General features: G+C 45.9%; 2 protein-coding genes and 2 long non-coding RNA genes across 5 annotated transcripts; all 4 read left to right on the top strand.

The window, feature by feature from the left end:
* The first annotated feature begins 30,574 nt into the window (after positions 1-30,574).
* LOC127298232 (uncharacterized) lies at positions 30,575-32,530 on the top strand. Of its 2 annotated transcripts, none has more exons than XR_007849675.1 (5): positions 30,575-30,898; positions 31,150-31,229; positions 31,698-31,959; positions 32,075-32,116; positions 32,307-32,530. It is a non-coding gene; the product is annotated as an uncharacterized lncRNA (long non-coding RNA). The 2 variants fall into 2 exon arrangements; XR_007849676.1 differs by having other exon boundaries at positions 31,698-31,989.
* Positions 32,531-43,591: 11,061 nt separating this feature from the next.
* LOC139831365 (uncharacterized) lies at positions 43,592-44,138 on the top strand. Its single transcript, XR_011746078.1, has 3 exons — positions 43,592-43,687; positions 43,782-43,986; positions 44,078-44,138. It is a non-coding gene; the product is annotated as an uncharacterized lncRNA (long non-coding RNA).
* Positions 44,139-44,597: 459 nt separating this feature from the next.
* On the top strand, positions 44,598-45,800 carry LOC127298231 (uncharacterized). Its single transcript, XM_051328144.2, has 4 exons — positions 44,598-44,991; positions 45,079-45,177; positions 45,271-45,393; positions 45,468-45,800. The coding sequence occupies exons 1-4, from the start codon at positions 44,623-44,625 to the stop codon at positions 45,738-45,740; spliced, it is 864 nt and encodes a 287-aa protein (XP_051184104.2). The 5' UTR covers positions 44,598-44,622; the 3' UTR covers positions 45,741-45,800.
* A 16,326-nt stretch (positions 45,801-62,126) lies between these two features.
* On the top strand, positions 62,127-62,981 carry LOC127298230 (basic leucine zipper 43). The gene has a single exon (XM_051328143.2). The coding sequence runs from the start codon at positions 62,292-62,294 to the stop codon at positions 62,862-62,864; it is 573 nt and encodes a 190-aa protein (XP_051184103.1). The 5' UTR covers positions 62,127-62,291; the 3' UTR covers positions 62,865-62,981.
* The last annotated feature ends 9,108 nt before the right edge of the window (positions 62,982-72,089 follow it).

Raw genomic sequence — 72,089 nt, 5'->3', positions numbered from 1 at the left:
TTCGCAATGTATCGATCTCTTCGCCGCTCTTCTTACGTGGAGGTCCTCGGGGTTCATTTGTACCATCGAACAGATCTCCACGCTTTCTCCACGGGTCAGTTTTCTGTAGCCACCTTCGATGCCCCATGTAAACTGTTTTCAAAGAGCCGGGATCCTTACCAAGCTGTAAAAACATCGTCTCTTCCATGCACCTGACACATGCCTTGTGTCCATGGCACACCTGGCACGAAATGTAACCGTATCCGAGGTAGTCCTGCACCGTCGTGATCAACGCGGCTCTCAAAGGGAAATATTCTTCCGCGACGGCGTCCCTTGTATCTACCCCTTCCTCCGCCCACAACGTTTCAAGCTCCTCCTTTAATAGTTCGAGATACATGTTGATATCGTTTCCTGGCTGTGTCGGCCCTTGAATTAGCATACTCATCTGTATGTACTTCCTCTTCATGCACAGCCAGGGCGGTTGTAGATCCATACAAACACGGGCCATGTGCTATGTGTGCTGCTCTGGTTTCCGAACGGATTGAATCCGTCCGTGCTCGCACCCAACCTGATGTTTCTGGGATCTGCCCCAAAACTTCCGAATTCATTGTCTAATGCTTTCCACTGGCTTGCATCCGAAGGGTGCGTCAAGACCGGGTGCTCAATCCGCTCTTTATCATTCAACACCGCCTCCTTTCTTTCTCGTGCCGGCCGCATGAGCTTTGCTTCCTTGCGGTCCGCGTAGAACCGTTGAAGCCGGGGGGCGAGCGGGAAGTACCACACAACTTTCCGAGGAGCTTTCTTCTTCCCTTTCTTGTACCGTTCAGCTTCACACACAGGACATTTGGTCTTGTCCATGTGCTCCTTGCGATACATGATACAGTCGTTGATGCAGGCGTGATACTTTTCGTGGGGTAAGTCGAGAGGGCACGTGATTCTCTTGGCTTCGGCTAGACTACCAGGACACGTGTTCCCGGCAGGAAGGAGATCTTTCACGTATTCCAGGATGTCGTCGACGCTTGTGTCCGTCCATCCGTGTTTTGCCTTCATCTGCAGCACATCAAGAGCTACTCTCAAGCGAGACTCCCCCAACCCGCGACCTGAGTCGTACAACGGAGTATTCGAGTCTATCTCGAGTTGCTCAAGCTTTGATTTCCGCTTGGCGCCTTTCGTCTTTTCGAGAAGCAGATCTTGAAGATGAGGGTCCCGCACGACTGAAGCTAGCGGCACCTCTTCGTCGTCGTCAAGGTTATTGTCGTCGTCAAGGTTATCGTCCTGTGCGACAAACTCTTCATCGTCATCAATATCATGATGCCCTCCTTCTTGCCGGCCATTATTACCACCTGCCGTCGTCGCCCCATTGACCTCCGCCCCATCATCACTCATCCATTGAGTGTGTCCATGCATGAAACCATTAGTGAGCAGGTGCCCCTGCAATTTGCCTGAATACGGGTCAAACCATTTCCCTCGTTTGCATCTCCGGCACGGACACAATACCTCCATGCGGTTATTTTCATACATGTCGATGATCGCGTGTTTCAGATATCTCATCACGATGCTTTCACTCATCTCGATAACCATTATCGCCTGCATGGTAAGATTACATAATTGATTAGAACCATGCATCCGTCGGTAGTTTTCACGGAAAATTTCGGCATGACCTTCCTACACGGTAGGACATAGGAGCGCCAGAAATGTGCCGAAACGGAAACTTAAAGAATCAACATTTCGGCGCAACGTTGGCAACTCATTTTCAACGCCAACACACACAAGCACAAGCACAAACACAACATATATATATATATATATATATATATATATATATATCTATATATATATATATATATATATATATATATATATATGCCACACACGAGATCAGCTTTGCTTCAAATGTCCAACATACATCGATTTCATTCCTCAATTTGTTCATTAATCACCTATTTGTTTGATATAATTGTCGACGAGATCGAGACGACGCGCCGCGATAATGGCGTATGGAAGCCGACTTTCTAGATCTAGATCTAGATTGAGCGGTCAACGCGGGATAGTAGATCTAGATCTACATAGGGGGATGTGGGAGATGCATGTAGGAATGGAAGATTTGCTCAAAAAATATGATTTTGTTTGGTCAAATTAGCTAAATTGGGGATAGGAATAGGCAAAAATGAGCTGGGTTGGGAGAAGGCTCGGGTTGTGTGGAGAAGTGGAGTGTAGTGAGTGTGTGAGTGAGTGTGCTGGTTGGTGGCTGAAATAACTCCCAGGTTATTACCGGCGCACCTGGACCATGGTGCGCCGGCAACATATACCCCATCCGGCTATAGTTGCTCGGGCCGAGGCCAGGAAACACTTGCCGGCGCACCAGCCTAGGAGCGCGCCGGCAACAGCAAATTACCGCCGGCGCGCTCCTGGGCTGGTGCGCCGGCAGCGTTTCCTGGGCCTGGCCCGAATCGGCCGAGCCCATGCCAGGAATTTTCCCCGGCGCGTCTTCTCCGCAGGTGCGCCGGCAGTATGCCTGCATCGCCGGCGCGGCGACTTCTTGGTGCGCCGGCAACACTTTGCACCGGCGCACGTCCTAGGTGGTGCGCCGGCACGTTTTGCCTCCACCTATAAGCTTTTCCCTAGTAGTGGTGGGCGCCGCTTCCTTCTTCAAGGCGTCGTCGAAGCGGGTGTCTCCGGGGGAAACCCTAGATCCCTCACGGGATCGGGCGAGGGCAGCGCTCTTTTGTGTCGCTTTGCCTCTTGGGGCCTCGCTTTGGACGTCCGCTGGTCAGAGGGGTTTGTGGAGTGTTTTGGCGGTTTCGATGGAGGCGGGTTCGTCTTCGGCCAGGTGGGACGCGGCCTCGGGGTCGGTGTGGTAGTTGGAGCGGTGGCTCCGGTCTTTTCGCCTCCGCCTGTTGCGTTGAGGTGTGGTATCGACCTGGTTGGTCGTCGACCCGTGTGGAGCGCAGCCTCGGGGCTGGCGTGTGGTGTCGTGTTGTAACGGTTTTTCGGCCAGTCTTCCTCATAAACGGGCCACTCTTTTCTCCTATCTTCTATTATATAATTAAAACAACAAACAATCAATGGTTTAGATTAGTTTGGCATTAGCAAATCAAGAATAACGGCCACGATTATAACTTCTTAAAGCTTGGTAACGCGCTACCCCTTTCAATTTAGTTATGTATGTACGATCCAGAAGATTAATTCCATCTTCGCACGTCTACCCGGCGCGACGATGTCGATCTGCAGTTTAGATTTGTAAACGGTTTATATTCATTGTGGAATATATCCGTCGGTAAAAACAACTAATCTCATGTGTTCACCTATACGCACGAGCGATTCTCATAACATCTGCCGGCGGACGTACAACATGATCGTCGTCATGCGTCGTCCATGGCTCCATGCAACCGATGGGTTTCAATGATATCAACACGTACGATGGCGATCAGCTGCTGGCCAATGTACGACAGGACTGGTGAGATGTGTCTTCACTCTTCAATGGCTTCGTGCAACCGACTGTCGTCGACGATTGAACGATTTTACAATCTGTTCTATCGAACCCTCCCGGCCGGCACCGGCGCGGTCGCAGCAGCAATAACCGCCGGTTGATGGATGTCCGATCGGGACCTGAACAAGTTTCTAACTTTCCATATTGATTACATCTCTACCCGTGACAGCAGAAAGGTGGTCAGGAGCTTCCACGAGCAAGCCATCCACAAGACATGGGCAAAGGTAAACTATTGCTGCTTGATCGGATTAGCTTAATTAAAGCCTGCAGTGATTCTGTCAAAAAAAAAGCCTGCAGTGATCGATCGATGGTACATGCTCTTGGTCCTCATACTTCTTTGATGATTAACTGCAGATGGATGCGTTGCGCTAACACCGAGTAGATCGAAACAACCAGCCTCAAAGGATCCAGGTGTTGGATGCCAGGGTAGGCCAAGAAGCGTGGATGAGGTGGTCTTCCTCCTCCCGCGGTTCCGTGTTACGAGGAGAGTTTTGGTAATCACCCGGACTGCTTGACAAGAGCACGGTGGAGAGGCAGTCATCTCTAAGAGAAAGGGTTGAATCAGCGCTCGCCCTGAGGCCAAGGCGAAGAGTTGCAGCGACATGTTGTGATGTTGTGCTCGGCTTTTACATCTGACATATATAACTCCGCTCTGCTAGGAGTGTTGAAACAAAGTGATTATCCTATCATATATATAGTGGCTTTGTTACGATAATGTTGTGGACTAATTATCATGCCTGACGTTTTGCCAATATATTGGCACAACGGAGTGCGGCGATCTCCTTTCCAAGGGCCATGGCAGGCAATCCCTACCCTGCCAATCTGCCACGCTGAAGAGATGAAGCGTTCTACATGAATCGGACAAAGTGAAGCACTCGCCAGATTATAGCTGCATGAGCAGCCCACGACACATATGCTCTTGGGCTATATTCGCAGATGGTGGTGCTCCCTTTACAGCTTCAGATCCGTTCTTTGATTTAGTGATGCAATGAAACTTCACATATTTGTCTTTCACCTTCTAGATTCAGACGCTATTTTTCTCGATTTACGTTGTATGGGATTATTTTTTAGCAATTTATACACATATCAAATAATTATGAGTTGTCTTTCTATGGCAGTTAATGAGGCTCAGGTCGATGCTCCACACCGGTGGAGTAATCACGAGGTAAGATCTGGACCTTGAAGAAAAGGATATCATTAAGCTTTTGCTTTATTTTATCCTCATATTTTGCTTTGAATCTTCTATCTATTATATAATTATAAAGTAGAAGACAAAGGATGGCTCGGATTAATCAACAAACTAACAACATAAAAAATAACGACTCAGATTTATTCATGACGGTTCGTGGTACGTCCACATAGATATATGACCCGAACGCTATAAAAAGATGTCCTTAATTGGATGGATCACGTCTTCTTGCGGTTGTATATCTTCTTTTTACAGAGTTGTAGATGTTTTCTATGTTTGCAAACAAGCCACCTAGGGTTGAACCTCTTTGGGTTCTTTCGCCAACTGTACAACACCTAGAAGCCTTGCGCCACCCCACCACTCAGCCGGCTCTTGGCGGCATCAAGATGAATGATCAGAGGGATTACTCTAGATCAGGCGTCAATCGACAGTCACGGACTTGCGGACCATCAGGGGTGGCCGGAATCTTGGGAAGACAGCTTCAAATGGTTTCTATACTTTTCGATATGGCTGGTCGCTGGGGCAAGTAATCCGATCCAGCAGTCTTTTTCTATGGATGTGCCAACCTTGCTGGGAAGCTGCATCCTGAGAAGCCATCATGAGAAGCCTCGGATTGATTCGTGCAATACCGGTGGCTGATCAAATCTCAGGTAAGCAATACCCTCTGTATTTTCTAATCAAATACAAAGTTGCTCAATGTGTTGATTGTCTCGCGTCACCACATGGCTCCAGGCATCCACTGATGGTATAACCATAACCTTGGACGGTTCAGCTGCATGGATGGTAGGGGTCTAGCTACTTGATCTTCCAGTTATGGCTTTCGCACATAACGAAATAGAGAGATGAATCTTTGTACGTATGTGCTATAATTGATCCTGGTATTATTGGATAATAACTATGCTGCGTTTTTTGCTCTTGCCAACAAATTATATGCAGCAGCATTTTTACTAATGTTATCCCTTCTTCAGGTTGTCTGAAGGAGCCGAGGCAAAACGATTAGATTTTTAACTGCATGTCTGCTCTAATGCAGTTGTAAGCATCCCAAATTTTGCACGCATCTAAAAAAATTGCAGTTCCTCCTTACAGTTGGAATTATAAAAAAAAAACAATTCTAAGTGCTTAATACAATTTTGTTTTTTCAGATCTAACAACTTCCCTGCATTACATTCCATATAACATAGCTTTATTGGCATCTCTCCAAAAGAATTATGAGGAATTTCAAACAGGTCAAAGCTCTCTGATCTTTTCGCAGCCTATGTATAGGCTTATGGATTTTCTAAATTTCTATAAGCTAAAAATGCTATCTAATGGTGCTTTCGTCCACATGGTTTTGAAAGTTTCAGTAAGATTAATGGCAAATATGGTGCTAGATCTAATGGGTTTTTTCCTATTTATGCGGCTTGGTTTTGGAATACATATCAGATGTTGTTGCTTCTGTGCAATTTAGTTTTGTATATCATATGATTGACGTGTAAAATAGATATGTATTTTGAAACCTTGATAAATGTTAGTTCTGGAAGCGTTAGCTAATAAAATTTAACCTTCGCCAAACAAGGTGTGTGATAGTCATCTGATGAAAGGGCTGTCTTATAGATAACCTTTTGCAAGAAGAAATAAAGCTGTTATATTTAAAAAATCAGTGACTCTGAAGTCCGCTTGAAAATATTTTGGTAGCTGGGTTTTTCTGTAATCTCTACTTTGAGATTTTTTTTCGGAAAAATCTACGATTCAAATCCTGATATATATATCCAAATAATATGAACAATCAGGAGTTCCAACAATTTAAATTGTATCTGCCACAACAATCCTATTATCAGATAACCACTTGCTCATGGAAAGCCCTTTTCGTTCCGCTTAGCCCTATCGATATTTTAGGAACTAGAAGATCCTGTTTGGTTAAATACCCAAAAAAAAATTACGATTTTCCTTTCAGTAAGGTATGAAGGCTTCTTATTCCACAAGAGAGAGGCAATATAAATCCAACTTTTGAAATGAGGCATCTTTATTTCATTAGGGTTTGGAGATAGCGATGTCAGTGCTTCGCAATATCAGGCCCATTACCATTTCATTTTGGTACACACCACAGTAGTAGGTAGATAGCATAACTGTATGTAAAGAAGTTTTTTATAACAAATTTACCCTGCAAAAATTGACACTACAATATCTGTTCTTCACTACAATGCAATATGAGTATTCCTATAATGTATTTTTACTACAAACTCAATAACTTTTACATGTACTTTACGCAAAAACAATAAAATAAGTATGAATCTAGCCGCGCAAATGCGCGGGTAACCCGGCTAGTATCAATGAAAGGCAAAGCTTTTGCCTCGTTTCAAAAAAAAAAAGAATAATAGGGTCAATTCCACCTTCCTTTTCTTTTCTGAAGATTACGGCTATCCACCTGATGGATAGTGCTAATTTGCTTCTACTCTCTTTGTCTCATAAAGATTATCTAAGATTTTTTAAATTTTAGATTTATCTAGACGCATTTAGTATCTAGATATATCTAAATTTTGATAAATTTTGGATAATCTTCATAAGATGGAAGAAGTAGTATATATTATGTGATTCCGGCGCTAGACATTTTGCTATGAGGTTTTTGGGACAAATTAAGAGATACTTCAATGGTGGCACATTTCCATTGTTTGCCCAGGCAAGTGGCTAAGCTTAAGGGCATGTACAATGGTCTAGACAGGTGGTGTCTGTAATAGCACTCCAGATCATATATAGACAGTAGTATAGACAGTGTCTACAGTGGTCTGTCTGTAAGCTATCTATTTTTAGCCATAATCATGTGTGAGTATAAGTTATAGACACCATTCATACAACAACAAAAATACTGTCTGTAAGCCGTCTGTAAGAAGCCCACAGACTGTCTGTAACTTTACAGACAGCCTCCCTCTCTCTCCGCATTCTCTTTCATCCACATCACCAAAATTACCTATAACTACCCCTTACAGACAGCTGAGTCATCACCATTGTACATGCCCTAACTAAACCATCGCCTTTTGGTCCGATCACGCTTGTCCTCGTCGAGTTTGATTCACGGGTACTACCTTGTGTTCATCAGCTGTTGTCCTAGTGTTATGCACTTTGTTTACTTTCTTGTCACGCCGGCGTGTACGATCATGCCTAGAGTTCAGCTACGGACCGCGATCCCTATTCTCCGCTCAACATGGGAGCGAGCGGTTGCTCCGCTCAGAGCGGGATAGGGTTGGGCCGGCCCATTAGCGACGGAATTCGTTTTCCTTCATTTTTTTTCTTCACTTTTCTCATTTTCTACCCGTTTTTCAATTGGTTCTGATGGTTTTTTCCCTCCGGTTTTTTGATTTTGCCGATAGTTTTTTTTTTTGAAATTTCCAAAATTTGAAAATTTTCGTATTTGAACATTTTTAGATTTGAACATTTTTTAAGTTTAAACAATTTTTATTTTGAACATTTTAAGATATGAACTTTTATCGTGTGTCTGAACAATTTTCAGATTTTTTCTGTTCGGTTTTCTTCTCAGGTTTTTCCATCTTTCTTATTTTCTCTACTTTCTTTTTCGCAATATGAACAGTTTCAAAACTAAACAATTTTTAATCTAAAAAAAATTCAAGTTGAATATTTTTAAAATTTGAACTTTTTCGAAGCTGAACAATTTTCAAATTAGAATTTTTTTAATCTGAACATTTTCCTAGTTTGAACATATTTTGAATTTAAACATTTTTCAGATCTAAACAATTTTGTAGTTTAAACATTTTTGAATTTGAACTTTTCAAAATCTGAACAATTTTTTATTTGAACATTTATTTCAAATTAAAATATTTTTCAAAATAAACACACGAGGAAACCGACAAGGATTCGCATCCAGCGATCCGAGTGCTGAACGACCAGAGCTCATGCGCCGAGGGACGCAGATGGGCCGGCCCATCGTCGTTCGGGACAACAGATTCCATAAGCGAACGCGATCTAAACCTCCGCTTAAAGTGATCGATAGGAGCTCCGGCTACGGACACGGCGAATCCTATACACCGACCAGGTCGGTGCTTACCAAGCACCGCACACCCTGGTCGGGTATAGGGCCCGGCCCATTTGCGTTTTTTCATTTTATTTTCGTTTTCTGTTTATTCGCTTTCTTTCTTTTTTGTTTGTTTTTCTGTTTTCTTTTCATTTCTTTTCTGTTTCTTTTTCTTTTCTTTCTTTTTAAAAATTCCGAAAAAATAAATTAATTTTTTTTTAATTTTTTAGAAATGTTCAAATTTATAATTTGTTCAAATTTGAAAATTGTTCGAATTTAAAAATTGTTAAAAAATAAAAATTGTTCAGATTATAAAATTTGTTCAAACCTAAAATTGTTCAAACTTAAAATTTGTTCAAACCTAAAATTGTTCAAACTTAAAACTGTTCAAATTTGAAATTTGTTCAAATTTAAAAATTGTTCAAATTTAAAAAACGAAAAATTTAATAAAATTGTCAAATCAGAAATTCATGATTTTAAAATTTTCATTTTTTAAAATATTCAAATTATAAAAAATTAACAGAAAGAAAAGAAACGAAAAAAAGAAAACGTTTACCTGATGCTGTTGGGCCGGCCCAGCAAGCCACGTCGGACCACCGGAAATGATAACAGCCAGTCGGGATCGTGGGCCGGCCCAACAACGACCGGGGGGGGGGGGGGGGGGGGGTGTGCGGCTCCTCGCTTTGCCACCGACCAGGTCGGTGTAAAACAACACCCTACGGACACCTAACAAACAGATCAACTTCAGCATAAACAACCCGCTCTAGGCCCGTGTAGCCCACAAAGGTTAAGATGCAATATCAAATAAAATTCTCCACGCAAAACAAGAATTAATATGATAACCGGATGTCCGCGTCACACTCAGACTTGAGAAAAGTTACACGGCGAAAATAAGTGGCATCTCGGGAGCTCGAGACTCGCCGCCCTTGCGCCACACCTTAAAAGCAATGCGCACATCGATGCCGAGCTGCCTACATATGTCGGAGGCTCCGACACTAACCGGAATCACCACCTGGTGTACATCAGCTCGACAACGAGGGTGCACAAGCAAGAGGTCAGTCCTTACAGCTTGCACCGGTGGCAACTGGCAACGGCTATTCCAAACTGGCTCGTGTCGCCTCCGTATAGGCTTGGGCTGCCCAAGGTCCCACCTGCCAGTGAGGCCTATGTGTACGGTCGTTTCGCGATAGCAATATCGTTTTCTCGTCGCATGACCTGGGTCGAAACGAATGAGTTAGCCTGATGGAGATGGGTGGATTAGTCTTATTGGTAGTTGTTTACTTTCCCTCCTGATTAGTGCCCTAATGGCGTCCGTTATCCACAACGATCGAATGATGCTAGTGCCGTGACGAACTTAGTTTGGTTCATGGAGTAGATTAATCACAAAATTAGTACGTAGGCGGACTTTAGTGTACGTGTCAAAGTTGCTTTGCGTCACATGCTGGGTGACCAACTTGCACCCTTCACCTATTTTTCGGTTTTGCTATGTTTTCGCCAACTGATAATTTGTTATGCATCGCACTTTACTGTCAGAATAGTACAACTTAATGAGTTGCATTTTTCTTTAAACTGCAGTTACATTTTTCTCACCTAACTGAGACTTAAGAAGAAATAGATGTAAACAAACATTTTTTTGCCTGATTAACCTCTAGATATATACACATCAAAAGCTTTCTCACTTGGTGGTGTCCAATCTGTGGCAATCTGGAACTGTACACCTCCAAGTTAACCGTTGATCTAGCCAAACATTTTCGAAAACTCGCGGACTTCATTATTTTCCCGTCGTGTTGCTTATACAATATTTTAAATAGTGGGCTATAAACTACAACGGTGGTCTGCACAAAAGAAACTATAAGAGTCATATTGTGAATGGAATACAATTTTGCCACCACTAATATTATTTTTAAAACTGCATCCAACAGTATTTGTTCACGTGAGCTTCTCTAACCATGATTATGTATCCAACTATTAGAATAATTTTAATGATACGAATTAATGTGATAGCTATGTGGAATTGCATGCTCTAATCAGTTTAACCAAAAGACCACTCTAATGGGAGAGACTAGACAAGTATATTTAACATCTCCCCTCACATCTAAGCCGGTGAATCATTGTACTATTTTTAGGAAGGTCACAAATATTTATTTTAAATATTGCATTAGCTTGGATTTAAACCCAATACCTTGTGCTATGTGGAATTGCATGCTCTAGCCAGCTCAACCAAAAGACCAATCTAATGAGATTAGGCAATTATATTTAACAGGCTCTACTAGACATTTGTATATATATTGCTTTCGGTATTTAATAGATAGATATGGATAGATAATTTTCTCACTGGTCTTAAAGCAGTGAAGCCGCCGATCCATTCTCCTATGTAATCAACTGTTTTCTTATCTTTCCTCAAAAAAAAAAACTGTTTTCTTATCTCGCATACGTGCATGAAACAGCACTGTAAACCAGAACGCACTGCAGACAATGACACATGCACAGCATGTGGACCGAACACATGATTTAGCGGAAGGGGGACGAGCTGATTCTAGCCTCATTTAGTGAAACCAGTGCCGCCGCCAGTGCACTATGCTATTTCTTGTGCCTATGAGCAGCCAATAATATACACCCGGATCAGGGATCACTACGTAGCACGATTGTGAACATTATTTAGTAGCGGATGAGATATCGTCCGTGCTGCCGGATTCTCTTCGGGTGCCTCGATCGAAAACTTATACTGTATCAATTCTGATCCCTGCAAATGTTAAGAAGATTTTTTTTTTTTGCGAAACACAGTATATATGTAGACGCTCACATGTACACATATACACCCACCCCTATGAATATACGCGCACACACTCTACTTCTATGAACACCTTCGAGAGACTGTATCCAAAAAACTTCATCCGACGGGTCTTGAGATTGACGAAGTCACCCGTCTTTAACGAGACACCAACTTATCAAAACTAGGATTTAAATTCTGGTGGGCTGAAAATACCACTACCCTCCTAACCACCCAATCACAAATTAGTTCTCAGTGTTAAGAAGACCTATGAACTCTGGTCCACGTTTCAGACTTTATGTCGTCCAATGGACAGGAACATGCGATCAATTTCGTGAACAGAGAACTTTTTTTGAGCGATCAATTTTCTGAATAGGATTTTTTTGGAAACAAAAGCAGACTTTCTCTGGAGGGAGAATGAATGAAAGCACAAACATAAGAGACCGGCATTATGATGCACCATTTTCAACATAGCCAAAGTAGCTAAATGGAACCGTAAACGTGTCAACACGAGTGCATATTGCGACGCGATCGGAATCTCACCCTGCATATCATCTCAAGCTGATGGTGAGCTCTCTTTTCCTTCCGTTCACTCATGGTCTTTGCAACTTTGCCTTCAAGTATAGACGGTGTCGTGCCTCCTCCAAGCACGATGTGTATACTCAGCTGTTCACCGATTTGTTTTTCTTTGTGGATGCTACAATTGAATGTATATATGTTTTTAGTCCCGTCATGATACAGTCGTGTTGAGAAAAAAATACACCTTCTTTAAAAGCTAACTTCATAAAATGTTTCGTTATATTATTGAACTTAACAGCGAGAAAATATCGCTTTGGTCAACGTTTGTGTAAAGCTGGTAAATTTTGGTAAATACATGACGATTTTTTTTTTTTGTCAAAAAGGCCTATCAACTTCTATCTTGACTGATCTTAAAAAGTTCTGAAATTTCAATTACAAACTATGCCAATCCTCTCCCCTAAAATATGCCATATTGGTAGCCAAAATCTTCTTTCTAGCTGAGAACCAACCTGATGTTGGATGGTTAGGAGGGTGGTTGTACCTCCAGCTCACCAGAGTTTAAACCCCAGGTTTGACATCTGTGTGTCTCATAAATACGGAATATTCATTCAGTGGAAGGTCGTCGATAGCGAGTCGCCTGTGGTGACTTCGTCAATTTCAAGATCCAATCCGCCGGCTCAGTCTTTCTTCGGAGGTGCTCATAGAGGTAGGACGTGCGTGTGCGCGTTCATATGAGTGAGTGTATGCGCGTCTATATGAGCGTCTGTATTTGTACTGTGTTTCTAAAAAAAATAACCTTCTTTCTAGCTGCCAACACGATATCAAGGCTTCTTTCTTCCTCAAACCTGCTATGACGTTGGCGACCACGTCTTTAACCCACTGTCCATCACTCCACATATATAGCCAGCCCAGCACCCTCTCATCCACCCTTTATGCCGGGGTGGACTTAGAAACAAAATTGAGGAAGGGCAGAAGGTTTGAGTAGGGACACTTGTTTTGTATATTTAGAACAATTGAACTGTTAAAATATAAATTTATGAAGAAATTGTAACATGTGAGAGTCGGTTATCTGTACGTCAAGCAGAGATGAAACCTAGGGCGCGTTTTGTTGCCTGGGCGCCCCTTGGCTCGCATCGGTCTAGCAAATTTCGGGCCGTTTGATTCCCTGGGCGCACTCGCGTTCTTGGATAGCACGGGTTTTAAAGAACCCCTGGGATAGGCCCCGGAGGAACGCCGTTCGCTCGGGAGGTCCGCCTCGGCATGGCGGGAGAAGCCGAAAACCCAGCGGCGTAGCGCGTCAATGGTAGGGGTAACCTCCCTCTTCGGTTACCCTCTCTATTAGCCCCCTCCCAAATTTTCCCTTCCCCCAAATATCGCACTGACGGCGGCGGCGGCGACCCAGATCTGGCAACACGCATCTCCCTTCGGTCTCCGGCGCCGGAGCAGGGACCTCTTCTCCAGCCGCGGCAGAGCATGCGCACATCTGCGGCGGCTTTTGACCGTGTCAATCGTCCGCCATGACGGAGGTAAGGGGAAACTCCTCTGTTCTACTATAGTGTTCGATTCATGTTCGTAGAACTGGTTGGGTTCAATAAGACCGTTCGTAATGCATAGATCTTGTTTGAGTAGACCGACCAGCTCCAGCTTATGCATCACGCCGCAACACTCATCATTTGCGTACAAGCCTGGATCCTGATGGTGCACAAGAGAGTAGTTAGGCCTGCTGCTTATCCTCGTGTGACTTACAGACCTATATTACAACGAGATCAAGAGAGGATTGCCAACATAAACAACATCTACAACTGCAACGACGTAGAGGCCATCCCGATGCTACGGATGAGAAGAGCCCCTTTCTATGCACTTGTAAAAACGTTCAGGGAAAGAGGGCTGCTGACTGCTAGCATCCACACCTCTGTCGAAAAACAAGTCACAATGTTTCTTCATGTCATCGGTCATAACCAGAGGTTCAGAGTCATCCATAACACATTCAGGCGATCCACGGAGACTATCTATCGGTACTTCCAGCAGGTGTTGTAGCAATTGGGGAGCTCAGAGGTGAAATGATCAAGACAGCATCAATGAACACACCAACCAAGATCAAGAACAGCTACAGGTGGTTCCCCTATTTTAGGGTGAGTACAAAATCATGTTTCTTCTACCTATCAGATGTGTGCTACTGTCAGAAACATGATTGTGTGCTAATCTTTTTACAGGATTGCATTGGGGCTATTGATGATGCTCATGTCACTGTAAAGGTACCGAGATCAACGTCTGTAGCATTCTGCGGGAGGAGCACTACACCAGCCAGAACGTGCTAGCAGCTGTGGATTTCGATATGAGGTTCACCTACATGCTTGCTGGGTGGGAGGATTCAGCCCATGATGCGAGCATCCTGGCCGACAGCTTGTCAAGGCCTGATGGGTTGCAAATCCCAGACGGTAAGTTCTAGGAGATGCTGGATATGCATGTCGACCTGGAATTATACCTCCCTTCAGGAAAACAAGGTACCACCTCAACGAGATCTCTGCGAAGCACCGACCTCTGAATGCGAGAGAGTTGTTCAATCTCAGACACTCAAGCCTTAGAGTCGCCATTGAGAGGGCCTTTGCTGTATTGAAGAACATGTTCAAGGTCCTTGACTAGAAACCGTTCCACACGTTTGACACTCAGGTAAAGCTGGTCCTTGCTTGCTGCATTCTTCACAACTGTATCCTAGGTTGGGGCGAGGATGAGTTCTTAGAAGAGGTTGTCACTTTTGATGAAGTAGAGACCGGCCATGGCGTGGAAGCAAGCGACAATGATGCCTGGAAGGTGAAGAGGCAAGAGTGGGCAGACGCAGTGTGGGAAGCCAAAGGCAACACCACCATCTGAGAAGAAGTGAAGAAGTGAAGAAGAAGTGAAGAACCCCTATGATTCCCTGTTTCTCGAACCCTTTTCGATCCCCGTATGTTGAACGACCCCGTTATAATAAACTGCAATTCGTAGTAACTAGGGGGCATCGTGTTATGAACTACCATTCGTAATAGCTAGGGATGATTTCGTGAACTGATTGCAACTATCATGAACTATGATTTCTGTGTGATGGGAGATGATAGTATGGTAAGCCTACCCGTCGTAGAGAAGAGGTAACCGTAGACATACCTGGATGGTACCAAACAGACCTAATATTATGTTCATCGAGATTTGGGCTTGGCTGTAGGCAAACAAACCGAAAGTTCTTTTTAGCCCAGCCGATGCAGCCCGACCTACCAAACAACAGACCAATTTCGGCATGTGGCTCGTTCTGGACGCGCAAGTGTGCTTTGCACGGTTGCGACATTGAGCCACGAATCAGACCCAGGCAACCAAACGCACCCCTAGTTGATTCTTTTTGTTGGAGGGGTGTCTGGAGTTGAGAACAAAAATTCCAAACCCAAGAATGTGGCAACAACTAATGGATGTCCCACAAAAACTAATGGATGTCCCATAATCCGAAAGTGGTACATTATTGTACCTACCACATTCCCTTTCGCTGCTTCTCCAAGTGCAGACACAGTTTATCTGCATTTCGCGGTTCGTGTGTTTCAGCCCCGTCTCCAGGATTTGGAGGCCCCGGTGCGACTTACAAAATGGGGCTAATATTTTTTTTATTTAAACTCAATAACTAGTAAAATAAAATCATATGTTCACTTAACTATGTTCAGTATGTACTATTCCGTACAATGCTCAAGTATATATCAAGCTTTCATTCTAAGAATGAAATATAGCACTAAAGTAATAGACGAACCTCATGTTCTACCGAAAAGCATCATTCGTCTCATATTTCTTGAAATAAAATGTTCAATCATATCTTTATATTAATCTCATGATTTTTTTCTGTTTAAAAATAACAAAATAAGGGGGCATCATGAGTTCATGACTAGTTGTTGACAACATAGTATTAGCACACACTACTGTGTGTGGCTGCTCTACAAATTAATCAGGGGTTTATCAATTGAAACAACAAGTTTCATGAAATTTAGATTTGTTCAACAGTAATTGAATCTGTCCTAGTCCTTAAAGGAAATTCAGGCCATGGTAGATTGGTACAAAGGAAACTACTAACGGAAAGACCAAGTGACGAAGTGAAGCGGCAAGTTGCATACAGATTCTGGTACAGTACACTGATAGTCTAATACCTGATCGCTGATAGGATTGAGGAACTGAGAATCATGCTGGACAGTAGACAGGGAACGCCGGCCGCCGGCAAGGAGCCACTAGAAGGAACGATCGGATCAGCAGGAGGTGGGCACACGCGGCCACGCGGACGACCACGCCGGCGCGACGCGGAATAGGAGCTCTGCAAACCTCGTCGAAACGCTCTGTATCTCGATCGCGATCGGGAAGTCGAACTGATCGGTTCTGACAGGAATTCTTTGGGCAAAGAAAGGATCAATCCTGCCTTCCCGGGTCTGGGCTGCAGAAAATATGTATTGGGCTGAAGAAAATCGGGGGGGCCCTAAAATTTGGGGGCCTGGATCGATCGATCTCTTCGATCGTGGCCATCGACGGAGCTGGTGTGTTTCAGAGGTCCAATCGCATGACATGAGCTTTTATCCACCCCAAGCGTGGCATCCAATTCTCGGACTACGCAATTAGAATCCCGTTTCTGAATGGTCTTCCCAGATATGCTAGGCCACAGGCGACTCATATCTGGCAAACAAAAACATAACGACCCATGTCAGGCATTTTTGACTCACACTAACCCAGCATATATTATATCTTTTACCACGCAGCAAAAAGCAAAATTTCCAGCGATGTAGAGAAGCATTTGTGGCAACAAATGACCAAGTGGCGCTGGCGCCTCTGCTTTATTTTAGTTTGCTGAATACTTGCTACAGAAATGTTCAAAATGCTCTGAGTTATCTCCCTTTGCTACCGCGAATGCTCAAAAAACTTGGGTATCGTTGCATCGATCTGCTTAGCATTGATAGGAAAAATGCCTCAACTTATTTATTCAAAACGAACTCGCAGATAATTACTTCGTAATCCACCTTTTAAACTACATGATGGCTGTTAGTATTCATACCCTATCTCATTTTAAGGGTTTGATGCTCAGTTCTTTATACTAACCAGCACCACACACTACAGGAATAGAGGTAGACGCCGACGGCCACCACGTACGCCGACGGCTTTTTATCGGGGCCGTCGGCGTACGGCCTCGCCAGGGCACCTTCGGAGGACGACCGTCGGCGTACCGATGCCGTCGGCGTAGAGGCGGCTACGCCGACGGCCACTCTCGGCGTCTACCTGGCCCTCGGCGTAGGTACCAAAGATAGCCGCCGAGCGCGCGACGCGACGGCGCGGTCACGGCGTCAGGTAAGACGCCGAGGGCTACCCTCGGCATAGGGCATGGCCCCCCTATGCCGACGGCCACCCTCGGCATATAGATTTTTTTTATTTTTTTCTTTTTTCTCTCTCTCATATTACTTTCTATTATGTTTCTATTATTTATTTACTAGTATGCATTATGTAAAAAATGGTTCTATTTTTTAAGAATTCCCTAACCCTAACTTTAACCCTAACTCTAACTCTAACTCTAACCCTAACCCTAACTCTAACCCTAACCCTAACTCTAGCCCTAACCCTAACCCTAGGGTTTCCACATACATTGCTAACGCTAACTCTAACCCTAACCCTAGGGTTTCCACATACATTGCTAACCCTAACTATAACCCTAACCCTTACCCTAGGGGTAGATCTGCGGGGTCCCGCCCTAGGATTTCCCAAGAAACAGATCTAGGGTTTCATCGGAAATCGAGCATCGGATCTAGGGAATGGCCCCAAAACTTGTGTGTGTCCACATGGAATGCGCAAAAGTGATTTGAGATGGTTTTATATCCAAGGCTACCCCCCCCCCAGGTGTGTCCGGCTTCTCGGACAGGGGGTTCCTACACTTAGGCGGTCTCGCATCTATAGGGGAACTCCTCGGAGTTGAACCGGAGAGAAACTTGAGATCATATGGGATGATCCTTGTTTCCACATGTACCTATTCCCTATCCAAGCTCAATTGGCGGCCTATGCCCACCGGGGACCCCGATGGGATGCGATCAAAGGGGTAGACCTCGCGGTAAACAGAACTAGGGTTTCATCGGAAATCGAGCATCGGATCTAGGCAATGGCCCCAAAACTTGTGTGTGTCCACATGGAATGCGCAAAAGTGATTTGAGATGGTTTTTTATCCAAGGCTACCCCCCCAGGTGTGTCCGGCTTCTCGGACAGGGGGTTCCTACACTTAGGCAGATTCTGCATGTATAGGGGGGAACTCCCTCGGAGTTGAACCGGAGAGAAACTTGGGATCATATGGGATGATCCTTGTTTCCACATGTACCTATGACCTAACCAAGCTCAAATGGAGGCATATGCCCACCGGGGACCCCGATGGGATGCGATCAAAGGGGTAGACCGCGCGGTCAACGTAACTAGGGTTTCATCTAAATCGAGCATCGGATCTAGGGAATGGCCCCAAAACTTGTGTGTGTCCACATGGAATGCACAAAAGTGATTTGAGATGGTTTTATATCCAAGGCTACCCCCCCAGGTGTGTCCGGCTTCTCGGACAGGGGGTTCCTACAATTAGGCAGATTCTGCATCTATAGGGGGGAACTCCCTCGGAGTTGAACCGGAGAGAAACTTGAGATCATATGGGATGATCCTTGTTTCCACATGTACCTATGACCTAACCAAGCTCAAATGGAGGCATATGCCCACCGGGGGACCCCCGATGGGATGCAGTCAAAGGGGTAGACCGCGCGGTCAACAGAACTAGGGTTTCATCTAAATCAAGCATCTGGATCTAGGGAATGGCCCCAAAACTTGTGTGTGTCCACATGGAATGCGCAAAAGTGATTTGAGATGGTTTTATATCCAAGGCTACCCCCCTGTGTGTGTCCTGGCTTCTCGGACAGGGGGTTCCTACACTTAGGCAGATTCTCGCATGTATAGGGAACTCCCTGAGTTGAACCGGAGAGAAACTTGGGATCATATGGGATGATCCTTGTTTCCACATGTACCTATGACCTAACCAAGCTCAAATGGAGGCATATGCCCACCGGGGACCCCGATGGGATGCGATCAAAGGGGTAGACCGTGCGGTCAACGTAACTAGGGTTTCGTCAGAAATCGAGCATCGGATCTAGGGAATGGCCCCAAAACTTGTGTGTGTCCACATGGAATGCACAAAAGTGATTTGAGATGGTTTTATATCCAAGGCTACCCCCAGGTGTGTCCGGCTTCTCGGACAGGGGGTTACTACACTTAGGCAGATTATGCATGTATAGGGGGGAACTCCCTCGGAGTTGAACCGGAGAGAAACTTGAGATCATATGGGATGATCCTTGTTTCCACATGTACCTATGACCTAACCAATCTCAAATGGAGGCATATGCCCACCGGGGACCCCGATGGGATGCGATCAAAGGGTAGACCGCGCGCTCAACAGAAAGAGGGCGTCGTCGGAAATCGAGCATCGGAACTAGGGAATGGCCCCAAAACTTGTGTGTGTCCACATGGAATGCACAAAAGTGATTTGAGATGGTTTTATATCCAAGGCTACCCCCCAGGTGTGTCCGGCTTCTCGGACAGGGGGTTACTACACTTAGGCAGATTCTGCATGTATAGGGGGGAACTCCCTCGGAGTTGAACCGGAGAGAAACTTGAGATCATATGGGATGATCCTTGTTTCCACATGTACCTATGACCTAACCAAGCTCAAATGGAGGCATATGCCCACCGGGGACCCCGATGGGATGCGATCAAAGGGGTAGACCACGCGGTCAACGTAACTAGGGTTTCATCTAAATCGAGCATCGGATCTAGGGAATGGCCCCAAAACTTGTGTGTGTCCACATGGAATGCACAAAAGTGATTTGAGATGGTTTTATATCCAAGGCTACCCCCCAGGTGTGTCCGGCTTCTCGGACAGGGGGTTCCTACACTTAGGCAGATTCTGCATGTATAGGGGGGAACTCCCTCAGAGTTGAACCGGAGAGAAACTTGAGATCATATGGGATGATCCTTGTTTCCACATGTACCTATGACCTAACCAAGCTCAAATGGAGGCATATGCCCACCGGGGGACCCCCGATGGGATGCAGTCAAAGGGTAGACCGCGCGGTCAACGTAACTAGGGTTTCATCGAAATCGAGCATCGCATCTAGGGAATGGCCCCAAAACTTGTGTGTGTCCACATGGAATGCGCAAAAGTGATTTGAGATGGTTTTATATCCAAGGCTACTCCCCAGTGTGTCCGGCTTCTCGGACAGTGGGGTTCCTACACTTAGGCAAATTCTCGCATGTATAGGAACTCCCTGAGTTGAACCGGAGAGAAACTTGGGATCATATGGGATGATCCTTGTTTCCACATGTACCTATGACCTAACCAAGCTCAAATGGAGGCATATGCCCACCGGGGACCCCGATGGGATGCAATCAAAGAGGTAGACCGCGCGGTCAACAGAACTAGGGTTTCGTCGGAAATCGAGCATCGGATCTAGGGAATGGCCCCAAAACTTGTGTGTGTCCACATGGAATGCACAAAAGTGATTTGAGTTGGTTTTATATCCAAGGCAACCCCCCCAGGTGTGTCCGGCTTCTCGGACAGGGGGTTCCTACACTTAGGCCGATTCTGCATGTATAGGGGGTACTCCCTCGGAGTTGACCCGGAGAGAAACTTGAGATCATATGGGATGATCCTTGTTTCCACATATACCTATGACCTAACCAAGCTCAAATGGAGGCATATGCCCACCGGGGGACCCCCGATGGGATGCAGTCAAAGGGGCAGACCGCGCGGTCAACAGAACTAGGGTTTCATCGGAAATCGAGCATCGGATCTAGGGAATGGCCCCAAAACTTGTGTGTGTCCACATGGAATGCACAAAAGTGATTTGAGATGGTTTTATATCCAAGGCTACCCCCCAGGTGTGTCCGGCTTCTCGGACAGGGGTTCCTACACTTAGGCAGATTATGCATGTATAGGGGGGAACTCCCTCGGAGTTGAACCGGATAGAAACTTGAGATCATATGGGATGATCCTTGTTTCCACATGTACCTATGACCTAACCAAGCTCAAATGGAGGCATATACCCACCGGGGGACCCCCGATGGGATGCAGTCAAAGGGGTAGACCGCGCGGTCAACAGAACTAGGGTTTCATCGGAAATCGAGCATCAGATCTAGGGAATGGCCCCAAAACTTGTGTGTGTCCACATGGAATGCGCAAAAGTGATTTGAGATGGTTTTATATCCAAGGCTACCCCCCAGGTGTGTCCGGCTTCTCGGTCAGGGGGTTCCTACACTTAGGCAGATTCTGCATGTATAGGGGGGAACTCCTCGAGTTGAACCGGAGAGAAACTTGTGATCATATGGGATGATCCTTGTTTCCACATGTACCTATGACCTAACCAAGCTCAAATGGAGGCATATGCCCACCGGGGACCCCGATGGGATGCTGTCAAAGGGGTAGACCGCGCGGTCAACAGAACTAGGGTTTCGTCGAAAATCGAGCATCGGATCTAGGGAATGGCCCCAAAACTTGTGTGTGTCCACATGGAATGCACAAAAGTGATTTGAGATGGTTTTATATCCAAGGCTACCCCCCAGGTGTGTCCGGCTTCTCGGACAGGGGGTTCCTACACTTAGGCAGATCATGCATGTATAGGGGGGAACTCCCTCGGAGTTGAACCGGAGAGAAACTTGAGATCATATGGGATGATCCTTGTTTCCACATATACCTATGACCTAACCAAGCTCAAATGGAGGCATATGCCCACCGGGGGACCCCCGATGGGATGCAGTCAAAGGGGTAGACCGCGCGGTCAACAGAACTAGGGTTTCGTCGGAAATCGAGCATCTGAACTAGGGAATGGCCCCAAAACTTGTGTGTGTCCACATGGAATGCACAAAAGTGATTTGAGATGGTTTTATATCCAAGGCTACCCCCAGGTGTGTCCGGCTTCTGACAGGGGGTTACTACACTTAGGCATTATGCATGTATAGGGGGAACTCCTCGAGTTGAACCGGATAGAAACTTGAGATCATATGGGATGATCCTTGTTTCCACATGTACCTATGACCTAACCAAGCTCAAATGGAGGCATATGCCCACCGGGGACCCCGATGGGATGCGATCAAAGGGGTAGACCGCGCGGTCAACGTAACTAGGGTTTCATTTCAAATCGAGCATCGGAACTAGGGAATGGCCCCAAAACTTGTGTGTGTCCACATGGAATGCACAAAAGTGATTTGAGATGGTTTTATATCCAAGGCTACCCCCAGGTGTGTCCTAGCTTCTCGGACAGGGGTTCCTACACTTAGGCGGATTATGCATGTATAGGGGAACTCCCTGAGTTGAACCGGATAGAAACTTGAGATCATATGGGATGATCCTTGTTTCCACATGTACCTATGACCTAACCAAGCTCAAATGGAGGCATATGCCCACCGGGGACCCCGATGGGATGCGATCAAAGGGTAGACCGCGCGGTCAACGTAACTAGGGTTTCGTCGGAAATCGAGCATCGGATCTAGGGAATGGCCCCAAAACTTGTGTGTGTCCACATGGAATGCACAAAAGTGATTTGAGATGGTTTTATATCCAAGGCTACCCCCGTGTGTGTCCGGCTTCTGACAGGGGTTACTACACTTAGGCGGATCATGCATGTATAGGGGGGAACTCCTGAGTTGAACCGAGAGAAACTTGAGATCATATGGGATGATCCTTGTTTCCACATATACCTATGACCTAACCAAGCTCAAATGGAGGGCATATGCCCACCGGGGACCCCGATGGGATGCAATCAAAGGGGTAGACCGCGCGGTCAACGGTAACTAGGGTTTCGTCGGAAATCGAGCATCGGAACTAGGGAATGGCCCCAAAACTTGTGTGTGTCCACATGGAATGCACAAAAGTGATTTGAGATGGTTTTATATCCAAGGCTACCCCCAGGTGTGTCCGGCTTCTGACAGGGGGTTACTACACTTAGGCAGATTATGCATGTATAGGGGGAACTCCCTGAGTTGAACCGGATAGAAACTTGAGATCATATGGGATGATCCTTGTTTCCACATGTACCTATGACCTAACCAAGCTCAAATGGAGGCATATGCCCACCGGGGGACCCCCGATGGGATGCAGTCAAAGGGGTAGACCGCGCGGTCAACAGAACTAGGGTTTCGTCGGAAATCGAGCATCGGAACTAGGGAATGGCCCCAAAACTTGTGTGTGTCCACATGGAATGCACAAAAGTGATTTGAGATGGTTTTATATCCAAGGCTACCCCCCCAGGTGTGTCCGGCTTCTCGGACAGGGGGTTACTACACTTAGGCAGATTATGCATGTATAGGGGGGAACTCCCTCGGAGTTGAACCGGATAGAAACTTGAGATCATATGGGATGATCCTTGTTTCCACATGTACCTATGACCTAACCAAGCTCAAATGGAGGCATATGCCCACCGGGGGACCCCCGATGGGATGCAGTCAAAGGGGTAGACCGCGCGGTCAACAGAACTAGGGTTTCATCGGAAATCGAGCATCGGATCTAGGGAATGGCCCCAAAACTTGTGTGTGTCCACATGGAATGCACAAAAGTGATTTGAGATGGTTTTATATCCAAGGCTACTCCCCTGTGTGTGTCCTGGCTTCTCGGACAGGGGGTTCCTACACTTAGGCGGTCTCGCATGTATAGGGGGGAACTCCCTCGGAGTTGAATCGGAGAGAAACTTGGGATCATATGGGATGATCCTTGTTTCCACATGTACCTATGACCTAACCAAGCTCAAATGGAGGCATATGCCCACCGGGGGACCCCCGATGGGATGCAAATAAAGGGGTAGACCGCGCGGTCAACGTAACTAGGGTTTCATCGGAAATCGAGCATCGGATCTAGGGAATGGCCCCAAAACTTGTGTGTGTCCACATGGAATGCACAAAAGTGATTTGAGATGGTTTTATATCCAAGGCTACCCCCGAGTGTGTCCGGCTTCTGACAGGGGGTTCCTACACTTAGGCAGATTCTGCATGTATAGGGGGAACTCCCTCGGAGGTGAACCGGAGAGAAACTTGGGATCATATGGGATGATCCTTGTTTCCACATGTACCTATGACCTAACCAAGCTCAAATGGAGGCATATGCCCCGCAGGGGACCCCGATGGGATGCGATCAAAGGGGCAGACCGCGCGGTCAACGTAACTAGGGTTTCATCGGAAATCGAGCATCGGATCTAGGGAATGGCCCCAAAACTTGTGTGTGTCCACATGGAATGCACAAAAGTGATTTGAGATGGTTTTATATCCAAGGCTACCCCCAGTGTGTGTCCGGCTTCTGACAGGGGGTTCCTACACTTAGGCGATTCTCGCATGTATAGGGAACTCCTCTGAGTTGAACCGGAGAGAAACTTGTGATCATATGGGATGATCCTTGTTTCCACATGTACCTATGACCTAACCAAGCTCAAATGGAGGCATATGCCCACCGGGGACCCCGATGGGATGCGATCAAAGGGGTAGACCGCGCGGTCAATGTAACTAGGGTTTCATCGGAAATCGAGCATCGTATCTAGGGAATGGCCCCAAAACTTGTGTGTGTCCACATGGAATGCGCAAAAGTGATTTGAGATGGTTTTATATCCAAGGCTACCCCCCAGTGTGTCCGGCTTCTCGGTCGGGGGTTCCTACACTTAGGCGGGTCTCGCATGTATAGGGGGAACTCCCTGAGTTGAACCTGAGAGAAACTTGGGATCATATGGGATGATCCTTGTTTCCACATGTACCTATGACCTAACCAAGCTCAAATGGAGGCATATGCCCACCGGGGACCCCGATGGGATGCAACAAAGGGGTAGACCGCGCGGTCAACGTAACTAGGGTTTCGTCGAATCGAGCATCGGATCTAGGGAATGGCCCCAAAACTTGTGTGTGTCCACATGGAATGCACAAAAGTGATTTGAGATGGTTTTATATCCAAGGCTACCCCCAGTGTGTCGGCTTCTCGGACAGGGGGTTACTACACTTAGGCGAGATCATGCATGTATAGGAACTCCCTGAGTTGAACCGGAGAGAAACTTGTGATCATATGGGATTATCCTTGTTTCCACATTTACCTATGACCTAACCAAGCTCAAATGGAGGCATATGCCCACCGGGGACCCCGATGGGATGCGATCAAAGGGGTAGACCGCGCGGTCAACAGTAACTAGGGTTTCGTCGGAAATCGAGCATCTAACTAGGGAATGGCCCCAAAACTTGTGTGTGTCCACATGGAATGCACAAAAGTGATTTGAGATGGTTTTATATCCAAGGCTACCCCCAGTGTGTCCGGCTTCTCGGACAGGGGGTTACTACACTTAGGCGCATTATGCATATATAGGGGAACTCCCTGAGTTGAACCGGATAGAAACTTGAGATCATATGGGATGATCCTTGTTTCCACATGTACCTATGACCTAACCAAGCTCAAATGGAGGCATATGCCCACCGGGGACCCCCGATGGGATGCGATCAAAGGGGTAGACCGCGCGGTCAACGTAACTAGGGTTTCGTCGGAAATCGAGCATCGGATCTAGGGAATGGCCCCAAAACTTGTGTGTGTCCACATGGAATGCACAAAAGTGATTTGAGATGGTTTTATATCCAAGGCTACCCCCAGTGTGTGTCCGGCTTCTCGGACAGGGGTTCCTACACTTAGGCAGATTCTGCATGTATAGGGGGAACTCCCTGAGTTGAACCGGAGAGAAACTTGGGATCATATGGGATGATCCTTGTTTCCACATGTACCTATGACCTAACCAAGCTCAAATGGAGGCATATTCCCACCGGGGACCCCGATGGGATGCGATCAAAGGGGTAGACCGCGCGGTCAATGTAACTAGGGTTTCATCGAAATCGAGCATCGGATCTAGGGAATGGCCCCAAAACTTGTGTGTGTCCACATGGAATGCACAAAAGTAATTTGAGATGGTTTTATATCCAAGGCTACCCCCAGTGTGTGTCCGGCTTCTGACAGGGGTTCCTACACTTAGGCGTATTCTCGCATGTATAGGGGAACTCCCTGAGTTGAACCGGAGAGAAACTTGAGATCATATGTGATGATCCTTGTTTCCACATGTACCTATGACCTAACCAAGCTCAAATGGAGGCATATGCCCACCGGGGGAGCCCCGATGGGATGCAGTCACAGGGGTCGACCGCGCGGTCAACAGAACTAGGGTTTCATCGGAAATCGAGCATCGGATCTAGGGAATGGCCCCAAAATTTGTGTGTGTCAACATGGAATGCGCAAAAGTGATTTGAGATGGTTTTATATCCAAGGCTACCCCCCCAGGTGTGTCCGGCTTCTCGGACAGGGGGTTCCTACACTTAGGCGGTCTCGCATGTATAGGGGAACTCCCTCGGAGTTGAACCGGAGAGAAACTTGGGATCATATGTGATGATCCTTGTTTCCACATGTACCTATGACCTAACCAAGCTCAAATGGAGGCATATGCCCACCGGGGGACCCCCGATGGGATGCAGTCAAAGGGGTAGACCGCGCGGTCAACAGAACTAGGGTTTCGTCGGAAATCGAGCATCGGATCTAGGGAATGGCCCCAAAACTTGTGTGTGTCCACATGGAATGCACAAAAGTGATTTGAGATGGTTTTATATCCAAGGCTACCCCCCCCCCCAGGTGTGTCCGGCTTCTCGGACAGGGGGTTACTACACTTAGGCAGATTATGCATGTATAGGGGGGAACTCCCTCGGAGGTGAACCGGAGAGAAACTTGAGATCATATGTGATGATCCTTGTTTCCACATGTACCTATGACCTAACCAAGCTCAAATGGAGGCATATGCCCACCGGGGGACCCCCGATTGGATGCAGTCAAAGGGGTAGACCGTGCGGTCAACAGAACTAGGGTTTCGTCGGAAATCGAGCATCGGATCTAGGGAATGGCCCCAAAACTTGTGTGTGTCCACATGGAATGCAAAAAAGTGATTTGAGATGGTTTTATATCCAAGGCTACCCCCCCAGGTGTGTCCGGCTTCTCGGACAGGGGGTTACTACACTTAGGCAGATTATGCACGTATAGGGGGGAACTCCCTCGGAGGTGAACCGGAGAGAAACTTGAGATCATATGTGATGATCCTTGTTTCCACATGTACCTATGACCTAACCAAGCTCAAATGGAGGCATATGCCTACCGGGGGACCCCCGATTGGATGCAGTCAAAGGGGTAGACCGCGCGGTCAATGTAACTAGGGTTTCGTCGGAAATCGAGCATCGGATCTAGGGAATGGCCCCAAAACTTGTGTGTGTCCACATGGAATGCACGAAAGTGATTTGAGATGGTTTTATATCCAAGGCTACCCCCAGTGTGTCCGCTTCTCGGACGGGGGTTACTACACTTAGGCGGATCATGCATGTATAGGGGGAACTCCTCGGAGTTGAACCGGAGAGAAACTTGAGATCATATGGGATGATCCTTGTTTCCACATGTACCTATGAACTAACCAAGCTCAAATGGAGGCATATGCCCACCGGGGACCCCGATGGGATGCGATCAAAGGGGTAGACCGCGCGGTCCAACAACTAGGGTTTCGTCGGAAATCGAGCATCAGAACTAGGGAATGGCCCCAAAACTTGTGTGTGTCCACATGGAATGCACAAAAGAGATTTGAGATTTTTTTATATCCAAGTCTACCCCCAATGTGTGACCAGCTTATCGGACAGGTTGTTACTACACTTAGGCGGATTATGCATGTATAGGGAACTCCTCGGAGTTGAACCGGAGAGAAACTTGAGATCATATGGGATGATCCTTGTTTCCACATGTACCTATGACCTAACCAAGCTCAAATGGAGGCATATGCCCACCGGGGACCCCGATGGGATGCGATCAAAGGGGTAGACCGCGCGGTCAACAGAACCAGGGTTTCGTCGGATATCGAGCATCGGATCTAGGGAATGGCCCCAAAACTTGTGTGTGTCCACATGGAATGCACAAAAGTGATTTGAGATGGTTTTATATCCAAGGCTACCCCCCCCAGGTGTGTCCGGCTTCTCGGACAGGGGGTTACTACACTTAGGCAGATTATGCATGTATAGGGGGGAACTCCCTCGGAGGTGAACCGGAGAGAAACTTGAGATCATATGTGATGATCCTTGTTTCCACATGTACCTATGACCTAACCAAGCTCAAATGGAGGCATATGCCCACCGGGGGACCCCCGATTGGATGCAGTCAAAGGGGTAGACCGCGCGGTCAATAGAACTAGGGTTTCGTCGGAAATCGAGCATCGGATCTAGGGAATGGCCCCAAAACTTGTGTGTGTCCACATGGAATGCACAAAAGTGATTTGAGATGGTTTTATATCCAAGGCTACCCCCCCAGGTGTGTCCGGCTTCTCGGACAGGGGGTTACTACACTTAGGCAGATTATGCATGTATAGGGGGGAACTCCCTCAGAGTTGAACCGGAGAGAAAGTTGAGATCATATGGGGTGATCCTTGTTTCCACATGTACCTATGACCTAACCAAGCTCAAATGGAGGCATATGCCCACCGGGGGACCCCCGATAGGATGCAGTCAAAGGGGTAGATCTGCGGGGCTCCCAGATTAGGGTTTCGTCTACCGGAGGGAATATTGATGTAAGATAGGGTAATTATTGATACTACATGTTACAATGACCTAACAAAACACAAAGTAAGAGAAAAGTCCATGAGTCAACTGTTATTGGAGGCCGGTCAAAGGGGTAGATATGCGGGGCTCGCGAATTAGGGTCTCGTCTACCGGAGATATTAAGTTAAGATATGGTAAAAAAAAAATTATAAGCATAGCTTGGAAATGTAGAAGATTGAAACAACTTAGAATGGACCTATATTAATATATTTTATAAATATAATTGACATTAATAAAATTTAAATTGAAAATAAATTGAAAAAGAAAAAAAAGGGCTATGCCGAGGGCAAAATCGGCATATGCCTGGCCCTCGGCATAGCTAGGGTTGGCCGGGTCGTGTTCTGGTCGATCCGGACCACGAACACACACGCCCGCAGCACACACGCCCGCGCCATCTCTGCTCCTCCCCCCGCCCGCCGCCACGCTTCCCGCCGCCGGCAACCACCTCCCCGCCGCCCTCCCCTGCTCCCCCTCCACCTCGCGCCGACGCGCCGGCCGCGCGCCGCTTCTCTCCTCTCGCGGCCCCGTCCATCGCCGCCGCCAGCCCACCGCCACCCGTCGTAGCCGCCGCCGCCCTCCCCGGCCCTCTCACCTCACAGCGCCACCACGCCCGCCCCCCACCCGCAACCGACCGCGCCGCCAGCCTCCTCCCCCACCCGCGCCCGAGCCTCCTCCCCCCACCTGCGCCACCCCCTGCCTCCCCGCAGCACACACGGTAAGATTTCTTTTTTTGTATTTGTGTATTGGTTTTAGTTGTTGAAATTGAAATGTGTAAGAAAATAGTAATTAAAATGTGTAATTGATTTGAAATAGAAAGAAATAAATAGTAATTGAAATTGAAATTGAAATTGAAAAAAATAGAAATTGATTTGAAAATTGGAAAGAAATAGAAATGAAATGGAAATGTGTAATAGAAATAGAAATGAATTTGTTTAATAATGGAAATAGAAATGCAAATGTGAATTTGTTTTAATAATGTGAATTTGTAATAGGCCATGTCGTGACCGCCTCGTCATGAGCACCCCGGCGTGACGATCCCGGATCTTGACGCGCTTCTCGACGTTCGCCGACATCGACACTCGGTTGTTGGACTACTTCCTCTTCAGCCGAGGGTGAGCTAAATTTCCAACTTCTTCGCCGCATTTTCTTATGTCACTAGATTCATTTTCCAAGTCCAGTTGCGTAACCTAGGTGTCACTTCCCGTCCGCGAGCGTTACGCGGATAAATATGCATTAGTGGTCCGCATATTTTGAACCGTAATGCTTGCGGCATTTACGGGACAGTCGGCGGATGCGTAGTTGTCTACGTTTTCCATGTTCTACTCCGGTCCGAGTCAGGATTTCGGCGGCGCCTCCCCGTTGTTCTGCGGTTTCACTTCCTCTCGACTTTTTGCCGTGACGTGTATCGGGAGAGCGGGGAGGTACCGCCAAATTCTCGACTTGGACCGGGGTAGAGCATGGAGAACGTAGCCAACTACGGATCCGGCGGCTGCTAGGAGCCCACCTAGTAGAGATGTAGGTTGATGCATGCGTTTCGCCCGGTAAAATAAATAAAAATATGATGCATTTAATTTCCTATTTGATATAAATGCTATGTCTGTGGTTTGGCTCCCAATAAAGCAGAGGATGGCTGATAATGGATGGATGTACAATGAGCGTGTTAGTGCGACTGAGAAAACAGATGAGTGGACAAGGAAGACCCATTTTCTAGTGAATGAGTTAGCGCGTGGTACAAAGGGGCTGGTTCGGGCACTTTGCCCCTGTGTTCGCTGCGTGAAGCGTCAACGTCGTGGGAAGGATGAAATGTACACTACAAGAAAATAATCATGTAAGGACGTTCGCCATTAGACGCTTTTATTTTGGTCTCTACGTGGAAAACCAACAAGCTGTAAAGACGTTCATTAAGACGTTGTACATATCGTCTCATTGCACGGCAAATAATTTGCTGCATATTATTCTAAGAAAATGGATAAGCCCACAAACCCACGACTCCCATCTCTAAGTCTCAGGTGACTCAAAAGAAACCTACCCCAAATCCAGGCGTGCAAGATCTACAGCCGCCGCCCCCAATGGATCATTCCTCTCCGGCGAGCTGTTCTGCTACCCTCTCCAAGACAAATCCCCCGCCACCCTTTCTGCCTTCATCTTCCCCCGTCTGGGTACTCTCCTCCACAGCCCCGATTTAGTGCTTGGTGTTTCTCGCCTGAGACAAATCAGAGCCTAAGAAACCGGTATTAGTCTCATCCATCTCCCATTAGGTGATCCAGGATGGTAAGCAATCTTCGCTGGCTTCCTCTTCATCTCCCGTATAAGATACATCTTATTTTGCGTGTATACTGCAATTCAGTTATCCATGTCTTCCTCGACATGCAAAAAGTATAGTACTGTATTAGTCTAAATTTCTGATATTACCCATTGATTTTTCAAAGGGTCATCGACTGCAATTTTAATATTTATCTTGGATTCCACTACAAACTGGATTTTACAGTAATGGAACGGCATAATCTGATTGACTAATGCAGGATTTTATGGTGCTGATGAATGAATGTGCCCCAATAGTTCGCGTCTTATTTAAAGCGCAGAAACATAATATTAATCCAAGGTACCAAACTGTCCGTGCATATGATTTCTACCAAGCTATAATTTCAGTCTATATTTTTGTTATATGCACAAGCGTATATCTATTATGTGATGTACAACGAGTAGTACTTATTCATTAGAAAAATGCTTCTACAAAGGAGCTATTCCTCTCAATAATTAGTACACAGCTATGCGGCAATTCTAAAAGATTACCGGAAACACACTGAAATTTTCTTAGTTCATGCTGTATATTCTGCTGTTGCCTATTGTATTGCCATGCGCTATTTGTTACTCATAAGTTTTTAATTAAGACTATGAGCTACTTGAATTATGTTTGTACGCGAAAGTGTAGAGGGTCACATAATTCAAGTGCGAAGTTCAGAAAATAATCATTTTGGACACATGTTGACCACTAATTTTAGTATTTGTAAAACCAGCCTTTATTTTAATGGTAATTATTTCTTTGCCGTCGTTCTCATGCTATCTTCAGGATATCTGTCAAGCAAAAGGAGACCCCAAGTTCTACATATGAGAAGAGGCTGCCTTGAAATAAAGAGGAAAGATGGAGCATTTTCCTGCACCAGGACAGATAAATTAACCCGCCTACTGCGTTTTTTTATAGTAAAACTTGTATTTCTGAATGATGTTATCTTAAGCTGGAATATTAATGTGGAAATGTGATGTATTCAAGGCTAACGGCTATTAGCTCTCTTGCAGGACTGCAGGAAAAAAATGTAGAACTGTTACGAGTGGTACGTCCAATATTTCGCACATATATTCTTGTAAGTTGTATTGGCCTACTCGGATTTTTCTTTAGCTTGAGTATGTAAGTAAAACTTTTTTTCTTTGCTATGTATTTTTCTGCAGTTTGCATAGTGTACTGATTCAAATGCAGAGGAAACGACTGAGGTATGCCAGTCGTGCAGAGGAAACCATTAATATCTCACATCCCGTTTTTCTTTACTTTCTTTCTGAAATAACTTGTGTTTCTGGAAGTAGCCAACTCTCCTCAAATTTCATCTTATGATGTTTGTGTATTAATTTTTTCTAGGGAACTTATGCCTCATTAACTAACAAATTCTATAAATGACATTTGCAGGTTTTTGGATGCAAATAAATGACATTTACAACTGCAGTGGACCTGGATAAGATACTTGATGTCCGCATGTCGAAACTTCTTAGATAGTGCCCAATATTTAGCGACAGAAAAATATGAAAATGTATGTGAATTTGTACAAATTTTAAGTGTGTATGCACCTTGTGCATCCTTGAACCTATCGCCAACTTCGCCTTCTCTTTAATTATTGAATTACTTGTCACTGAGTTGATTTTGTCCGTGGGACTTCTATACATAGACGATGTAATTCTGTATGAAAATGTTTCATTGATGGATGATCTTTAGTGCATAATGCGTGACGAACTATGATCACATTTTACGGCCATAAAATTATACCAAGAAACGAAATTAAACGTGAGGTCAGTATGCTGATGCTACACAAATAAATTATTTGAGACGCAATAGAGCGATCCTACGGATTATAGAGACGTCTTGATAATCCGTGCATCAAAGCGTCTTTAGACATGTAGAGATGCATTGTGAGCGTCTCATAATTATGTTAACACGCATGGCAAAGCGTCCCGACGGTCTTTGTGACGGTGCATAAGGAGACGTTCGAGAGACGTTTTATGAAAGCGACTTTACAATCATGTAGAGATGAAATATAGCGTCACAAACCATTAAATTGGGCGTCTTTATGTGCCTATTTTGTTGTAGTGGTATAGACACCTTCTGCAATATGGGTATATGCATGGGTACGTCACGGAAATCGACTTTGATGAGCGCGAACGTGACAGAGGTGAGGTGATGCGGCAGCGGCTCAATGGCAATGCGTACGATGGAATTAGAGACTTTCTACATGATCTCGTCCATGCCGATGTCCCGGATTCGCCACCTCCAGAACCGGAGGCGCCGCCAGAACCGGAGGAACCAGAGCCAACCGCGAAGGCCTTGTATGATATGATTGCCGCGGCTAAGAGGCCTCTGTACGAGGGCGCCGCGATTTCTCAGCTCGATGCCATCTCCCAATGTCTAGCCGACAAGACCCGGTACAACACCACCCGTGAGGGCTTTGAAGCAAGTCTGAAAACAACTGGTAACATGTTGCCCAAAGATCATTGTCTGCCTCAAAGCCTGCACGCGATGAGGAGAATGATGAAGGACCTCAACATGGATTATCAAAGGATAGACTGTTGTCCGAAAGGCTGCGTTCTATTTTGGAGACAGTATGCGGAGGACAAGTACTGTCCCATCTGTAAGCAGTCTAGGTATGAAGAGGTAACGGGAAAGGATGGTCAGGTGAGGCAGTCAAGCACCGCAAAGTCGATTCTTCGATATCTCCCATTCATAAAAAGAATCCAGCGGCTTTACATGCACGAGGAGACAGCCAAACAGATGACGTGGCACAAGTATGGGAAGAGATTCGTGGACGAAAACAAGAAGTTGAAGATGGGACATCCATCCGATGGTACGGCATGGAAGAACTTCGATACAAAACACCCGCTTAAGGCAGCCGAGGCTCGGAATGTCAGAATTGTGATAGCAACAGATGGCTTCAATCCATATGGTATGTCGGCTGCCAATTACAGTTGCTGGCCCGTGTTTGTTATTCCTCTCAATCTCCCTCCCGGAGTCCTAATGACGAGGAAGACCATGTTTCTGTCGCTGATCATTCCAGGCCCTCATTACCCGGGGAAGAATTTGAGTGTCTACATGCAGCCGATTGTGGAAGATTTGAACCACTCTTGGCACCACGGGACATTGACGTACGACCGAGCATCGAAGACAAACTTCTACATGAAAGTTTGGTTGCAGTATACCATGCATGATATGCCCGGGTACGCCCTAACATGCGGATGGTGTACAGCTGGTAAGTGGCCATGCCCAGTGTGCAGGCATCGGCTTGAGTTCCTTTGGCTACAGAAGGGTCGCAAGTATGTTGCGTTTGACACGAATCGACAGTTCCTCAAAAGGAGGCATCCGTTTAGAGAAGACAAAAAGAACTTCAAGAAGGGCAAAGTTGTGCATGAAAAAAAAAGATGTGCCGAAGTTTGATGGTACACTTGTTGAAGCCGAGCTACGTGCTCTCGTGCCGGCAGCGACGCCAACTGGCCATCAATTTGAGGGATATGGTGTAACGCATAACTGGACTCATGAGGCCGCCTTAACGAAGCTCGAGTATTACAAGGACCTCGAACTTCCCCATAACATCGATGTGATGCACACTGTAAAGAATGTCGCGGAGTCCGTCTTTCACACATGCCTGAACATTCCCGGGAAGTCAAAGGATAATGTCAAGGCTAGAGTCGATGTTGAGATCCTCTGTGATAGGCAAAAATTACACATGAAGCGTCCTATTGGCCGTCAAAAGAATTGGTTCAAGCCGCATGCCAACTTCTGCCTTGATTCCATCCAAAAGAAGGAGGCATTCAGGTGGCTCAAATACGTTGTGATGTTCCCGGATGGTTATTGCTCGAATATGAGTAAGGGAGTTAATCTTTCGACGGGAAAAGTCACCGGGCTCAAGAGTCACGACTATCATATATGGATTCAGCGGCTCATGCCGGTGATGCTTCGAGGGTATATTGATACGTCTCCGACGTATCGATAATTTCTTATGTTCCATGCTACATTATTGATGTTATCTACATGTTTTATGCACACTTTATGTCATATTCGTGCATTTTCTGGAACTAACCTATTAACAAGATGCCGAAGTGCCAGTTCCTGTTTTCTGCTGTTTTTGGTTTCAGAAATCCTAGTAACGAAATATTCTCGGAATCGGACGAAATCAACGCCCAAGTTCCTATTTTCACCGGAAGCATCCGTAACACCCGGGAAGGACCGGAGGGGGCACCGGCCCCCGGACCATAGGCCGGCGCGGCCCAGGCCCCGGCCGCGCCGCCCTATGGTGTCGTCGCCCTTCGACCCTCCTGCGCCGCCTCTTCGCCTATATAAAGCCCCTGGATCGAAAACCCTGATACGATTGGCGAAAACCACAGAAACCTTCCAGAGCCGCCGCCATCGCGAGGCCAAGATCTGGGGGACAGGAGTCTCTATTCCGGCACGCTGCCGGAGCGGGAAAGTGCCCCCGGAAGGCTTCTCCATCAACACCGCTGCCATCTCCACCGCCATCTTCATCACCGCTGCTGCTCCCATGAGGAGGGAGTAGTTCTCCATCGAGGCTCGGGGCTGTACCGGTAGCTATGTGGTTCATCTCTCTCCCATGTACCTCAATACAATAATCTCATGAGCTGCTTTACATGATTGAGATTCATATGAGTTTTGTATCACTACTATCTATGTGCTACTCTAGCAAAGTTATTAAAGTAGTTCTATTCCTCCTGCACGTGTGTAAAGGTGACAGTGTGTGCACCGTGTTAGTACTTGGTTTATGCTATGATCATGATCTCTTGTAGATTGCGAAGTTAACTATTGCTATGATAATATTGATGTGATCTATTCCTCCTACATATGCATGAAGGTGACAGTGTGCATGCTATGCTAGTACTTGGTTTAGTCTTTTGATCTATCTTACACTAAAGGTTACTAAAATATGAGCATTATTGTGGAGCTTGTTAACTCCGGCATTGAGGGTTCGTGTAATCCTACGCAATGTGTTCATCATCCAACAAGAGTGTAGAGTATGCATTTATCTATTCTGTTATGTGATCAATGTTGAGAGTGTCCACTAGTGAAAGTCTAATCCCTAGGCCTTGTTCCTAAATACTGCTGCGTTACTACTGCTTGTTTACTGTTTTACTGTGTTACTACTGCTGCAATACTACCACCATCAACTACACGCCCGAAAGCTATTTTCTGGCACCGTTGCTACTGCTCATATATATTCATACCACCTGTATTTCACTATCTCTTCGCCGAACTAGTGCACCTATTAGGTGTGTTGGGGACACAAGAGACTTCTTGCTTTGTGGTTGCAGGGTTGCATGAGAGGGATATCTTTGACCTCTTCCTCCCTGAGTTCGATAAACCTTGGGCGATCCACTTAAGGGAAAACTTGCTGCTGTTCTACAAACCTCTGCTCTTGGAGGCCCAACACTGTCTACAGGAAAGGAGGGGGAACGTAGACATCAAGCTATTTTCTGGCGCCGTTGCCGGGGAGGAAAGGTAAAAGGTACTCACACTCCGGACCTCGGCTACCAAGCTATTTTCCGCCATTGTAAGTACTCGAAGCTATTTCCTTTAGATCCTGCAATTGCATCTTTTTGTTTCTTGTTTACACTAGTTTGGCATAATGGACAAGAATGAGCTTCTATTTCTATTTCCTGATTTAAAACATGGATTGTTTGATGCGAAAATTAAAAAACCTATGGAATCTTATTTGCATGCTGGTAGTAATATTAGTATGAACGCTTTGAACACCATTGTTGATAATAATATAGAAAGTTCTAAGCTTGGGGAAGCTGGTTTGCATGATCTTTTTAGTCCCCCAAGCATTGAGGAGAAAATTTTCTTTGATGATACTTTGCCTCCTATTTATGATGATTATAATGATAGTGGTCTTTTGGTACCACCTACTATGGAGAGTAAATTTTGTTGTGATTATACTATGCCTCCTACACTTGATGAGAATAATAATGATAGCTACTTTGTTGAATTTGCTCCCGCTATTACTAATAAAATTGATTATGCTTATGTAGAGAGTAATAATTTTATGCATGAGACTCATGATAAGAATGCTTTATGTGATAGTTATATTGTTGAGTTTGCTCATGATGCTACTGAAAGTTATTATGAGAGAGGAAAATATGGTTGTAGAAATTTTCATGTTACTAAAACACCTCTCTATGTGCTGAAATTTTTGAAGCTATACTTGTTTTATCTTCCTATGCTTGTCACCTTGCTCTTCATGAACTTGTTTATTTACAAGATTCCTATGCATAGGAAGCATGTTAGACTTAAATATGTTTTGTATTTGCCTCTTGATGCTCTCTTTTGCTTCAACTATTATTTCTTGCGAGTGCATCATTAAAACTGCTGAGCCCATCTTAATGGCTATAAAGAAAAGAACTTCTTGGGAGATAACCCATGTGTTATTTTGCTACAGTACTTTGTTTTTATTTTGTGTCTTGGAAGTTGTTTACTACTGTAGCAACCTCTCCTTATCTTAGTTTTATGTTTTGTTGTGCCAAGTTAAGCCGTTGATAGAAAAGTAAGTACTAGATTTGGATTACTGCGCAGTTCCAGATTTCTTTGCTATCACGAATCTGGGTCCACCTCCCTGTAGGTAGCTCAGAAAATTAAGCCAATTTACGTGCATGATCCACAGATATGTACGCAACTTTCATTCAATTTGAGAATTTTCATTTGAGCAAGTATGGTGCCATTTTAAAATTCATCAATACGAACTGTTCTGTTTTGACAGATTCTGCCTTTTATTTCGCATTGCCTCTTTTGCTATGTTGGATGAATTTCTTTGATCCACTAATGTCCAGTAGCATTATGCAATGTCCAGAAGTGTTAAGAATGATTGTGTCACCTCTGAATATGTTAATTTTTATTGTGCACTAACCCGCTAATGAGTTGTTTCGAGTTTGGTGTGAAGGAAGTTTTCAAGGGTCAAGAGAGGAGGATGATATACTATGATCAAGAAGAGTGAAAGCTCTAAGCTTGGGGATGCCCCGGTGGTTCACCCCTGCATATATCAAGAAGACTCAAGCGTCTAAGCTTGGGGATGCCCAAGGCATCCCCTTCTTCATCAACAACATTATCAGGTTCCTCCCCTGAAACTATATTTTTATTCCATCACATCTTATGTGCTTTTCTTGGAGCGTCAGTTTGTTTTTGTTTTTTGTTTTGTTTGAATAAAATGGATCCTAGCATTCACTTTATGGGAGAGAGACACGCTCCGCTATAGCATATGGACAAGTATGTCCTTGGTTTCTACTCATAGTATTCATGGCGAAGTTTCTCCTTCGTTAAATTGTTATATGGTTGGAATTGGAAAATGATACATGTAGTAATTGCTATTAATGTCTTGGGTAATGTGATACTTGGCAATTGTTGTGCTCATGATTAAGCTCTTGCATCATATGCTTTGCACCCATTAATGAAGAAATACATAGAGCTTGTTAAAATTTGGTTTGCATGAGTGGTTTCTCTAGAGTCTAGATATTTTCTAGTAAGATGTTTGAACAACAAGGAAGACGATGTATAGTTTTATAATGCTTGTAATATGTCTTTTATGTGAGTTTTGCTGTACTAGTTCGTGCTTGTGTTTGCTTCAAACAACCTTGCTAGCCTAAACCTTGTATCGAGAGGGAATACTTCTCATGCATCCAAATCCTGAGCCAAACAACACTATGCCATTTGTGTCCACCATACCTACCTACTACATGGTATTTCTCCGCCATTCCAAAGTAAATTGCTTGAGTGCTACCTTTAAAATTCCATCATTCACCTTTGCAATATATAGCTCATGGGACAAATAGCTTAAAAACTATTGTGGTATTGAATATGTAATTATGTACTTTATCTCTTATTAAGTTGCTTGTTGTGCGATAACCATGTTCACTGGGGACGCCATCAACTACTCTTTGTTGAATTTCATGTGAGTTGCTATGCATGTTCGCCTTGTCTGAAGTAAGAGCGATCTACCACCCTATGGTTAAGCATGCATATTGTTAGAGAAGAACATTGGGCCGCTAACTAAAGCCATGATCCATGGTGGAAGTTTCAGTTTTGGACATATATCCTCAATCTCAAATGAGAAAATTATTAATTGTTGTTACATGCTTATGCATAAAAGAGGAGTCCATTATCTGTTGTCTATGTTGTCCCGGTATGGATGTCTAAGTTGAAGAATAATCAATAGCGAGAAATCCAATGCGAGCTTTCTCCTTAGACCTTTGTACAGGCGGCATAGAGGTACCCCTTTGTGACACATGGTTAAAACATGTGCATTGTGATGATCCGGTAGTCCAAGCTAATTAGGACAAGGTGCGGGCACTATTAGTATACTATGCATGAGGCTTGCAACTTGTAAGATATAATTTACATGATACATATGCCTTATTACTACCGTTGACAAAATTGTTTCATGTTTTCAAAATAAAAGCTCTAGCACAAATATAGCAATCGATGCTTTTCCTCTATGGAGGACCATTCTTTTACTTTCAATGTTGAGTCAGTTCACCTATTTCTCTCCACCTCAAGAAGCAAACACTTGTGTGAACTGTGCATTGATTCCTACATATTTGCTTATTGCACTTATTATATTACTCTATGTTGACAATATCCATAAGATATACATGTTACAAGTTGAAAGCAACCGCTGAAACTTAATCTTCCTTTGTGTTGCTTCAATACCTTTACTTTGAATTATTGCTTTATGAGTTAACTCTTATGCAAGACTTATTGATGCTTGTCTTTAAGTACTATTCATGAAAAGTCTTTGCTATATGATTCACTTGTTTACTCATGTCATATACATTGTTTTGATCGCTGCATTCATTACATATTCTTTACAAATAGTTTGATCAAGGTTATGATGGCATGTCACTTCAGAAATTATCTTTGTTATCGTTTTACCTGCTCGGGACGAGCAGAACTAAGCTTGGGGATGCTGATACGTCTCCGACGTATCGATAATTTCTTATGTTCCATGCCACATTATTGATGTTATCTACATGTTTTATGCACACTTTATGTCATATTCGTGCATTTTCTGGAACTAACCTATTAACAAGATGCCGAAGTGCCAGTTGCTGTTTTCTGCTGTTTTTGGTTTCAGAAATCCTAGTAACGAAATATTCTCGGAATCGGACGAAATCAACGCCCAAGTTCCTATTTTCACCGGAAGCATCCAGAACACCCGGGAAGGACCAGAGGGGGGGCACTGGGCCCCCAGACCATAGGCCGGCGCGGCCCAGGCCCTGGCCGCGCCGCCCTATGGTGGCATCGCCCCTTCGACCCTCCCGCGCCGCCTCTTCGCCTATATAAAGCCCCTGGATCGAAAACCCTGATACGATTGGCGAAAACCACAGAAACCTTCCAGAGCCGCCGCCATCGCGAGGCCAAGATCTGGGGGACAGGAGTCTCTGTTCCGGCACGCTGCCGGAGCGGGGAAGTGCCCCCGGAAGGCTTCTCCATCGACACCGCTGCCATCTCCACCGCCATCTTCATCACCGCTGCTGCTCCCATGAGGAGGGAGTAGTTCTCCATCGAGGCTCGGGGCTGTACCGGTAGCTATGTGGTTCATCTCTCTCCCATGTACCTCAATACAATAATCTCATGAGCTGCTTTACATGATTGAGATTCATATGAGTTTTGTATCACTACTATCTATGTGCTACTTTAGCAAAGTTATTAAAGTAGTTCTATTCCTCCTGCACGTGTGTAAAGGTGACAGTGTGTGCACCGTGTTAGTACTTGGTTTATGCTATGATCATGATCTCTTGTAGATTGCGAAGTTAACTATTGCTATGATAATATTGATGTGATCTATTCCTCCTACATATGCATGAAGGTGACAGTGTGCATGCTATGCTAGTACTTGGTTTAGTCTTTTGATCTATCTTACACTAAAGGTTACTAAAATATGAGCATTATTGTGGAGCTTGTTAACTCCGGCATTGAGGGTTCGTGTAATCCTACGCAATGTGTTCATCATCCAACAAGAGTGTAGAGTATGCATTTATCTATTCTGTTATGTGATCAATATTGAGAGTGTCCACTAGTGAAAGTCTAATCCCTAGGCCTTGTTCCTAAATACTGCTGCGTTACTACTGCTTGTTTCTTTGTTTCTTGTGTTACTACTGCTGCAATACTACCACCATCAACTACACGCCAGCAAGCTATTTTCTGGCACCGTTGCTACTGCTCATATATATTCATACCACCTGTATTTCACTATCTCTTCGCCGAACTAGTGCACCTATTAGGTGTGTTGGGGACACAAGAGACTTCTTGCTTTGTGGTTGCAGGGTTGCATGAGAGGGATATCTTTGACCTCTTCCTCCCTAAGTTCGATAAACCTTGGGTGATCCACTTAAGGGAAAACTTGCTGCTGTTCTACAAACCTCTGCTCTTGGAGGCCCAACACTGTCTACAGGAAAGGAGGGGGAACGTAGACATCATATATCCCTGAGAAAGTCTGGCGAGTGCTTGCGCAGTTGAGCCATTTCTTCCGCACGCTCTGTGCTAAGCAGATATATCCCAAGGTTATTGCAAAGCTACAACATACAGTGCCGGAGTTGCTATGCAATTTGGAGATGATATTTCCGCCAGGCTTCTTTACTCCGATGGCACATCTCATTGTGCACCTCGCCAACGAGGCACTCTTGGGTGGTCCGGTGCAGTTTCGTTGGCGGTTCTGTATTGAGAGAGAGTTTAAGTATATTCGAAAGATAACTGGAAACAAGGCCAAGATTAAAGCATGCATAGCTGAGGCAATATGCCTTCGGGAGATGGCAGATGCCGCGACAACGTACTATCCCTATGATGTTCCCACTCAGCATAACCCGGTCACTCGTTACAATGTCGACGTGCCCGAGAATGACCCCAAGCTAAAACTATTCCAATTCCCCGGTGGCAAGGCTGGTAAAGGAACAAAATATAAATTGGAGAACGAAGAGAAGGATTGTATAATGCTATATGTGCTTATGAACATGGAGGAAGTGATCCCATTCGTAAGGTAAAATGGTGAACAAATTACTTTGCAGCTAGTAACCTCGTCTCGGTCTAATGCTTATTTTCTCCTTTCAGCGAATTCACGGATGAAATGTGGCCGTATGATGAATTGCCCGAAACCTCGGAGATGGACACTCTACTGAAAGACGGTGCTCCCGGAATTAATAAAAACTTTGTGACATGGTTCATGGAAAAAGTAATTTCTAACCTTTCCTCTTACATTGCAACATGTGACTTGTCCCTCTTATTACACGTAACTAATGCACACAACAAATTTGAAATGTTCTTTTAGGGCCGTGAGAGAAACGTTGATATGATAGATGAGTTGAAATGTGTTTCCCAAGGTTGTAGCCGTGAGGTGACCAAGTATGAGAAGTATGATGTGAATGGGTTTCGCTTCCACACAGGGACGCACCAGAAGGGCCGGGCGAATCCCAAAACGATAAATACTGGGGTCTTCACCAAAGGAGCCAACAACTTTGATTACTACGGAAGGTTACAAAGTGTATACGAGTTGACATTCAATCGTACGAACGTGCAACTCAATATCGTCGTGTTCAAGTGTCATTGGTTCGACCCAATAGGTGGACAGAGAAGTGATAAGTCCATTGGGTTAGTTGAAGTTAAGCCTTCAACCACCTATAGCGGAGCCGATGTCTTTGTTGTGGCTCACCAAGCCAAGCAAGTTTATTATTTGCCCTACCCATGCCAGAAAGCGGAACTCAAGGGTTGGGAAGTTGTCTTCCAGGTATCGCCACATGGTAACCTACCGATTCCCTCTGAGGATGATTACAACAACATTGACCCCGTGACATACGAGGGGATTTTCTATCAAGAGGAACAGGACTTCGGGGAATATATTTTAGAACTGTTTGTTCAAGAGGACCTCGGGAACGATGCAGAAACTCGTGGTGAGTCAGTGGTGGATCTAAAGGACATATCTATGCTCGAGAAGTTACTTGAGGCGAATGACAATTATGATGAGCCTCCACCCGTCGACCCTTCAACTTTGTACTCACAAGATAGTGATAGTGATAGTGGGCCAGAGAAAGAGAAAGAGAAAGAGATGGAGTATGAGAGTGAGCGTGAGAGCGATGATGGCTGGTGAGGGTCTTTTATTCTTAGTATTTATTTGTCAACATGCTTCTTAATTGCATTGTGCCTTTTATTCTTAGTATCTTCATTTTATTATGTCAACATGCTTCTTAATTGCATTGTGCCTTTTATTCTTAGTATCTTCATATAATATGTCTTTGTGCTTAACTGTTTTATTCTTCTCAATGCAGGTGACTGAACAATATGAGCAGCGGCAAGGCAGACTCCGAGAGCTTGCTTAAGACGCTGGCGCAAGTGAAGAGGAATATTCCTAGAGTGCCTAGACGGAGTGATCGAGCCCCGGTGCAAAATCCGCGTTACGCCGATGGTACCGATGGAGGACGAGGACGAGGAGGACGAGGTGGAGGTCGAGGACGAGGACGAGGAGGACGAGGTGGAGGACGAGGTGGCGGTGGGGTACACATGGACTTTGACGAGCCACCCTCCGCTTCTGGTGACGTGGCTCCTGAGTTGTACCTAGAGGGTCCGTCTAGTGGGGAGGTGGAGATGGAGACGGAGTCTACACACGAGTCGGACTCTAGGGCTGAGTTGGAGGTGATGGAGGATGGGGGTGCGCCAAAGCCCTTGAAGCTTCGTGGAGAAGCTAGAGTCCCCGATGCGAGGAAGGAGCCGAAGACCCATGATGACAAGGCCCTTATCATTCCTTCGAGCGATGAGTAAGTGTACTACTTCAGAAATTTCGAACATGTATTTTCATCTTGGGCATAATAAACAATTTGGCATGTGTACTAATATGTGATTTATTTGCAGCAACTGGACATGGGATGCCAAGCCCCCCCGCATGCCTAACAGCTTGCTTGGGGCTCTGATTAAGAAGTTCTGGCCCGGCAGATACACTCCCCTTAGCACGGTCCCCGGTGGCGCGACGAAGCTAGCCACTACTTGGGCGGACTATGAGGATGCCCCTGCCGTAGGCTTCGCGACAGCTGCTGAGGCTGTGACCACCAAGTTCTGGGTAAGGCATATATTTCTCGAGCACCGTTCATAGTTGATGACCCTAATGTGCTAACTCATGACTTTCACAACTGATTTATGCATGATTGAAGTGCTTCTATCGTGTGGACCCGGAGCATGAGACGCAGGCGCGTCTCACTTTGCGTGGCGCTTGGAGAGGTTGACACCGCAGCAGTGGTACAACCAAAAGTTCACCAGCGCTAGTGCCTTCTGGGCTAACAAGGGTAAGAGGGTCAAGAAGGAGTACTATGTTGGTAACCAGCCTACGGAGGAATGGGCAATGACCATTGAGGAGTACATGTCGGTGAGTAAAATGTCAATGAGATTCTACATTGCTGCTAAGTTTTCATTGAATTATCTTGAGCTGAGTATTGCGTTTTCAGGTTTGTCCCGAGTGGGCCGAGCAGCATAGGGAGGCATGGGAGGAGCTGATTAGGGCGAGGTGGCTCAGGTAGGACGAGGAGTTTGCAGCCGTGTCGAGGCGTAACATGGAGAACCGAGGCACCGGTGGCACACACTGCGCGGGAAACCGTGACTACACCCGCTTCAAGGGGAAAATGTATGTATATACATAGAACGACCTTCTTTCATTTCCCGTCATGTCTCATTTGTGGTACGCTTAACTTTTCTTTTCGCGATGCAGGTGGCCGAGGCACCACCTGGGGTGGTGCTTCATGATGCCCAGATATATGACATGATGCGGACGAAGCAGAAGCCCAATCCCGCATTGCCTCAGCCACAGTACTACGGCAATGCCAAGGCCGCCAAGGAGGACTACTGCGACATGGTCAAGTCTCGTCACCCCGAGGTGGATGACCCCTTGAGCATTCCGGTCGACGAGGAGTCGTTGGTCTTGTCGGGGCACGGGCGTCCGCATGGCCGTTTCCCCTTTCTGAATAAGGCGGTCAAGCCTACCCCAGCCACGAGCTACACGCGTCTCAAGCATACCCTCACCGCCGACAGCCCCCAGCCTCGTCCACGGCCTGCTCGTCCACCCGCCTACGATGTAAGTTTTCCTCATTTTCATCCTCTTTCCGGTTTTCCTTCCTACATGGCTAAGTGTTGACGAGATTCATTGTTTCTGAAATTGTAGCCTGAGTTTGAGGCGGCCTTCGAAGCCTGTAATGAAGCGTATCAGCAGGCCGCTGCGCAGTGGAATAGGCAGAATACGGCCTACATGGCGTATATAGGAGTAAGTCTGAATCTTTCTTCTCGCGCAAGTAGATGACAAGTCTCAGTTTGATGCTTTATTTCTGCAAAGCCTAACTTGTAACCTATCTTGCAGGAAATGATGATCTCTATGTCTACTGGTACACCGCCACCGGCTCGAGTTACCGTGGCGGGGGACATGCCTATCATGCCATCGAGGGCAGCTTTCGCTGCGACTTACTACGGATCCACACCGGAGGTAAGTTCTTTGCCAAACCGGTAGTTACCACTTTCCTTTGCCTCGCAAGTTGCTAACATGTAGGGAACACGTAGGGAACGGGATGGTCCGGGAACCAGGCATCGCCGGGTGGGCGCGAGGTCACACCGGTTCATGAAGGTGGTCGGTCTCCTGGGCGTTCTGCTGGTGCCTCTCCGTCGACTACTCCTGGGACTACTCCCGGTGCCTCTCCGTCGACTTCTCCTGGGCGTAGCACCGGTCCTTCTCCAGGTGGTTCTTCTGCAGCTTCTACCGGAGCGCAACCCCGGGCTGCTCGTTTCGCCAACGATGTGGGCGGACACACCCCGCCCGGGTCCTTCCTCCGCTAGTCAGCTTAGAACTAGGGTTTGCTTGCTACTACTATGTATTTGGATGACATGGCACTCTCCGCTCTCCTCTTGTATGCTACTATGTGCACCATGTATGCTACTATGTGAATTATATGCTATTTTGGTGAATTATGGCGAATTTGGTCGATTTTGGATGAATTGGACCTGCTGAACTGCATTGCAATTGAATTGGAACAGGATTTTGGCTCAAACAGCAAAAAAAAATATGGCAGGCCTACGCCGAGGGCAATGCCGTCGGCATAGACCCTGGCATAGACCATATGGTCAGGTCTATGCCGAGGGGGTTGCCCTCGGCGTAGACCGTGTGCTGTCCGCGCGCCACGTGTCCCAGCCTGGCGTCATATGATCATGCATATGCCGAGGGGCATACCGTCGGCGTAGAGGCTGGGCTGGCAGCACCACAGACGGCCACGTCGCCTCTACCCGCGCATGCCACCTGCCCTATGCCGAGGACAGTGCCGTCGGCGTATGCTGGCGTCCGTTAACGGCGACGGCGCCCTGCCACGAGACGCCGAAGGCCGCGACGCCGAGGGCGAACGAGCACCGTCGGCATAGGCGGCGTACGCCGACGGCCGGGCCTACGCCGACGGCACGGTGTCATGTGCCGAGGGACCTAGACGCCGAGGGCTGCCATCGGCGTAGCCTACGCCGTGCCATCGGCGTAGCCTACGCCGAGGGCGGCCGGCCGTCGGCGTACACGTCCGTTCCTGTAGTGACAAGGTTTACAGATCAGATGAACTTTTTTTTTTTTGATGCCTCTCGATCGGTGGTACAGCTGTAGTATCTGGGTTTGTGTACCAACTCACACCACACTCACACCCCACTCACGCACACCCCTAGTACACAGGCTAGACCCTACAACTACACACACAGAGCACACGTGTTTTGAGTTCAGACAGATGTGGCACGAGCGCGCGCAGAAGGCGTCCAAGATTTTTATTCAGAGCAAAGCCCCGGTGAGACACCCCGTCGATCCCAGGGATCGAACGCGGGTGGGCTGGGTGGCCACCGCCAACCCAAGCCATCGAGCCAACGGCTCGTTCTCAGATGAACTTTGTTGGGACTTGTCAAGAATGGTGTATTCTCAGTAGGATCTACAAAGTTTTAATAGAACCAATTCAACCGGTTTTAATAATAAGTTTATTTGGAAGATCAAGATAGCATTGAAAAAAAAAAGATTTTTGCATGGTACATTCCTCGTGGTGTTATTTTTATTAAAAATAACCTTGCAAAACGCAACTGGTATGGTTGTACAAAATGTATTTTCTATCACGAAGAGGAGATAATAAAATACCTTTTCTTTCCAGTGTCGGTTTGCTAGGTCTATATGGCCGGCCAATCATTCAGATAGGTTCTACCTTATACCTTGCACGTAGCATTTGCAAATATCTTTACCAATCGGCTAAACAGGGTGGATTCTAGGTTTAAGATTCTTATTAAAGTGGGAGTGATTGCCTATCTGATCGTTTTGGCTACGTAGGAATGACTAGGTTTTTAACTATACAAATTCTTCTCTTATGCAGATCATCTAGCGGTGTACGGTTTTACTCCGTTTATGGTCGTCACTTCAGCGCTCGGAGGATCAAAAACCTATTTACGGAGATGTCTACACGGTTTAAGGATACGGCCAAAGATATTATTACCCAGCATGGATAGCTGCATAATCGTAGGTTTGCGGCTCCCATGGCCTAATTGGTGGTCGAATCTTTTAGTAGCAGTCTTTTGTAATGTTTTATATGATTTTTACTGTTGTTCTTTGACGGCTGTGTGTATCTTAGCAATGCAGAGACCGGGTGTAAAGGCATCTCCAACGACCGTTTGCGTCCGCACGATCAAAATATGGGTCTGGAACCAGGCCTAGCGGCCCAACGCATAGTGACCGGGCTGTCCGCGGATACGCAAACTTGGCCTAAATATGCGTCGAGTTTGTCTCTGCAGATGCTACACAGACGCGCCGAGTGTCCGTCGAATCTCACGTTGGACCCACACGTCAGTGGCTGGGATGCCGCTCACATCCCCGCCAGTTGCCATTTCCTGCCCGAGAAATCTAAGTTTACCAGTGCCAACACTCCCTCCCCTTGCAATGGACGTCCTCATCGCTGCAGCCACCATGAATTCCGAGGAAACCCTCGCACCCACCGCCCCGCAGTCCCCCATAGCCACGATCACAGTCCCAATGGAGGCCACATCTCCGTCCGGCTCAAAGTGAGCCGCAACCGGCGGCCGGGAAGCAAAGCCGAAGGTTTTAAAGAAGCCGTTCTCGAAGGAGGCGAAAGGCATCCAAGCCGCGAAGCGTCGCGGCTGGCGCAAGAATCTAAAGGAGAGGAATGCAACGGCGACGTCCGCCCAGCAAGCGCAGGCCGCTGCCCAAATGGTGCGGCAGATGCACGTGAAAGCCGACGCCCACATAGGCCTCTATCCTGGCCTCCATACGAGCCTACCGGAGGCCATGCTCTTCGTCAAGCAAGAGAAGATCATCGACGTCGCTCCCCCGGCCTCATCGGTGAGCTCGTTAAGTTCCCAGCTGCGTCCTGGAACGCCTGCACCCTCGCAGGTCCACGCGATGTCACGGTTCGCCTCCGGCGCCGCGTCGGTCCAGTTCAATGGGGCCCGGTTCCCGACCTGAACCGGACGCCGAGGAGCGGTGACTCGTGCCTGACCGCGACAGGTCCGTGAGGAGAGCATGCCGGTGCCCCGCACCCTGTTTGAGGAATTGATACCGTCTGCCCCGACGATCGACGACCTGGTACGTTTGCTCTCTCAGTGTCTCGCTCTGCCGTGTGTTATTCGTTGACGTCCGGTGATTTCTAGGCCTATTGGACGGGACGCAATAAGGGCGATATCCAGGCCATGATCTTCGGCGGCGGCTTTGTCGGCTAAGGCGGTGTAGGGATAGGACGCATGATCAGTGGGCACATACGCGGGATGGGATGGACATCGATGACGAACGGTTGTTCTCCACCCTGCCCATACAGCCAACAACCGTCTGAGTCGATGCCGATGAGGAGGCGCCAACAAGGATGTCCTGACCAGGGATGATGCTGGCAAGAAGAAGGGGATAGCCACAAGACCAGCGGCTTCAACAACGACGAGGACACATGTTTGTGCGATGTGTGGCTCGTGAGCAGCCATGATTGCATAAATGGTGCCCAGCAAAAGGGCAAGATCTAGTGGGCCAAGGTTGTCCAAGAGTACAAAGAGAGAAAGCGTCACAAGCCCTATGAGATGCGCAGTGGACGCACAGAAGAGTCCATCAGAAAATATGGAACTACATCAAACAAGAGACCTCCAAGTTCTGCGCCGTCGTCGATCATGTTGTTGCTCACCCCGAGGGCGGAACGGGCGTGATGGCACTGGTAAGTAACGGGCATCGTGATTCCATCGATCTATTGCGGCATTTAGCATATCATAAACCTAACTTTTAGCTATTAGGTAGCGAGGGCCTTGGAGAAGTTCAAGGCAACACATAAGAAGGGCTTCTATATGGTCCATTGTTGGAAGAAGTTGAATGGCGCGCCGAAGTGGAAGGTTGGCTATGCGGCCTACCATGAAGCTGTCAAGAATGGGACAACCACGTTGGTCGTTGACGGCGAAGACGATGATCCTGGGCAGAAAACCCTTCCACCTCGTCCCTGGGGCCATAAGGCTACCAACGTTGATCTTGCCCAGGAGGCATCATCCCTTGCGTTCAGCCAGACCTTGGAGAAGATCATAGCCGACTCTCAAGATGCCTTGGACCAAAGGGACGAGAAGAAGCGTCTAAAAAAAGAGGCCGCAACTGTCATCTACCTCAACCTCACCAAAGAGATCATTGAGGTCCAAAGGATGGAGAAAAAAAACAGACATCGAGGCCAAAATGCGTGATGCCGAGGCTAGAAGGATGGATGCCGAGGCCAAGATCCGGGCAGAGGACACATGGATCATGCTAGCCAACTTGAGCAACATGGACGATGACACAGGGCCTGGTTCGTGAAGAAGCGCGACGAAATCCACGTGCGAGACGCCTGATCTGCGGCGCCATTGTCGACCACGGTGGCCTCTTTTTGGACTTGCTGTTCTAGCCATGTTTGGGCATCTTTTGGACTACATTTTGTGCCGTACCTTGTGCATAATGTGATGGACTTATTTAAGACCTCAATTTAAGCCAATATGATGGCAATATGTTCATGCTATTTGCTTGTTTCTCCTGTTTATTGATATTTCCGGAAAAAATGGCCCGCAGCTAATATGCGTCGGGCCGCTGGAGACACCTCGGACGCATGACCATTTTTGCGTCCGCAGCCTGACGCGGGCGGTCAATTTAGACATCCGAAATGCGTTGATCTTGCCCTAATGCTTATACCTTTTCAGTAATAAAGCGTCCTTTATAAAAAAAAACAGCACCACAAGTAAAACTGTTCTGGTTTACAAAAGCTAGATCTTTCTTTTATTTTGCGATCAGAAGATCTTTCTTTTCTTGAAAAACAAAAGCTAGATCTTTGAGCCACATAAACGTACGCACGGACACGGTGATACGAAATTGATAAGAAAGAAAATATCGAAAAGGACTTATAGGCATTCTGCAAGCACGTCCCAAGATGCAAGTGCTTTAGTATATTATTCGTGGTGATCGTGCATGGTTATGTGTCGTATTAGTGGTCCTCCCTCTCTTCATCTCTCGGTGCTGTGCCTGTCTGTTTCAGCGTCGCCTCAATCATCCGAAATCTTATACTTTCCGGTGCGGGAGGCAGTTCGTTCAATTCGTGGCGTCACCTTTTCCAACCCAACAAACCGATGAGATGATGCTCCCAAAAATAGAGCAACAGTGATCCGTCCTATTGGTCGACAACGCAGAAGGACTGAAGTATGGCAGCATACATTATTTCTAGCAGCAATCTAGAGACAAGAACAGCAGTCGGAACCAAACTGTTTAATCGCGTGTACTGTTAGATTTTATTGATCCAGATGAATGTAGATCCAGCAAAACATTCTTCTGAATATATTTCTATGTGTGTCTCTGGTTAGAATCATTTTTGACAAAATTCTATGATTCAATTTTCTTGATTTGATTGCCATGTCGTTGTTTTCTTTTGTTGATTTTCTATCTCAGATTTTTTTCGGTTGTCTAATAAAAGTTTGATGGAGGCACCTTCTCCTGTTTAACTTGATTTTATATGTGTTTTAGTTGTCAACTAAAGGTTTGTGGGCGGCCACATCCACTGTTTGAATCTTTTTTGCTTTTTCCAAGAAAATAGTAGAGTTTAAAGGCGTGTATGATATGCCTCTCATCCACTGATGTGGTTAGTTTTTGTTGAGGATTGAGGAAAAAACATTTTAGATGGTTTATTTGCCATAAATTTTGCTACCTCAGGAACTACTGAGATAAAGTGTACAGATGTACCAGGGCACTAGTAAGACAATACAGGTAAACTTGTTTGGTTAATCCCCTACTTAGGTGTATTGGAGTGGATTGTGGTATATTTTGACTTACAAGGGATTTAAACCACCTCAATCTCCCTCGGATTACCCCAAATCGAAGGAGCCCTTGGATGAAAGAAAGAGAACTTGAGCTAGGCGTTTGTTGCTCCAGTAGAACTCTCTCCCCACAAATTCAGACAAACTCAAACACAAAGACGACTGAGATCGCCCGATGTCCTTTCAGGCATGATGGTCTTTTTAAAAAAATAAACGGGCATACAAACCTGTATGTGGCTCAACTTATTTGTACGAATATGTAGCGTGCATATATGTAGTAGTACTATACATGTACCCTATTGTTGGCACGTCGGCCGTGACTTTGTCAGGTAGTTGCGGTAGTGGCCGGCCGGCGGGAGGCACAACAAGGCGGTGCTTGTCGGCCGCAAGGAACTGTGTGTCGATGGGGAGGCTGCCACGAGCCTCCGCAAGGCCTTGACGGCGGCGCAGCAGCGCGAAGTGTCTCGAACCTAGCTGGATTATCTATCTAGAGGCTAGCCGGTCCCTTTTGCCACTAGTAGAAACAAGGGCTTTGGTTTTTTGCCCCAGATGGCTTTTGCACCGGATTTGGCACGAACCGGTGCTAAAAGGGGTCATTAGCACCGGTTCGTGGGGCAGCCGGCCGAGGGACCTTTTGCACCGGTTTGTGTTACGAACTTTTGCACCGGTTCATAACACAAACCGGTGCAAAAGGTTCGTCGTCAGGCACGTGTCAGCCGAGGAACCTTTAGCACCGGTTCGTGTTACGAACCGGTGCAAAAGATAGCTCATTTGCACCGGTTCGTAACACGAACCGGTGCTAAAGGTCCCCAGCCCTATTTCAGCTCAGCTACCCGGCCAACCAACCCACTCACTTCATTTTTGCTAGGAGAAGGTGTGTGTGTTGAGTGCTAACTTGCTTCTCTTTGGCATGCACATAAGGTGCTCGATGAAATGTGTCTGAGAGAGTGATGCCGCTTGATTTTACACACAACAAAAATGAGATGAGGTGTCGGAGCGACACTTAAGCTTTCTCCTCTTTCTTTCCTCCTCGATCAAGGTTAAGCAACAACTTTACCCTTTCATTTGTACGGTGCTAATTTCCACTATTTATAAATATTATGATGTTTTGTAATAGTTTATTGATAAACTTAATTAATTATTTGATGTAGATGAACCGGCGGCAATGGATGTACGTTGACCGACGTCTACCCGAGTTCAGATCGGGCCTGGAAGAATTTATCCGTGTGGCTCAGGAAAACCCACAGGCGGATGGTTTTATGTGTTGTCCATGTGTTGATTGCCATAACTTGAAGCAATACCCTGAATGGCAAGTCATTCACTCCCACCTGATTTGGAAAGGTTTCATGCCCAGCTATAATTGTTGGACCAAGCATGGAGAAAGAGGGGTTATGATGGAAGACGACAAAGAAGAAGAAAAGGATGATGATATGTACCCTAACTACGGTGATACTGCAACAGGGCATGATGAAGATGAAGATGCAGGAGGAGGTGATCAAGATGAAGAGGCATCAGATGAGCCCGTTGATGATGATCTTCGTCGGGCCATCGCTGATGCACACAGAGATGCAGAAACAGAAAACGAGAAGCGAAAGTTAAAGGGCATGTTAGATGATCACAAAAAGAAGTTATACCCAAATTGCGAAGATGGCAACACAAAGCTCGGTGCCACCCTGGAGTTGCTGCAATGGAAGGCAGAGGCTGGTATATGTGTCAAGCCATTTGAGAAGTTACTGAAAATAATGAAGAGGAGGTTTCCAAAGAATAACGAATTGCCAGACAAAGACGTACGAAGCAAAGAAGGTTCTCTGCCCTCTAGGATTAGAGGTGCTGAAGATACATGCATGCATTAATGACTGCATCCTCTACCGCGCTGAGTATGAAAATTTGGAAAAATGTCCGGTATGCACTGCACTTCGGTATAAGATCAGGCGAGATGACCCTGGTGATGTTGAGGGCGAGCCCCCTAGGAAGAGGGTTCCTGCCAAGGTTATGTGGTATGCTCCTATAATACCACGGTTGAAACGTCTGTTCAGAAATAAAGAGCATGCCAGGTTGTTGCGATGGCACAAAGAAGACCGTAAGAAAGACGAGATGCTGAGACACCCCGCTGATGGGTCGCAGTGGAGGACAATCGATAGAGAGTTCCCGGATTTTGCAGATGACGCGAGGAACTTAAGGTTTGGCCTAAGTACAGATGGAATGAATCCTTTTGGGGAGCAGAGCTGCAGTCATAGCACTTGGCCTGTAACTCTATGTATCTATAACCTTCCGCCTTGGTTGTGCATGAAGCGGAAGTTTATTATGATGCCAGTGCTCATCCAAGGCCCAAAGCAACCCGGCAACGACATTGATGTGTACCTACAGCCATTATTTGAAGAACTCTTACAGTTGTGGAGCAAACTAGGTGTACATGCATGGGATGAGTACAAACAGGAGTCATTTAACCTACGAGCGTTGCTTTTCGTGACCATCAATGATTGGCCTGCTCTTAGTAACCTTTCAGGACAGAAAAACAAGGGATACAATGCATGCACGCACTGTTTAGATGAGACCGAAGGTGCCTATTTGCATAAATGTAAGAAGGTTGTGTACCTGGGGCATCGTCGATTTCTTCCAAAGAGGCACCCCGTCAGAAAGAAAGGCAATCATTTCGGAGGTGAGGCAGATCGCCGGGTGAAGCCTGAACTCCGTACCGGTGATGCTTTACTTGATATGGTCAAGGACATAAAAGTAATCTTTGGAAAGGGTCCTGGTGGTCAATCTGTTCCGAATGACGTCGTTACCGGACACGCACCCATGTGGAAGAAAAAATCTATATTTTGGGATCTACCCTATTGGAAAGTCCTAGATGTCCGCTCTTCAATCGACGTGATGCACGTGACGAAGAATCTTTGCGTGAACCTGCTAGGCTTCTTAGGCGTGTATGGGAAGACAAAAGATACACCAGAAGCACGGGAGGACCAGTATCGTATGAAAGTCCCAAAAAACAAGCAAGAACATAATTACAAGGATACAGGGAGTCGCTTAAGTCCTGCCAGCTACGCTCTTACCAAAGCAGAGAAGGATATATTTTTTGAAGTCCTTTACAGTATCAAGGTGCCGTCTGGATTCTCATCAAATATAAAGGGAATTATAAATATGGCGGAGAAAAAATTCCAAAACCTGAAGTCACATGACTGCCACATTATTATGACGCAGTTGCTTCCGGTTGCACTGAGGGGGCTTCTGCCGGAAAATGTTCGAATACCCATTGTGAAGCTATGTGCATTCCTTAATGCGATATCTCAGAAGGTAATCGATCCAACTAGTCTTCCAAGGTTACAGAAGGATGTGGTGCAATGTCTTGTTAGCTTTGAGTTGGTGTTTCCACCATCTTTCTTCAATATTATGACACATCTCCTGATTCACCTTGTCGAAGAGATTGCCATCCTCAGTCCTGTCTTTCTACACAATATGTTCCCCTTCGAGAGGTTCATGGGGATCTTAAAGAAATATGTTCATAACCGTGCTAGGCCAGAAGGAAGCATCTCCAAGGGCTATGGAACAGAGGAGGTCATCGAGTTCTGTGTTGACTTTATTCCTGACCTTAAGTCGATTGGTGTTCCTGAATCGCGACATGAGGGGCGACTAAGTTGAAAAGGCATGCTAGGAAGGAAATCAATGATATGTAGGGACGGCATTTCTTTCACTCAAGCACACTACACAGTTCTACAAAGTTCCACCTTGGTGGCCTCGTATATCACTGATCACAAGAATATTGTACGCTCCGAACATCCGGAGCAGTCTGAAGACTGGATTACGCATAAACATATGCAGACATTTGGCGGTTGGCTCCGAGAACATCTCATTAATAACAATGATATTGTAGATCAGTTGTACATGTTGGCCGGGTCACCATCTTCGACTATAGTGACTTTCCAGGGGTACGAGATAAATGGAAATACCTTCCACACATTCGAAAAAACTCAAGATAAAATGAGCACCAACCAAAACAGTGGTGTCCGCATTGATGCAACAAACACTAGCAGTGGGAAAAAGGATACATATTATGGTTACATAGAGGAGATATGGGAACTTGAATATGGACCTTCTTTTAAGGTCCCTTTATTTCGGTGCAAACGGTTCAAGCTGGATGGAAAAGGGGTAAAGGTAGACCAGCTGTACGGAATGACAACAGTGGATCTCAACAATCTTGGTTACAGAGACGAACCATTCGTCCTAGCCAATGATGTGGCTCAGGTTTTCTATATGAAGGACATGTCCTCTAGACCGAAGAAAAGAAAACATAAGGAAACGAGCTCATCCGATGAGCCAAAGCGTCACATAGTTCTTTCAGGGAAAAGAACCATCGTGGGAGTCGAGGACAAGACAGACATGTCAGAAGATTATAATAAGTTTGCTGAAATTCCGCCCTTCACAGTGAACATTGATCCAACCATCGCGTTAAATGCTGAAGATACTCCATGGTTACGGTCGAAACGATCATAATGTATTAATTATTATCCTGTACCTTGAGCTCATATTGTGAAGCGTTTGTTGTGATATGTATCAGTAACATTGGTCGTTTGAACTAAATGCAATTATCCAAGTTTATTATTTTTCTAGATACACATGTTTGGAAATTTATCCTCAACTACTGGTTGTTGGGTGTATACTAGCAGCTTCCGAGCGGGACTTGCGGGAAGAGTTACTCGGGCGGAGCTTCCGAAGATGTCTAAGACGGCCGTCCATCTAAGACATCTTCGAGAAACTCCACCGGAGAGGCTCTTTCCTTCGAGGTCGCCGTCGTCGGGTTATATACCAGCTCCCTGGAAGCTCTCTATGCTCTCCCCTAGCTCCTTACCCTGAGCTACTGTTTGTTGGGTGTATACTAGCAGCTTGCGAGCGGGACTCCTAGCTTGCTTGCGGGAAGAGTTCTCGGGCGAAGCTTCCGAAGATGTCTAAGATGGCCGGCCATCTAAGACATCTTCGAGAAACTTCGCCGGAGAGGCTCTTTCCTTCTTGGTCGTTGCATCTTCTCTCTTTGTTCTCTCTACTCTCCCCGCATGGGCTATATATAGCGGTGTGTGCCTCCAGATAATCCCCTCCCCCCCAGATGAAACCACCCCAGATAAGGCAAACACCAGATAAGCCTCCCCCAGATTTAGCCCCCCCCCATCTTTAGCACCGGTTCCAGCCATGAACCGAGATAAAAGGATATATAAACTAATCCACCATCATTAGCACCGGTTCCAGCCAGTAACCAGGATAAAAGGGGTATATAAACTAATCAACCATCTTTAGCACCGGTTCCAGCCATTAACCGGGATAAAACGACAACGACTTTATTAAAATTTAACAAGATACGTTAACTAAACTTAAACTAAAACAACGCCAACACGGCTTTATTGAAATTTAACATTAACTAAATTTAAACTAAAATAACAACTTCTACTAGTTCTTCCGGGCATCCGCTGCTGCCCTCCTGGCTGCCGCCTCCTGCCGCAGCTCCTCCTCACGACGACGCTTATGCATCTCCTCACTATCCAGATCCGCCACACGCGGCCGCTTATGCAGCTCCTGGAGACTCTGCCTCTCAAACGCTTCTATGGTAGCCGCTAGCGCCGCCTCCTCCCACTCCTCTATCTCTGCGAGCTGCGGGTCCACCTCATCCGCTGCTGCCCTCCTGGCTGCCGCCTCCTGCTGTAGCTGCTGCTGCAGCTCCTCCCACTCCTCTATCTCCGCGAGCTGCGGGTCCACCTCCACCGGCGGCGGGTGCGGCTTTGGAGGTATTGTGCAATGGGCTAGGGTTCAGTGATGAGTGAAATGGGAGACACGGGGGCGTACTATTTATAGAGGGCGTTTAGGCGGGAAATCTCCGCGCTGCGCGCCGTGGCGGGAAAATGTCCAGCGCGGCGTCGTGGCGGGAACATATCCCGCGCGGCGTCGTGGCGTAAACCCGCGCAGTGTCGTGGCGGGAAAATGTCCAGCGCGGCGTCGTGGCGGGAACATATCCCGCGCGGCGTCGTGGCGGAAACCCGCGCAGCGTCGTGGCGGGAAAATGTCCAGCGCGGCATCGTGGCGGGAACATATCCCGCGCGGCGTCGTGGCGGAAACCCGCAAAGCGGCGTGGCGGGAACTCGATCCCGCGCGAAACAGAGAAAAAGGCGGTAAGAAAGCAAAAAATTTAGCCGAAATTCGACCCTTTTGCACTGGTTCGTGGCTGGAACCGGTGCAAAAGGGTCTTTTGCACCGGTTCCAGCCACGAACCGGTGCAAAAGACCCCTTCTACTTAACTGCCCGCGCCCCCTCCTTCTTCCCCATTCGTGCGAGGAGCTTTTGGACGCCGGCAGGCTGCCAAAATTTCGCACACCCTGCCGCCGTCGCCCGCCGCCCGCCGCCGCCGCTGTCGCCCGCGCGCCGTCCGCCCGCCGCGCGCCGCCGCCCGCCCGCGCCGCGCCCTGCTCCTCTTCCTCCTCCGTGCCGCGCCCTGCTCCTCTTCCTCCTCCGTGCCGTCGCCCGCGCAACCCTGCTCCTCTTCCTCCTCTGCGCCGTCCGCCGCCGCCGCTCTCGAGGTGAGGCGCGCCGCCCGCCGCCCCCTGCCTCCTTTTTTTTGTTTTAGTTAGTTTTTAGTTACAAATTTTAGTTAGGAAATTTTAGTTAGAAATTTTAGTTAGGAAATTTTAGTTAGAAAAAATTTAGTTAGGAAATTTTAGTTAGAAAATTTTAGTTAGGAAATTTTAGTTAGGAAATTTTAGTTAGAAAATTTAGTTAGAAAAAATTTAGTGTGTTAGAAAAAAGTTAGGAAAATTTGGAAATTTTAGTGTGTTAGATGTGTGAGGAAATTTTAGTATGTGTTAGATTTTAAATAGTATGTGTTAGAAAAAAGTTAGGAAAATTTGGAAATTCTAGTATTTAGATGTGTTAGAAAAAATTTAGATGGAATATGTAAGTACTTTGATTAGTATGTGTTAGATGGAATATGTAAGTACTTTATTTAGATGTGTTAGAAAAATTTAGATGGAATATGTAAGTACTTTATTAGTATGTGTTAGAAAATATTTAATTACTTTGATTCATACTCATAAGTACTTTATTCAAATTCAATATTATATTTGTTAGTTTGCATACGATGCCGCGCCCTCCGCGTCCTGGAGCTAGGACAATTTTAGAGGAGATGCAGCAGATGGGGGAAGTTCGGGACTGGGCTCCGCCGGGGTGGAACTGGGAGGTGTTATTTTCCGGGGCGCGCACCTTGGTGCGGAATCCGGGTCCCGTCGTCGACCCGGATATTCTCTGGTGGAGGTCTTATGGGCCACGTTCGTTTCAGAGGGAGCCGGCCCCGCCGGAGGAGGTAGCTCAGCGCATTGCAGCGGAGGACGAGCACGTTCGCCGTTACATGTATGCGTTAGACACCATGTATAGGACCGGATGGTCAGTTATGCGGGGATCTCATGTTAGCTATGCTCCCGTTGTTGTTCCGTGGCTTTGGGGGTTCACCCAGCGCGGCTCAGGACCCGGTCGGCGCGTTATAGGACCCGGTCGGCGCGGTTGAGTGGTTGTAGTAGTGATTGATGTATTAGGGTTAAATAAACATGAACCCGAATCTATGTATGCATGTAACTGCACTATCTGCTTTCAGCACTATATTATCGATCCTTAGTTAAGAACTATATATGTATTGAGCATTATCCTTAATTAGTACCAATATATATGTATAACTCTAATATTTTGATCATGTATTGAGCATTATTCTTAATTACTTGTAAGTCTTTGGAGAAACTTGTAAGTCTTTGCAGAAACTAGCTTCGTTGTGTTTATAGCATTAGAATAACTTGTAAGTCTTTGCAGAAACTATGGAAAGAGACCTAGAACAAGAATACCTCGTCGAGGAGATTATCCGTGATGATGACGATATCACCTCTATTTACCTAAACCAATCCGGCGAGGGAGACGAGCGAACCCGAGGAGACGACTCCGATGAGGAAGATGAGCAAGACCACCGTGGAGACGGCTCCGGTGAGGGAGAAGGTGACGACTGCGAGGGAGAAGCTCACGACGCCGAGGTGTATATATATTAATTAACCAAGCCTACAGATTTGTGCATATACATATATTAACGTTGTTTCTTCTTTTAGACCTCCCAATCAACACACTCGAAGAGTAAACCCCTTGAGGCGTGGGGGGGACATGGCTGATATCCTCCACAAGGCTTGGAAACGGTTCACCAACAAAGCTCCGGGTTTAAAGAATAAAGAACTTCGAATAAAACATGTACCGGTAAGTACTACTGTCTAGGCCGCGCATCTCTTTGATTCTAGTTTCAATACCATTATTATTATCCCTGATTATATATATTATTTTGATTGAACTTTGTTCTCGTAAAGTGCTTGAGGCAAGAGGACGGGAATAATTTATGCAGGTTCTACGTTTGCGAGTTCATCCGCCAGAATACCCACCATGTGAGGGACATTTTGGAACAACTTGATGTAAGTAAACAACATTCATGGCTTTATTTTATCACCTTGTGTTTCATTCACATACACACACACACATATATATATTGACCACCGTACCTTCTTCAAATTATTAGATCGAACGATTGCGGAACGGTCTTCTAGCAACTGAGCGTGTACGAGCAATTCAAGAAGAACTGGCGGGATTCTTACTTGAGCAAGTCATAGCTCCAGACGGAGAACACTATGTGGCCGACATCCAATATCAAAGTTGATGTAGACATATATATATATATATATATATATATCTCTATATATATATATATATATATATATATATATATATATGCATGAACGTGTGTCACTTTGATCGATATATGTAATATAATGGTTTCCTATATATATATATATATTTGAATTGTCTGCATTAATATTATACCGTGTTTCGAATGGGGCAGAGTCTCTGCCGCGGTAGCTTTTTAGTGCAATTCCCTGCCGCGGCAGAGTCTGCAGCGGCAGGGAAGGGCACTAAAATGCTGCCGCGGCACAACCCTTTTGCACCGGTTCGTATTACGAATCGGTGCAAAAGCTCCCCCGCCGAGCGCCCCACAGCCTGCCACGTGGTGACCCCTTTAGCACCGGTTTGTAAGTGAACCGGTGCAAAAGGGCCTTTTGCACCGGATGGTTTGCACCGGTTGGCCATCCGGTGCATATGGCCATTACCAACCGGTGAAAAAGGCCATGTTTCCACTAGTGTGCCAGTTCCGTTGAGCCGGTACCGGACTGTCTAACATCCTCCTGACCGGACAAACCGGCGAATATTTGGACGTTTCTTCACGCACCGTACTATCTTGTGCTACCTACCAGATTGTATTGTACTACTGGTCAAACTGTCTTGCTGACGGACGGATTGTCTTGTGAATGGTATATGGTATACCCTTACGAGGTATACTAGATTTGGATATGGACTTAAAAGGGCTCATAATTAATTATTTAATTATTTGGTTAATTGTTGAAGAGCCCAGACTAAGTTCAGGGGAGGAGTTGTACCGAAGCAAGCCTCTTTGAGCTAACATCATGCCTTATGGTCCACAGGGATTGCGTCTAAGACTAGTCACAATGCATAGTATCATATAGAAGTATCATGCATATGATACTACTACATGTTATTATCTCCATAATGCATGGTATAATATACTAGTATCATAGTCTTTTTATATTAATTGATTTATAGAATCTCAATGCAAATATATGTACAAGATTTACTTGACATTAAATTTTTCTAGTAGTATGTGTTATGATACGGTATCTACCTATGATACAGTACTAGTATCATCTCTCTCATCATTAATTGCACTGCCACATCAGCATTTTGCATGCATAAAATGCACGATACTACCTATGATACGTCCATTGTGGGTAGTCTAGCCCTCCCCTGTCGAAATAAGCCAAGTGATATGGTGTTCCTGACTATGCCGAAGGTATAGCATGCACGCACTCGCACTACGCCTTTCCTTCCGACAGTCAGAACATGCTAGTGATCCAAAGATAGGTTTGCTAATCAAAAGAGTTGCGATTTGTGGACAACCTCTTAGGTGTCGGACTTAGACAGTCCATGGTGGCATATGTAAAATTCATATAATGCTAGCTAGCTAGCTGATCCCGTTCATTGGCTCTCTAGTGGCCTAACAGTTTCCGTTCCTTATTCCCACGGTGGCTACATGCTTATCCATCAAGCAGCTGTCCGGCCCTGTGGTGGATCTCATGCCATTCTAATTAAGCACACGGATTTTTAGTCTGTAAACTAATCTGAGTGATGAGAAAAGCTAAAGGCCGACCATCTAGTTTTTTTAGGGGGTTCTAAGAACTAACTTAGTTCTCAGTAGAATAATATAATTGAATGTTAGTTGCAATCCATATCGCAACTCATTATTTGCACGGATCACAAAGCAAATCATGTGGTTTAGATACACTTAATTTTCTAGTTGCAACCTTACTTGCAACTGAAAAAATCTCAGTTCCAACTCAAGTTGCAAGAAGTTTAACAAGCTAATTTTAGTCTACCGAGAATTAGCAAATCCATTTTTAAATCAATCCGAACGTCCAGTTGGGTTTCTGGTAGAAAAAGAAGCAATGTTTGGCAATGGATTAACAATAAAATAATTTAATTAGTCAGACAAGACCACTCACGCAAGTCAAGTCACGGAATATGGAAGCAAGAGGGGAAAAGAAAACATGAATGCCCTCTTTCGAAAAGCAAAGGTAAATTGATGGAAGATTAATCTATATAGACCAGGCATACTATTGTTTGGATATTGTTGTCCTGCATCATGGCCATGTACCAAATGGACAAAACTAAAGCCACAAAACTCTACAAGGCGATGATGGTGGAGAGAGAAAGATGGCTTAATCTTCTTCCTCGAGCTTGAGGCAAGCAAAGCCACCTTTTCTCTCCTACGCTATAAAAGGCACTCGTACCAACCCATTGCCTCCACTCATCCAGAGCTAATCAAGCAAAACACCATCGAGAAGCACAGCCAGACCAAACAGGCCACATCTACTTCTGGACTCTGAGCTCAGCTCTCTCCACCACTCTCCATCTGCACTGTGATCAAGTGAGCAAGCAAGTGAAGCAACCATGCTGCAGCATTACCATGGCGAGGTGGCCAGCCTGCACTGCCTCTCGCCTCCCAACCCACCGTCCCACAACACTCATTACCATCACAGCGGCATGCTCATCGGCGTGACGCCGCCTCCTCCCTTCCACTTCTCAGCGGCTACCTATGAGTACGAGTACGACGAACCTATCCAGGAAGCCTTGACTGTCGTCGGCAACAGCTCGGCTGGCTGCAGTGGCGCCGATGGCATCCACGGCGGGGTGGTAGCAGCTGCGGCTGAGCAGGAGCGGAAGCGGCGGAGGATGGTATCCAACCGCGAGTCGGCGAGGCGGTCGCGCACGCGCAAGCAGCGGCAGCTCAGCGTGCTGTGGGCGCAGGTCGTCCACCTCCGCGACGCCAACCGCCGCACCCTCGACGAGCTCAACCACGCACTGAGGAGCTGCGGTGACTTGCGCCGCGACAACGACCGGCTCAGCGGCGAGAAGGCCCAGCTAGAGACCAAGCTCGAGGACCTCACGCAAGCCCACAAGAAGAACAACGCCCTCCCGAGCTCGTCTTCAGAACAATACCAAAATACTACTGCTGCTGAATGAATATTCTTATATTATCTTAAACGTGATCGTCGCAGAGCATGAAATCCCGGCGACTACAATTATATTTTCTTTGGGCAGTGTGCCAAAAATTCTTATATTATCTCAAGGTTTTGTGCATGCAACAAATCCCCTTTGGAAAATGCAACAGATTCCGCTTTTAAAAAAGATGCAACTGGTCGCACCAATTCGCTGACAAAAATAATTGAACGTGTGCAAACATAGTAGCCAACGGTTCAGCAAAATGGAAAAATCATTAACAGCAGACACCTGCAGCCATAACAGCATGTCGACCGTGTGGTTATAACAAACAAAAAAATGAGGTTGTAAAATGTTGACATGTGCCGCATCAAATCTCCAAATCACCAATCTTTATTTTGGAGCATATGGAAATTCCCCAAAAAAATAGAAAATAATATGATAGCACTAGACAAAGGCGGCCAAATAAGTGGCGTCTCGGGAGCTCGAGACTCGTTGAGCAGCACCTGAAAAAATAAAGCACATCGCACATACATCATCACACACGCGGTGAAATGACGCTCCAACACTAACCCGAACCACCACCTCATGTACGTTAGCTCAACAGAGTGGAAAATTGCCGCTCGCACCAGCGGCAACGGCCATTAACTGACCGCTCGTGTCGCCGGCGTAGAGGCTTGGGCCACCCTCGGTCCCGCCTGGCGGTGACACCTGTACGGACGGTCGTTTCGTGATAGCTGATTGTGTGACCTGACCCCAAACGAATGAGTTAGCCCCTTAATATAATCGTGATTAGGGAAGTAGTAGTTGCTTCCTTTCTCTGCTGATTAGTGCCCTGATGGCCTTCGTTATCCCCATCATATATCCACATTGAGCGTTAGTGCGGTGACGAACTTAGTTTGGTTTCATCGAGTAGATTAATTGCAAAGTGGGGTACGTATGCAGACTTTAGCATACGTGCCAAAGTTGGTTTGCGTCGCGATTGGGTGACCAAGTTGCACGGCTTTATTTTTTATTTTTAGTGTGTTTTAAACCCTTTAGTTAACTGGCAGATTTAGCGGAACATTCTCGAAGATTTGTGGGAGGATTTAGTGCAGCCCCCAATGTCTTTATGTTGCTTAGAGACTTAGAGTAGCAGAGATGCGTATAATTGGAGGCAAAAATATGCATCCATCCTAGGCCCTACGTCGAGGACCACCGGGGAGACAGCGAGGATGACGTCAAGATCGTGGTGGCGCGTGCTTGTGGACGGTTGGTTGGGCGGAGCACTTCGGATGAACGGGGTGGTGGTGTTGGGGGTTGGGAGAAATCCTTGTTGGCCTTGCCGACGCCGTCGCGGTGACGCCCGAGGGCGCCGCCTTGCCTTCCTGGAGGACGTCGGGTGTACCCCCTCGCCCAATCCCCTCCGTGGACCGGGGGAAACCCTAGGATTAGTCCGGACAACAGCGGCGTCATCGTCATCCTCCTTGTTGAAGGTGTTGTTTGGTACGCGGTAGTTCGGAGTGCTAGGAGTGTGGTAGGACTTTTCCGGGAGGCGTAGCGGTGGCGGGTTGTCCTCGTTCTTGTCGATCTGCCGGTGTTGGCATTCTTTTTCTTTTTCTTTTTCTCTGTTGGTTCCTTTGGGCTTGGTTGTGCTGCGGCCCCAGCATGCTTGTTGTATCGTGGTTGCTATATTAATATAGCGGGCGAAAGCCTATTTCGAGGAGGAAATATGCATCCATCCAAATCTAATTGGAATGGTAATAAATTAAGGAGATGTGCGGAGCTATGCTTTATGCCGAATAAGGGATCATTGTGCGCCCACAAGGTGAAACGGATCTGGCGATCTGCAAAAGGTAAAACGTTCACATAGTGTGTTTAGTTGGGTCTTGTTTAACCTTCAGAACTCTAGAATGCAAGACAATGGCGTATCAATCTTTCCATTTCCAGAGTTGGAAATAAAATGTAGGAGTGAGATGACATGTTATAACGCTACAAAACCCGCATAATCCGTAACTAAAATCATTTGGTTGCACCACAACTCCACAAGAAAAACATAATAGTTTATCAGAAGAAAATAGTGGTGTATAACATGGTTCTCACTGAAACAAACAAAATCATGGGGTTGGCGCTAAAAAAATGCTATGAAATTACTTGCATATTAGTCCACATGAAAAAAAATCCCATGGTTTTCAACCCTACAAACTAAGCAAGCTTTGTAGGAACATTTTTGAGAAAAAAGTTCGCTTGATCCCTGTAATAAACCAAAAGGGGCCTTAGTTGGTTTGCTGTGGCGGTCACTGGTCACCTTCTTCAGGCTAGAAAGCAGGCTGAAGCTACCAGGGTGGTTATTTAGAAGGAAGTTGATGATGGCTTGTTATTGAAAGATATATGTGAAAGGCTTTTGACTCCGTGAGATGGGAATACATTGTTGACCTCATGCAAAAGAGAGGGTTCCCTAGTAGATTCCGAAACTGGGTGGTTGCCCTCCTCACGACCGCGACCTCGAGAGTCCTCCTTAATGGGGTGGCCGGCGCACCGATTCTCCATGGGAGAGGGCTGAGACAGGGAGATCCCCTCTCCTCCCTTTTGTTCGTCCTCGCCATCGACCCTCTCTCACAACTCCTGGATATTGCCACGGCTCATGGGCTCCTTCACAAGCTCCGCGGCCGCGGCTCGCCGGTGAGGACTTCTCTCTATGCGGACGACACGGCGGTGTTCGTGGCACCTTTCAAGGAGGATATCACAAATCTGGCATCCATCTTACATAACTTTGGTGAGGTCACGGGTCTTTGCACCAACCTGCAGAAAAGCTCTATCGTCCCTATACGTTGCACCAATCTCAACTTGAATGACATTCTCGCGGACATCCCTGCCACCATCGCTTCCTTCCCGCTTAGGTACCTTGGGCTTCCGCTCTCCGTTTGGTGTTTGAAGAGAGGGGACTTCCAACATCTTGAGGACAAATGCGTAAACAAGCTCCCCACTTGGAATGGCAAGCTCATCACCACGGCCGGCCGCACCGCCTTGGTAAAATCGGTGATCACCTCTCAAGCCATCTACCACCTCACCCCCCTATGCATCCCTCCGGGCACTATCAAATTCATCAACAAGATTCAGAGAGCCTTCCTTTGGTCCGCCAAGGACACTACCACCGGGGCTAAGTGTAAAGTCAACTGGGATATGGTGTGCCGCCCTAAGAAGCTAGGGGGCCTCGGCGTTCTTCACTTGGAGAAGTTTGCGACAGCGCTTCGTTTACGATGGCCTTGGCTTGAGTGGAAAGACCCTTCCAAGATTGGATCGGCTCCGGGAACCCTTGCTCTGATGAGGACATGGACATTTTCTATGCAGCTACCGCCATCAGTCTTGGGAATGGGAAGAAGACGCCCTTTTGGCATGCCCCTTGGCTCCAAGGGAGAAAACCGATTGACATTGCCCCTCTCATTTTTGTTGCTTCCAAGAGGAAGAATTGGAAGGTCTCACAAGCTCTTTGCGATGATGCTTGGATAAGCAAAATCACCTTAGATAACTCCTTCACTGAAGAACACCTCTCCCAATTTGTCGACCTTTGGGCCCTTATCTCTAATGTCAACCTTGACCCGGAGGTGGAGGACGACATCTCTTGGAAGCTTACGCCTAATGGGCAATACACGACCAAGTCGGCTTATGAGTTGCACTTCATCGGGTCCACCATCTCGCCTATGTACAAGACAATATGGAAAGCATGGGCACCACCAAAGGTGAAATTTTTTGCATGGCTTGTCAACCAAGGAAGGATTTGGACGGCCGACCGGTTGGCCAAGCGAGGGTGGCCAAATTGTGGCCTTTGTCCTCTTTGCAAACAATACACGGAATCTATCGACCACCTTGATACGTCTCCAACGTATCTATAATTTCTGATGTTCCATGCTTGTTTTATGACAATACCTACATGTTTTACACACATTTTATGTCATATTTATGCATTTTTCGGAACTAACCTATTAACGAGATGCCGAAGGGCCAGTTGCTATTTTCTGATGTTTTTGGTTTCAGAAATCCTACAAAGGAAATATTCTCGGAATCGGACGAAATCAATGCCCAACATCTTATTTTTCCCGGAACCTTCCAGAAAGTCAAAGGGGGACCAGAGGGGAGCCCTGGGGCCCCACATGTGTGGGCGGCGCGGCCCAGGGGGGGCGCCCCCCTAGTGTGAGGAGGCCCCGTGGCCCCTCCGACTCCGCCTCTTCTCCTATAAGATGCCTCCTGACCTAAAACATCGACACGGATTGACGAAACTCCAGAAAGACTCCAGGGACGCTGCCGCCATCGCGAAACTCCAATTCGGGGGACAGAAGTCTCTGTTCCGGCACCCTGCCAGGATGGGGAAGTGCCCCCGGAAGGCATCTCCACCGCCATCTCCACCGCCATCTTCACCGCCATCGCTGTCTCCATGATGAGGAGGGAGTAATTCTCCCCCGAGGCTGAGGGCTCTACCGATAGCTATGTGGTTAATCTCTCTCTCATGTACCCCAATACAATGATCTCATGAATTGCCTTGCATAATTGAGATCCATATGATGAGCTTTGTATCACTATTAATCTATGTGCTACTCTAGTGATGTTATTAAAGTAGTCTATTCCTCCTTCATGATATAAAGGTGACGGTGTGTGCATCATGTAGTTCTTGGCGTAGGTTATGATTGTAATCTCTTGTAGATTACGGAGTTAACTATTACTATGATAGTATTGATGCGATCTATTCCTCCTTTCATAGTGTGATGGTGACAGTGTGCATGCTATGTTAGTACTTGGTATAATTGCAATGATCTATTATGCACTCTAAGGTTATTTAAATATGAACATCAAATGTTGTGGAACTTGTTAACTCCGGCATTGAGGTGCTCTTGTAGCCCTACACAATTAATGGTGTTCATCATCCAACAAGAGAGTGTAGAGTGGTTTTATTATGTGATCAATGTTGAGAGTGTCCACTAGTGAAAGTATGATCCCTAGGCCTTGTTTCCAAACATCGAATCTCCGTTTATTTACTGTTCTGTTGCATGTTTACTCGCTGCCATATTTTATTCAGATTGCTATTACCACTCATATACATCCATACTACTTGTATTTCACTATCTCTTCGCCGAACTAGTGCACCTATACATCTGACAAGTGTATTAGGTGTGTTGGGGACACAAGAGACTTCTTGTATCGTGATTGCAGGGTTGCTTGAGAGGGATATCTTTGACCTCTTCCTCCCTGAGTTCGATAAACCTTGGGTGATCCACTTAAGGGAAAACTTGCTGCTGTTCTACAAACCTCTGCTCTTGGAGGCCCAACACTGTCTGCAGGAATAGAAGCGTGCGTAGACATCAATCATATTTTTTGGCGCCGTTGCCGGGGAGGAAAGGTAAAAGGCACTCATACTCCGGTCCCAGGTAACTAAGTTATTTTCTGGTGCCGTTGTAAGTGCTCGAAGCTATTTCCTTTAGATCCTGCAATTGCATCTTTTTGTTTCTTGTTCACTAGTTAGGCATAATGGAAAATAACAATGAGCTTTTTATTCTATTTCCTGAGTTAAGACATGGATTGTTTGATGCGAAAATTAAAAAACCTATGGAATCTTATTTGCATGCCAGTAGCAATGATATTAGTATGAACTCTTTGAACACCATTGTTGCTAATGATATGGAAAATTCTAAGCTTGGGGAAGCTGGTTTTGATGAGCATGAGATTTTTAGTCCCCCAAGCATTGAGGAGAAAATTTTATTTGATGATACTTTGCCTCCTATTTATGATGATTATAATGATAGTGGTCTTTTGGTACCGCCTACTATGGAGAGTAAATTTTATTATGATTATACTATGCCTCCTACACTTGATGAGAATAATAATGATAGCTACTTTGTTGAATTTGCTCCCACTGCAACTAATAAAATTGATTATGCTTATGTGGAGAGTAATAATTTTATGCATGTAGCTCATGATAAGAATGTTTCATGTGATAGTTATATTGTTGAGTTTGTTCATGATGCTACTGAAAGTTATTATGAGAGAGGGAAACATGGTTATATGCATCTTAATAATATTAAGTTTCCCCTCTTTGTGTTGAGAATCTTGAAGTTACTCTTGTGTTATCTTCCTATGCTTGTCACTTTGTTCTTCATGGATTTATTTGTGTACAAGATTCCTATGCATAGGAAGTGGGTTAGACTTAAATGTGTTTTGAATTTGCTTTTTGATGCTCTCTTTTGCTTCAACTCTTATTTCTTGCGCGAGCATCATTAAAATTACTGAGCCCATCTTAATGGCTATAAAGAAAGCACTTCTTGGGAGATAACCCATGTTTTTATTTTGCTACTGTTTTATTATGTCTTGGAAGTTGTTACTACTGTAGCAATCTCTCATTATCTTTATTTTATTGCAATGTTGTGCCAAGTAAAGTCTTTGATAGTAAGGTTGATACTAGATTTGGATTACTGCGCAGAAACAGATTTCTGTCTGTCACGAATTTGGGCAGGGTTCTCTGTAGGTAACTCAGAAAAATCTGCCAATTTACGTGCGTGATCCTCAGATATGTACGCAACTTTCATTCAATTTGAGCATTTTCATCTGAGCAAGTCCATTGCCTCTAAAAAATTCGTCTTTACGGACTGTTCTGTTTAGACAGATTCTGCCTTTATTTCGCATTGCCTCTTTTGCTATGTTGGATGGATTTCTTTGTTCCATTGACTTCCAGTAGCTTTGGGCAATGTCCAGAAGTGTTAATAATAATTGTGTCACCTCTGAACATGTGAAATTTTGATTATGCACTAACCCTCTAATGAGTTGTTTCGAGTTTGGTGTGGAGGAAGTTTTCAAGGGTCAAGAGAGGAGGATGATATATGATCAAGAAGAGTGAAAAGTCTAAGCTTGGGGATGCCCCGTGGTTCATCCCTGCATATTTCAAGAAGACTCAAGCGTCTAAGCTTGGGGATGCCCAAGGCATCCCCTTCTTCATCGACAACTTATCAGGTCACCTCTAGTGAAACTATATTTTTATTCAGTCACATCTTATGTGCTTTACTTGGAGCGTCTGTGTGTTTTTATTTCCGTTTTGTTATTTTCATTCTCTGAATAAATTCATGCTTGTGTGGGAGAGAGACACGCTCCGCTTTTTCATATGAACACTGGTGTTCTTAGTTCTATCTTTAATGTTCATGGCGGAGTTGAAAACCGCTTCGTTAATTGCTATATAGTTGGAAACGGAAAATGCTTTATGTGGTAATTGGTATAATGTCTTGAATAATTTGATACTTGGCAATTGTTGTGCTCATATAGATCATGTTTAAGCTCTTGCATCATGTACTTTGCACCTATTAATGAAGAACTACATAGAGCTTGTTAAAATTTGGTTTGCATGATTAGTTTCTCTAGAGTCTAAATATTTTCTGGTTAAGGTGTTTGAAAAACAAGGAGACGATGTAAAGTCTTATAATGCTTACAATATGTTCATATGTGAGTCTTGCTGCACCGTTTTATACTTGAGTTTGCTTCAAACAACCTTGCTAGCCTAGCCTTGTATTGAGAGGGAATTCTTCTCGTGCATCCAAATCCTTGAGCCAAATCCATGCCATTTGTGTCCACCATACCTACCTACTACATGGTATTTCTCTGCCATTCCAAAGTACATTACTTGAGTGCTACCTTTAAAATTCTATTCTTTGTCTTTGCAATATATAGCTCATGGGAAAATAGCCTTAAAAACTATTGTGGTATTGAATATGTTGCTATGTGTCTTATTTCTTATAAGTTGCTTGTTGAGCGGTAACCATGTTTCTGGGGACGCCATCAACTTTTACCTTTGTTGAATATCATGTGAGTTGCTATGCATGTTCGTCTTGTCCGAAGTAAGGGAGATTTTCATGATCAAATGGTTTGAGTATGCATATTGTTAGAGAAGAACATTGGGCCGCTAACTAAAGCCATGAATCATGGTGGAAGTTTCAGTTTGGACATTAATCCTCAATCTATTATGAGAATATTATCTGTTGTTGAATGCTTATGCATTAAAGAGGAGTCCATTATCTGCTGTCTATGTTGTCCCGGTATGGATGTCTAAGTTGAGAATAATCAAAAGCGAGAAATCCAATGCGAACTTTCTCCTTAGACCTCTGTACAGGCGGCATAGAGGTACCCCTTTGTGACACTTGGTTGAAACATATGTTATGCAATGATAATCCATGTTAATCCAAGCTAATTAGGACAAGGTGCGAGCACTATTAGTATACTATGCATGAGGCTTGCAACTTATAGGACATCTTATACATAACACATATGATTTATTACTACCGTTGACAAAATTGTTTCTATGTTTTCAAAATAAAAGCTCTAGCACAAAAATAGTAATCCATGCTTCCCTCTGCGAAGGGCCTATCTTCTACTTTATTGTTGAGTCAGTTCACCTACTTCTTTCTATCTTAGAAGCAAACACTTGTGTCAACTGTGTGCATTGATTCTTACATGTTTACCTATTGCACTTGTTATATTGCTTTATGTTGACAACTATCAATGAGATATACATGTTACAAGTTGAAAGCAATTGCTGAAACTTAATCATACTTTGTGTTGCTTCAATGCCTTTTACTTTGAATCTATTGCTTTATGAGTTAACTCTTATGCAAGACTTATTGATGCTTGTCTTGAAAGTACTATTCATGAAAAGTCTTGGTTATATGGTTCAGTTGTTTACTCATTGTCTTTACCATTGCTTTGAATCACTTCATTCATCTCATATGATTTACAGTAGTATGATCAAGATTATCTAAGTAGCATGTCACTATAGAAATTATTCTTTTTATCGTTTACCTACTCGAGGGCGAGTAGGAACTAAGCTTGGGGATGCTTGATACGTCTCCAACGTATCTATACTTTCTGATGTTCCATGCTTGTTTTATGACAATACCTACATGTTTTATACACACTTTATGTCATATTTATGCATTTTCCGAAACTAACCTATTAACGAGATCTTGAAGAGCCAGTTCTTTGTTTTTCTTTGTTTTTGGTTTCAGAAATCCTACAAAGGAAATATTTTCGGAATCGGACGAAATCAATGCCCAACATCTTATTTTTCCCGGAACCTTCCAGAAAGTCAAAGGGGGACCAGATGGGAGCCCTGGGGGCCCCACACGTGTGGGCGGCGGGGCCCAGGGGGGCGCGCCCCCCTAGTGTGAGGAGGCCCCGTGGCCCCTCCGACTCCGCCTCTTCGCCTATAGATGCCTCCTGACCTAAAACATCGACACGGAT

This window comes from Lolium perenne, chromosome 5 (genome assembly GCF_019359855.2).
Source record: "Lolium perenne isolate Kyuss_39 chromosome 5, Kyuss_2.0, whole genome shotgun sequence".
Classification (NCBI taxonomy): domain Eukaryota; kingdom Viridiplantae; phylum Streptophyta; class Magnoliopsida; order Poales; family Poaceae; genus Lolium; species Lolium perenne.
This window is presented reverse-complemented; position numbering and strand designations above follow the sequence as displayed.

Coding starts and splice junctions, on each gene's coding strand:
- LOC127298230 (XM_051328143.2), top strand. CDS start 62,292: ATGCTGCAGCATTACCATGGCGAGGTGGCCAGCCTGCACTGCCTCTCG.
- LOC127298231 (XM_051328144.2), top strand. CDS start 44,623: ATGCAGGTGGCCGAGGCACCACCTGGGGTGGTGCTTCATGATGCCCAG. Junction 44,992..45,078: donor CTCGTCCACCCGCCTACGAT/GTAAGTTTTCCT, acceptor CTGAAATTGTAG/CCTGAGTTTGAGGCGGCCTT. Junction 45,178..45,270: donor CCTACATGGCGTATATAGGA/GTAAGTCTGAAT, acceptor CCTATCTTGCAG/GAAATGATGATCTCTATGTC.